Here is a 72,089-nt window from a genome sequence, read left to right as displayed (position 1 = left end):
AGGAATATACCTAAGCTCCCTCTTGGCTTAAGAATTTCCAAGTTTCTTCAAATTAAGAAACTTTCCAGGCTCCCTCTCAAAATAGGGACCTTCAGAAACTCCTCAAGTGGAGATGATGGGACTACAAGTTGCTTGAAGAAATCCTTTCTTTGATGTCATGAATTTATTCTTTATTGTGGAGTCTTGATATTTTGGGACTTCTTCATAGGGAACAGACCATCCATCACTTTCATCCATTAGTCACGTCATCATTCCTTTCATCGGAAAGTGATCCATTAGTCTTCATCTAAAATTACTTCATGTTATGCTACCTTTATCGGGCTTTCTTTTCTGTAAGGTTCTCTCATCCTACTACATGGTTCTTCATGGAAGACATTCATAGTTATTCCCTTTGGTATCCCTGCATAAATCCATCTAGATACTAGTTTATAAATAATTAATAATTAAATCATAATTACCTTTGTGGTGGTCTTTCATCATGACATCTTCCTGTAGGCATCAACATCCTGCATATATGTTGACACATCTCCTAAAGATATGTCTTGTCAAGGATCTCCATCTTTTTCCAAACTTTAATTAGAGTCTTCATATCTATCTAGGAGATATCATAGTCAAATATTCTTGTTCCTTCAGATGTTGACTTCCTTTACCATAGTTGCATAAATTCATGATCTCTTCCTTCCCTTATTCACACATTTCTTTCCTAGGAGCTTCCAATCAAAGTTCCTTGATTGTATACAACCACCTCATACTTCATATGAGGACATACCCTTCATAAGAGGAGATTCCTTTCCTTTGATCATGCTTCTCAAGATAGAGAAGTGATCCACGTTACCTGCAACCATACAACATGACTTTATAAAATCGAATATAAGCATACATACCTCATTTACCTTTAGGTCTTCTAGGCTTCTTTCAACAACTTCCTTGATTGAAAATATCTTCAACCCCATGATCTGCCTTAACTCTTATGTCATCATACCATTATCCCATGAATTCCACAAGTAGGAGTTCTTAATGAAACATTTTCTTCCTCTCTAGATTGGTGAATCCTCCGATGAGGATTCCATTAGAGAATATTGAGGATCTCACATATCCAGTAGATGTTTCCTTTTGATTGATGTATGATGAGACTTGTCTTGGATGACTTCTTTATTTGATCTTTCAATGAGGTCACCAAGAGCTATATCCTTCATAGTTGACTATCAAACATCCTTCATGTTTCTTATGGTGATGTCGTGAGCTCTTACTTATAGTGCTTTTCCTCTTCCTTCGACTTCCTTCTTTAAACTTTCTCCACTTCTTCGTTGAAATGGACTTCTTCTCTATATTTCTTATTATTTCCCCTCTTGCGTTTAGGACAATATTTCCTGTAATGCTTACAAGATTGAATCTCTGCTATTTTCTTTCTTTCCTCTCGAAAAACAGTTTGAGCCCTTTCATTTTATCCTTCAACACTTTTTCCCTCAACCTATCATCTTCTATCTTGCATAGAAACCGTAAGTTGTTGAATGGGATAAATTTATTATCCTCATAGACATTTATTACATTTTTCATCAGTTAGTGCATTTAGAACAATGAAGATTATCTCTCCCAAATCTTGTAATTGAGTTGTTATGAAGATAACCCTACCTCTCACTAAATTATATCCTTCACCAAAATATGGCCTTCACGGAAATGGTTATGCAAATCAGAGATAACCCAAACTTGTATTCCATCATAGTCATCCGAAAAACTCAGAGAAGGATGTCTAAATTTCTATTTTTATTGACTGGGTTGAGGTTTCTATTTATAGTGGGTTGTCTATCATATTAAGCCAAGCTATACTTATGAATAGTTGTGTCTCCATAATGGGAAGTTGCCCTGAGTTTTTCATCTTATCTTAAAGCCGACATGAAGAGAGAGCTTTGTACTTGTCTTTGGAGGGATGTATAGACTCATAGACACTTGTCACATGTTTAAGAAGAGCTCTTCATACATGACATTGATCCTTTGACTCAATGATAAATCCTAAGGCTCTCAATGGGAGCCACTAAAAAATAAAATCTCTTTCTCATGAAACCCATGAAGCAAGTCATTACACAAATAAATTTATTCTCTTCTTTTCATCATTAACAAAGATCATAATTACATGTCATTATGAAGACCGAACCTAGTTACGTTTTACAACATTCATTAGGTTAATGGCCATACACTAATATGTTGTTGCGGGGATTTATTTAACTATGATAATGTTGGAGTTTCCCTAATTTAAGTGATTGTACAGTAGCAAATGTACAGGAATGATTTACAATCTTGTTGGTTGTATGTCACATCGCTGAACTAGTTGGCATGGTGTTAGTGTGCTTATTCATCTTGCAGGACTGAAGTGAACAAGGCATGTTTTCGTCCCTTGTAATTGTATGCATTATGTGAATGGGCTTTATCATGAGAAATCTAGCAACAAAGTTCCCACACGGGATTTCATAACGATTTTTAGAAAATTAACTAAACAAATATTTAGGTGTTAAAAGCCAATTTGAATTTGATTGATTGCATGCATGATTAATATATGTTTACATCATGATTTCACATGCAACATAATGCTGATGATTAAGAATATTTTATTGTTGACTGATGAACAAACCAATTGTCTTGGCTGATATATAGATATTTGATAATTGTGCATACAGATGGGATAATGCTTGTAGCCTGATTTGGATTAATATTGATGTGTTAACATGGCCTATTTTATTATAGCTAGATTAATATGGTAGCTTCATGAGAAAAATTTCATGGTCGTGATTATTTTATTTGATTATGATATTATGCACCTAACAATTGTGTGTGGATGACAACAAATCACAAGTAGCAAAGAATCGTAAAGAATTAAAGGATGAGGATAAGAATGGTTCAGTATAGCTCCAATAGTTCACAATATGGATACGAAGAGGTGGGAATGGATGAGGAATAAAAATTAGTGGGAAATAGGGGAGGAGCAAACTCTCTTAAACGGTTGGATACCTTGAGAAGCTTGAAGGCTAAGATAAGAAACTTCAAAGAAAATAATGATAGGTTGGTAAAGGCTCAAGTGAGGCAAGCTAAGGTGAATGAAATCATACTGTAAATCTTCTCAGACTTACAGATACAGAAGAAACGTGAGTTGGGGGCCAGCTATAGAGAAAATTTGAACCTTTCAGAATCAGAAGAGAGAATAAATGGGGAAGATGGTAGCAGGTCCAGGAAGAGGCACATAAGGGAAAGTGAAGATAATATGAATGTAAATACACCATTAAGCACCCCAAAAGGAAGAACCAACACTTATGGGCATCATTCTGGTAGGAATTATAGTTCTTCCACTTGGGGGCATCATTATCACTATCATCATACTTATTTCCATTATTCTCATCATTATCATCAGAGAAAGAGGGGAAGATACTATATGCTTGAAGAATTCAAGAAAGCCAAACCACTTACATTTAATGGGGAGGTGAAAAAATCTGAAGATGAAAAAGCTTGGTTGCTTGGGATGAAGAAGTTCTTCAAAATTCATGACTATTTTGAGAACATGAAGGAAAAGATAGTCGCCTATAGCCTGAAAGGAAGAGAAGATATATGGTGGGAGGATTTGAAAAATGTTAAAGGAATTATAGAAGAAAGACTGAATTGGAATGAGTTTGAGAAGCTCTTCGAAGAAAAATATTTATCAGACAAATATTATGATAGCAAGGCAAAGGATTTTTATGAGCTGAAATTGGTACAACTATTAGATGAAGAGTATATTACCATACTTCTTAAGCCATTGAGATATGTTCCATATATCGAGGATGATAAGGCAAAACTTCAATTATTTATTGATGAGTTTCCTATGTCATTTAGCGACTGCATTGAGTTTTATGAACCACAATCTTTGGATTATGCTATGAAGAAATTTAAGAAATGTTATGAGCAAGCAAAATGGAGGCCTAATTTTAAAAGTTATTAGAAGTTAAAGGAAGTAGGAAAGACAAGTATAAATGGCCCAAAAAAGATCATTGATAAGAAAGAAAGTGCAGCCTTAGCTAGTGAAGGTCATGGAAATGGAACAACCCCCATCCACCTCATAGCCCACACTAAGGATAGAAGAAAGTATCAATGACATTGACCCAACCTCTAAAGTCATATCATGGAAATGGGGTCTTACAATTTCCTATTTTTTCAAACTCCTCAAAACTAAAAAAAATCACCATTGTGTTTGGCTCATCGATAACTTTCTAACGATATTTTTTTCTTTAAATTTGACATTCAAATCACAAGATATGACCATTTGAAGTTAGTCCATTAAACGCTTGCCATGCCATCATTATGCTGCCATGTGGCAGCCATCCACCCTTGTGGGGAGGTCCTCCTCATGACGTCAAGGGGGTCAAGGGTCCTCAGTTGTAGTTCCATTTTAGTTTTCATACTCTCTAATCAACAACATACCTTCCACCAAGTGAAATTGATAGTGTGAGAGGGGGGGTACCCCCATGAGGTACGAAGAGAGGTGGGATCCCCAATCAGTGTTTCACCCCTCCTGGAACCATGACACCTCTCATTTCTCTAGTGTGAGATGGAAATTTCCACATTAGTTAATGGGAGGGCTTTGTATCTTGCCTTGCATCAACCTTTCCCTCTACTCAATATGCTCTCTCCACAAATCTTCCAAGGTCCTGAGACCCGAGATGACATCATCCCAACATCAATGCATCCATGTGGCTTCCTCCAAGAGAACAGTGTGTCACTAATTTTTGGGCCCCTTGATCCTCTAATAAGTTTAATTATGCTTTCCATATTGAATACCACCATGGTGCCATGTCAACCTAGGTCCACATCATCGCACAACTTAGTGTGGGTCCCAATTGTCTCGACATTTAGTGCAAAATTAAACTTTCCCTTTGTAAATATTTTCGCCCCTTTTGGAAATTTTTGGCCTTGATGCCTCGGGCCTAAGATGGGGATTCCTTTATGTTAACTATTAAGGAATCTATCCATCTCTTGGCTTATCACACTCATGCACACCTCATGGGTTCCCCAACATTCGAGACCCCGAGGTCTCAAGATAAGGGTCTTGTAACCACCTCCTCCCACATTTACCCAATTTAATTGGTATGTTGGGGTAAACATGTGACGAGAGGCTACTATGATTTGATTCAAATCACCATGTATAGTTAAGGAAGTGGAACGGATAAAACACAACCAATATGACCTTCTACACATGTTCAGGAGCCAACCAACCCTTCTAGGTGACCAACCCTTGAGGTAACTTGAAATTTTACTGACCTAGAACCTCAATCGCTCCCATGACATGGGAATCTATGGGAACTTTTTCAGCTAATTCTGAGCATATGACCCCAGATTTTGTGCAACTTTTTCAGGGCTAGATCTCAGGCCACTGCCCAAAACTTCATTAAACTTATAGAAATGAAACATAAAATCAAAATAATGATACTAATACAAACACTTGAACAAATACTTGAATAGACCCCTACTAGCCATGACAAACATTTTGTCAAACATGTCACAAGTATGCAATCGACAGGTCATATCAACATATTTGAACATAGGGGTATCATACTTATATGAAAATTGCTAAGAAGCACTAATGCCTTATCACATTAGTTTCATTATCATCTATTAGGTTATATGCTTATTGTTCATTCATTTTCAAATCAAAACATGATGGGAGCCATACATCAAGTTTGTCATAAAACATGCTCATAACCAACATATAACCAACATAAATAGCAAGAATGTATTAGCCATAAAAACAACATATAATAAAGTATATTTACCCATCAATACAAGAACAAATAATATCTTATTAACATATTCAAAATGAAATGAGGTCTGAGACTTCCATGTACCATGTGACAATAAATTGGCTGAACCAAATATGTTATTCAACCAGCTCACAAAATAGAAGAAGAGATAGATCGACGAATTCAAAATTAGCCTCTTTGAGGGGGAAACCTAATTTACATTACACAAATGAACAATTATTCGATGATTCAAATGAAAAAACCTCCATTTTATATATAGGAGTCTACGAGGCCAGAATATAATTAGAACCGACATAACAATAATAATGTAAGCGCACAACAAAAACAATAGTGGGCTTCTATGGGGCACAATAATAACAATATGGGGACTACATCGGAACAACATTAAAAATAAGGGGGCTACACTAACAATAACAATGAGGGAATACACTAATATTATAGGGACCTAACACGCCCCTCTCCTTCAAAAAAGTGTTGTCCTTAACGCTTGAGTAGTTTTGGATGCTTTTGTATAAAATTATCATCCTCCCATGTGGAATCTTTAGCGAGCAAGTTCTTCCACTTTATGAGATATTTTGAAATTGATCAATTTCATAGTTCCAATATGAATTTTCCTTCCTCGTCAAGTTCTGGCAATATTGTTTGAAGTGGGATCTTGTCACCTATAACCTTCTTTAAGCATGAAACATGGAAAATTGGGTGCACTCGGGAAGATGCGGGAAGCTCCAATTTGTATGCCATAGTACCAATCTTTTGCAACACTTTGTAAGGACCATATTACTTGGGTGATAATTTATTATCCTTCTTAGGTTGCTTGAGGAACATTTGCTCATATAGCTGTAGTCGTAAAAATACCTAGTCACCTACATCAAAACTTCTTTCGTTGCAATGTTGATTTGTCTGTTGTTTCATTCTATTTTGTTCCAAAGTGAGGTTATCCTTTAAGAGTTGGAGAACTTGTTGTTGATGCTCGATGTGATCTTCCACTACTTGAGCCTTATCTTTTTCTCTTAAAGGTGATGTAATGGATGATGTATGATATCCATAAAGTGCCATAGATGAGGTCATTTTTGCTGTAGTATGGAAGGAAGTATTATACCACCAATCAACTAGAGGTAACCACTTCACCCATTGTGTTTGTTTATCAGATACAAAGCAATGAAGATATCCTTCCAAACATTTAATCACTACCTCAGTTTTCCCATCAGATTGAGGATGATAAGATGAGTTATGAACTAATTGAGTACCTAGACAAGAAAATAATTTCATCCAAAAATTCCATGTGAAAATGGGATCTTTGTTGCTTACAATAACCTCTGGGTTTCCAAGTAGCTTTTGAATTTTTTTCATAAATGCAATAACAACTGTATTAGATTTAAATGGATGAGATAATGCACAAAAGTGTGCATACTTGGTAATTCTATCAACTACCACCATGATGACACTCTTTCCTTTGGGCTTGGGTAAACCTGTGATAAAATCCATTAAAAACTCCTCCCAACGTTGACTTGGAATGGATAAATGTTGTAACAGACTCGGGGTGTTAATTGTATCAACTTTATTTTGTTGGAAAACCAAATGTTCCGCCACAAACTTTTGAATATCATAGTTAAGGCCATCCCAAAAAAAATCCTTCTTAACCCCACAGTGAGTTTTTAAAAATCCTAAGTACCCTCCTAAGGTAGAGGTGTGTAATTCCAGAAGAATCTTTCATTTAGGTTGGGAATTCTTACAAAGGTATAAGAGATCTTTGTACCATAATGAATCATGTTTCTAGCTAAATTTATCAAATGTACAGGGATCTTGCTACAACTTTTGAATGAGTGCCAACAATTCTTCATCATTCTTGCATTTATATAGTGTAGGTATCCTTTATCCTTAGCAAAGGGTGCATATTCTACCTTAACAAGTATAAAAATCATTACATGCATTTTCACTTGAGGGTATACATTTTTCCCTAATAGGGCATGCATTTTCTACAATGCCTTGATTTCATGTAATTTCATAAGGATAAAGTGCATAATGTTCATAATTAATCTAAAGATATGAACTTTAACTAACATTATGATTTTTAGAAGGTATCATGACCTATTTTAATGTAATTTCATAAGATTAGTATCAAATTATCAACACGATGAATGAATTTTTCTTCACAGGAAAAACATTTTTCAATATCACCTATTTTCATACATTTTATGTATGCATTTTTATGCATTCTTTTTCATTTACAAGACAATTCATTATAAGGCATGCCATACTGTTAAAATTGCCAACTAGGGACAAACTCCATGTGGGTCACCTCATTTATGGCAACTGATATTTTTCCTAGATTTCTCTTGTCAAGAGGTGTGGGATTGATCTAAATATCATCCAATTCTGACAAGTATTTATGGAGATATGAATTTATTTGTAATTACTTGAAAAATCGTCAAGGTCGGCTAGCAACTAAATGTGTGGCACAAATAATATAAATACAAGTGAGATTCATTCATTTCAAATCATCTCATTATCTCTCATTCTTCTCTCTCTCCTTGTATGATTGAGTATACACAAGGAAGAGGATCTCTCACACGTGGGAAGCACGAAGATGCACGCTGAAAGAGGACACAGGAAAGAGGACGCAAAAATTGTTGACTGCGTTGACCGAGTTTGACTGAGGTAGCAGAAGGCATCTTTGACCTGCGTTGACTCATCAAGGGTGCAGTTTTGGTGTGGCTGCCTCTCCTAGGAAGGCCACAGATTTTGGCATAAAAACCAAGGCAATCTGACCTCTGGTTTGACCAACATTGACTGCCCGAGTTTTAGGCAGTAGTTTGACTGTGTTTCTGGGGCTGTTCAAGGGTTGTTTCTTCACGCTGTTCGAGGGCTAGTTGACCAAAAATTGACCATGCATATTGGAGGTCAATTTCAACTTGTTTGGCAAAGTTTGACTTTGCTAATCTAGGGTTTGTTGCTGCTGATATAAATTTCCAGAATTTTGATTTTGTACTATTTCTCTTTGCTGAATTATTGAAGATAAAAGAAGATTTGATCAAAGGGTTTCCCCACATTGGGTTTTGTCCCTGGCTTGCCGCCACATCTTGTGTTTCTTTTCTTGGCTTGTTTTCTTTTGATCGTTTAATGTTGTATCTGCACTTTACTTAATGTATATGTGATTGCTAATCTATGGCTAATAAGAAGAAAAGAAGTAAACTGCTCTAACTCTAAGCATAGAACATACCATAATTTAACATGGTATCAGAGCTAAGGTGAGGAAAAAGCCCAAGCAAGAGCAAGAGTAAGAGCAATCACTGAAGAGAAGGTTGGCAAGGCTATCCTAAAAACTTCATGGGGCCCTCAACACTCTTCCCCGCCGAAGACGAGCTCCCTGAGAATTCTAACTATCACGGATGGAAGATGTCTCTCGATCTGACTTTAGAAGATCAGGAAGTGTTGGACCATGTGAGAGGAAATATTTTTGTGCCTCCATCAAATGCATCCGCTGCTGCCAAAAGCAAGTGGTCCAAGGGAGAAGTCAAAGGAAGGAATATCATCCGAGACTCTCTCGACAAGCGCTTGGTGGCCTATGTTTCCGAGCTAACAACCTCCAAGGAAATCTACGATAGATTGGTGAGTTTATTTAAAGTTAAAGATGCAAATCAAGTTCTGTTCCTTAGAAATAAGTTGAAGGAAATTAAGAAGGGCAAAGATGAGAGTATGCAAGCATATTTCTTAAGGATCACCAAGATCAAGAATGATCTCCTATCTATTGGGGAAGTAGTTCCTGACAAGGAAATGACTATCATAACCCTTGGATGACTTCCACCTAAATGATATATATTCAAGACTACTCTTCTCAACAATAATGTCATCCCAGGATTTGAGGAATTGATGGCTAGATGTTTTCAAGAAGAGAAAAGGATGGAAGAGCAAGAAATTCCCATACTTAAAGGTCATCCCTCTTCCTTTTCTTCTCATGCTAAAAGAAGAAACAATTTTGGGGCTAAATCCAAAGGAAAGGCTGGACCAAAGGGTGGAAGAAAAGGTCGATATTACAATTGCAACAAGGTGAGGAAAAAGCCCAAGCAAGAGCAAGAGTAAGAGCAATCACTGAAGAGAAGGTTGGCAAGGCTATCCTAAAAACTTCATGGGGCCCTCAACACTCTTCCCCGCCGAAGACGAGCTCCATGAGAATTCTAACTATCACGGATGGAAGATGTCTCTCGATCTGACTTTAGAAGATCAGGAAGTGTTGGACCATGTGAGAGGAAATATTGTTGTGCCTCCATCAAATGCATTCGCTGCTGCCAAAAGCAAGTGGTCCAAGGGAGAAGTCAAAGGAAGGAATATCATCCGAGACTCTCTCGACAAGCGCTTGGTGGCCTATGTTTCCGAGCTGACAACCTCCAAGGAAATCTACGATAGATTGGTGAGTTTATTTAAAGTTAAAGATGCAAATCAAGTTCTGTTCCTTAGAAATAAGTTGAAGGAAATTAAGAAGGGCAAAGATGAGAGTATGCAAGCATATTTCTTAAGGATCACCAAGATCAAGAATGATCTCCTATCTATTGGGGAAGTAGTTCCTGACAAGGAAATGACTATCATAACCCTTGGATGACTTCCACCTAAATGATATATATTCAAGACTACTCTTCTCAACAATAATGTCATCCCAGGATTTGAGGAATTGATGGCTAGATGTTTTCAAGAAGAGAAAAGGATGGAAGAGCAAGAAATGCCCATACTTAAAGGTCATCCCTCTTCCTTTTCTTCTCATGCTAAAAGAAGAAACAATTTTGGGGCTAAATCCAAAGGAAAGGCTGGACCAAAGGGTGGAAGAAAAGGTCGATATTACAATTGCAACAAAATGGGCCACTATGCGAGGGAGTGCCCTGATAAAAGGGACCCACACCATGATTTTGACTCTCAAGGAAATCAAAGGAATGGCACGTCCAATGGCAGAGGTAAAAGAAATGTCAGAAATCAAGGAAGAGGACAACCCTTCAAGAAGGCAAGAAACTCCAGGTATGAATCTAATGTTGTTAACAATAAGCAAGATGAATATTGTCTACTAGCAGCCCTCTCTACTACTGCTCCCACGGACTCGCTGGGAAATTGGCTTATTGATAGTGGTGCCTCAAGGCACTTCACTGGTTACAAAGAAGCTCTCTCCAATATGATTGAAAAGGAGACCAACCTAGAAATTTTCTTGGGGACAACACAAAATATCCCATGAAAGGCGTAGGGAATGTCACTCTTCAATTGAATTAGGGTAATACAATTCATTTGCAAGAAGTCCTATATGTACCTTATCTCAAAAAGACCCTGGTGTCTGTTTCGGCAATGGAGTATAAAGGCTACAAGGTAACCTTCATTGATGGAAAGGTACATGTATGGAAAAAGAATTTTAAGGAAGCTTTCACTCTTGGGTTTCGAGTCGATTCATTATATCATGTCGGAGGAAGTCCGCTGGGTGTCATGTCTTGTGATACATCACTTCATTCCGAACTATGGCATCAAAGGTTTGCTCACCTTCATTATAAAGCTCTACCCAATGAAAAACAAATGATGACAGGGATGCTTGAGTTCCGAGTAGAGCAAGAAGGTGTATGCTTGGATGTGCCGAAGGAAAACTCAAAAGAGGACCATTCGCCTCAATCCAAAGCAAGATCTTTGATATATTGCAGTTGGTTCACTCAGACATATCTGGTATGATGCCTATGAACTCTTTGGGAGGATATTTATATTACCTCACTTTTATAGATGATTATTCTCACAAGACTTGGATATACTTCTTAAAAAAGAAGGATGAAGTGTTCACTTGGTTTCGTCACTTCAAAGCCTTGATCGAGAATCAAACTATAAAGAAGATCAAGATCTTAAGGACTGACAATGGGACTGAGTATGAATCCAATGAGTTCCATGACTTTTACAATGAGGTTGGCATTAAGAGGGAGACTAAAACATCATATACTCCTAAGCAGAATGGTTTGGTGGAAAGGAATAATCGTACGATTATGGAAGTTGTCTGTGCTATGCTTCACGATCAAAGACTTCTGAAGTTTCTATGGGCTGAAGATGCGAATATCTTCGTATATGTGCAAAACCGATGCCCTCATCAAGCATTGGGTTCCAAGAATCCCGAAGAGATGTTCACTGGTAAGAAACCTGACGTATCTCATTTTAGAATTTTTGGAAGTCCGATATATTTCCATGTGCCAAAGGAGAAGAGGAATAAATTGGGTGCATCTAGAAAGAAAGGAATCTTCGCGAGCTATAGCGAAAACACTAAGGGCTATATAATTTATGTGGCTGGTCAAAGGGAAATCGAGATTAGCCATGATGTCACCTTTGACGAAGATATGGCTCTTAGCAAAGTTGACAATATTCCTACTCAAAGGGGATCTAAAGAAGCTGACACCAGGGAACCAAAGGAAAAGGAGGATGAGACGATGCCCGATGTGGAAGAACCTATGGATCCTATCAATCCCCCTTCGTAATAACCTTCCTCTTCTAGGAAGAGGCCTTCATGGCTTAGGGGGACACTTGATGATGCTGAAGGGCACGTTGCACCCAGGAGAACCTTCCGGGAAAGTAAGAAATCGACTAGGTATCAGGAATACTTAACCATCATGAGCATGATCATCCAAAATGAACCTTCGTCATTCGCAAAAGTTGTCAAGCATCAAGCATGGAAGGATGTTATGATTGAGGAATATGAGTCCATCATGAAAAATGATGTCTGGGATGTGGTCCCCAAACCCCAGGACAAAGTAGTTGTCACTTCAAAATGGCTTTACAAGATAAAGCAGGCAGTTGATGGAAGTGTGGAAATGTATAAGGCTCGTTTTGTCACTCGTGGCTTCTCTTAGAAGGAAGATATAGACTATGACGAGATATTTCCACTTGTTTCCAGATATACCACCATCCCCTCGATCATAGCCCTTGCTGCTTCGCAAGGATGGAAGCTACATCAGATGGATGTCAAGACCGCGTTCTTGCATGGTTCGATCAAAGAGGAGGTCTATGTGGAGCAACCCGAAGGATTTGAGATTCATGATCAAGAATCTCATGTGTGTAGGTTGAAGAAGGTTGTCTATGGGCTGTAGCAAGAACCCTGAGCGTGGTATGAGGATCGATAGCTACTTGATGAAGTTGGGATTCACTAGGAGTGAAGCTGACTCGACCCTTTACTTTATTGTTGAAGATGACAATCCTCTCATACTGGTGTTGTATGTTGACGACCTCTTTCTAACAAGTGCAGACCTGCTCATTCACAAATGTAAGAGGGAGTTGGCTTTTGAATTTGAGAGGAAGGACCTAGGACTGATGCACTGTTTCCTAGGACTAGAAGTCTGGCAGAAGCCAGGGGAGATTTTCCTATCTCAAGGAAAATATGTGGTGAAGATATTGGAGAGATTCGATATGGTGGACTACAAGCTCATGACTACCCTGATGGAGCTTGACTTCAAGAAGTTAAGCAGTAGTGCTGCCAGACCCGTTTTAGGAAATGCAATTGAGTATCGTCAACTCATTGGAGCATTGATGTTCTTGGTGAACTCTTGTCCGGATATATGTTTTGTAGTCAACACGTTGAGTCAACATATGGTTGAGCCTCACCACTCATATTGGATTGGTGCCAAGAATCTGTTGAGATATCTTCGTGGCACAATCACTCCACATAAGCATAAGCAGCATTATTTGGTTGTGTGGAATAACTATAATCAGCATTGGATCCTTGGATACCACCAAAATAAATCCCACTCCATGGATTTGGACCTGTTTGTTGAGGCTGTGTGACATAACCATAACCACCATTGTATCCTTGTCCACCACCATAATATGCCCCGTTCCATTGATTTGGATCTGGTTGCTGTGTTTGAAAAGACCCTGCACGCTGCACTTGTTTATTTCTTTTCCAAGAAAGCCGAATTGGTCTCTGACCAAGAACTGTACCATGTAACATTTGCAATGCTAATTGTGCAGATGCCCTGTTGCTGCTTTAACTGAAACTAATTTACTGTGGATGCTGCTGATAGTTTGCATTTGGAGCGATATTAATGAACATATTTGCGTCTTGAGGTTGCGTTGCATAAGCATAACCAGCATTATATGGTTGTGTGGCATAACTATAATCAACATTGGATCCTTGGATACCACCATAATAAATCCCACTCCATGGATTTGGATTTGTTTGTTGAGGCTGTGTGACATAACCATAACCAACATTGTATCCTTGTCCATCACCATAATATGCCCCATTCCAATGACTTGGATTTGGTTGCTGTGTTTGAAAAGGCCCTGCATGCTGCACTTGTTTGTTTCTTCCCCAAGAAAGCCTAATTGGTCTCTGACCAAGAACTGTACCATGTAACATTTGCAATGCTAACTCTGCAGATTCCCTGTTGCTAAACTGGACAAATCCACACCGCTTGCCGAAAGGTATATTTGCATGCACAAGCTCACCACACTGGCCAAATGTCTCCATCAGCATTTCCACTGTCACATTGGGATCTAAGCCACCAACAAACAGAGTAGTATTGTTTGGATCATTCTCTGGGTCCAACTCGACCACTTGAGGAGGATAGGGTTGCTGCACTTGTTTGTTTCTTCCCCAAGAAATCCTAATTGGTCTCTGACCAAGAACTGTACCATGTAACATTTGCAATGCTAACTCTGCAGATGCCCTGTTGCTAAACTGGACAAATCCACACCGCTTGACGAAAGGTTTCTTTGCATGCACAAGCTCACCATACTGGCCAAATGTCTCCATCAGCATTTCCACTGTCACATTGGGATCTAAGCCACCAACAAACAGACTAGTATTGTTTGGATCATTCTCCGGGTCCAACTCGACCACTTGAGGAGGATAGGGTTGCTGATAAACAATAGTTTGCTTTGTTATGGCAGGAGCTATTCGCATAGGTCTGGAGGAAAAACATATTCCATTCATTTCTGTTATAGCCCTAGCCTGCTCATTCCCATCCCCAAATGTTACAAACCCATATCCTTTTGAACGGCCTGTAACCCTATCAGTAATGACCTTTGCTTCTTTTATAGATGGGTATCTGGCTCTGAAGGTCTCTCGCAGCAGCTCATTTGTGTCATCGGATGCCAAATCTCCCACTAATATAGTAAAATATTCAGAACGATTTTCTCCACCGGTATTCGTTGCCCAATTTAGCCTGTAAAATTGTTCAGCCCTGGGCATCTCTACACCATTGTAATTTTGGAGAACCATCTGGGCTGTTGCATTGGTTGCAAAATCCAAGAAGCCATAACCCTCTGAATTTCCAGTCTGCTTATTGCGTATGATCTCAAGGAAAGAAGGTCTTGGGTAGAAGCAAAACATTCGTGCAGATAATTCTCATCCATCCAATGCTGCAAACCTCCGATCCAGAGGGTACTAATATCGTCGGCCGAGTTCACTACTTGCCGGGATTGCTGCACCATAACCTGAGGTTGAGGTTGGGGTTGTTGAGGCATCATCAATTGTTCTTGATATTTTTGCTGATGGGAATCGATCGTGGGCTCTGCAGTGGGATCTGGCTGCATCATTCTGAAATATTTAAAAGAATGCCAGAAAAATCTCCCGGACACAGCGCACTGCAGGAAATCTATGGCAACTCGAAAGGTACGCAAAAATTCTATGAAGGCTGGGCAGGTTTTAATCCAGACTTTAGAGAGCTACAGCTTCTGTCCACTTATTTTTTTCAGAGAGCAGCTTCTGTCCACTTATATGCTCGAAAGGAATACAAGAAAGTAAGACTGTATGTTGGTAATAGAAGATGTGTAGGTTCTATATATATTCGCCTTTACCAGTCCGGGCCTGGCTTGTACTATCAAAATGTGGATGCTTCCTTTTGTTTGGGTTTGTTGAAGTTAAATGTATTAATTTAAAGAAAACGTTAAACAATGGAAATGAGATTCTTATTTATGATCGTGCCTTTACAAGAATTTGATATTTTTGTAGTAAGCAATCTCTATGGCTCAATATTTCTCAATTAGGTTTATAATAAGCATGTCACTTATTTCGAATAATGTTAGAAATTATTGAGCTTTTTTTTTTTAAGGGTGGTGAATATTATAATTAATATAATCTTCTTAAAATATATATGATTTTTGAGAGAATAGATAATATTATTGTGTATAATTTTATATAAGACTAGATCCTTAATAATGATAAACATAGTATAATATGCAGTATCTTGTTACAATAAGATTGTCATTTTTAATATTGAATTTCATTAATGTTGATGTTATGATACATGACACTTGTGGGGTGTTCTCACCTATCAACATATAGCATACCATTTACACTACTAGATTTTTACATTTTCGGAGTCACTTTGATCACGACAATACTTGACAATATACTCCTATTAAAATTATTACATTACAATATACTCCTATTAAAATTATTACATTACATATTATAATAAAATTCAGTGTCTAGAATAAACTTGATTAATATTTTCTTATTAAAGTTATCAAAAAGAGTCTTAATATCCACACTCCAAGGTACCAAACCAAAGCCTATGATTCTAGAAATAAATTTCTATACTCCAAAAATTGAAAAATTCACATCAATATAATTATTAGTAAATATATAATCACCTACATATAGGGTGGTTAGTATGTCAGGAAATCTTGTCCTTTAATATTGTATTTAGAAATAATAAAATATTATTTCCATTAAAAAAATATAAAAAATAAATAATAGAAATAAAATAAAATAAAAAATCTTTCAACTTGAAGCATACATAAAACATTTCAATTTGTATCTTAATTTTACATCAACTTTATATAGAGAAAGTAATTGAAAATAAAAAATTTCTAAGCCAATAGACATGTCTATTTCTAGATAGACCTTCCAAAATTGTAATATAATTATTAGTAAATATTAGGTGGATGATAGAGAATTAAGCTCCATGGAATATGTTGGAATATTCATATTTAGTTATGCTCTTTTAATTAATTTATCTAAAATTAATTAATTAAAAAATATGTCATATCAACAATTACTATGTTGGGTATATGGTGTTGATAAGTCATGGTATTGGCCCATGGCATTGTAACAAAATATATTTACAAGTTAAAGATTTCCATGGTAAGATGGAGGTGAATCTCCATGATTAAGAATATTGCTTAACTCACACATTAATTATGTTTATAATAATTATAATTTAAAATTTAGTTAAAATTTACTATTATTTTTTAATCATGTATCATAGGATAAGTGTTTTGATGCTTATCATGGATTGATGTCTATTGACATTTACCAACCGTTTAATTTATATGGTTGCACTAATTTAGTTTATAAGTTCTTTCCTTCACTACTCAAAATCAAATTAACACATTGCATCTAAAAATAATATTGTATTATGCTCCAAATCAAGAAATGTGTAAGTGACTTAAAAAAACAACAGAAGCAAAAGACTAAATTTTGGTTTAAATGAAATAATATATATGTTGAGTAACATCTCATATATACATAAAAAGAAAGAAAAATACTTGTTACCTTTCAATATGAGGAAAATATATATTTAAAAATATATGAATAAAAAAAATAATATTTTGTCTGCAAAGGGTAGCTCAAGTGGCAATGGCCGTGGAAATAAAGTCTCACAAAGTCTCACAAAACCAGAGATATACATGTAAAAATTCGAAAATGAAAGGGTCCTACCAAACTTACAAAAAAAATATTAATATAAACAATATATTACGTAAATAAAATATTTTAATATATATATATATATATATATATAAACCCAAATATCAAGCTTTACATGCAAATGAACTCAAATAAATCTACGCTAATTACACTGGCAAATTATGCCACTTTCCCATTCATTAAATTTTCTTCTGGTGGTAAGGAAACATCTTAAATTCCTCTTGGGTCGTGTAGCCTCCCTATCTTACTTTTTCCTAAAATGCAAACCCCACTACATAATATGCCATTTTTGGCTTAGGCTGGGAGTACGAGGTTTCCACTCTTGTAACAGTGTACCCACTCAATAATATTCCCTCTTTTCTCGTAATCACCTTCCAATCTCTGTGCTACCAACTTGAGTGATGTCGACATATCCATGTTGTAAGTGTGGATTGAGTGAGGCCAGAAGTTTAAGCACCGTTTTAAAGTGTTAAATAATGAGAGTGAGACAAGAAGTTTAATTATGGTTTTAAAGTGTTAAATAATAAAATTATATATATACTAGCAATTGCCCCAAAAGGTGTAAGGAGAGGTCGATAGAATTGTTAAATTGAAAAAGTTGACTTTGTTTTGAAATAATAATTATTGTATTAGATTTAGGTTGTTTAGTGTGTTTGTGTTAAGTTGGTAATATACAATCAAAATAATAATTGAAATATTGAGATGATGAAAGTCCCATAGTTTGTCTATACATATCAAACAAGCCCCTCAGTTCTCTAGCCCCTTAGGTTCTCTACATTTTACATATCCTTTCATACATCACAAAAAATAAATAAATAAATTTTATGGGGATTTGAATTTGATATCTAATTTTAACATGCTATTGTTGCATTTTCATTAAAGTAGAATTTCTCTCATTTATATATATGTTTACTATATGTAGTAATTCAAAAAAAATTATTATTAATATGTTCATTGATTTTTTATATATATTATTATTTTTAATATATATTTTTAATCTAGTATATAAAATTCTGATATGATAAAATGAATTATAAACTTACATACTTAGAGATTGTTAATATGAGACCATTGAAAAATGCTTATAAATTTTCTCAATTTACTAAAACATGTTTTAGGTTTTCCCAATTTACTAAAACCATACACAAGTGCACAATTTGGTAGGACTCACCTCTTCTTCAAAGAACCTATTAGTTCTTTTCCCTTCCAGGGTCTACCATAAGTGTTTACATCTTTTCCTTAAGGTAACAAAGTCTAGCTTGTTGTCTCTGTCTCTCTTGAATATATACCAATAATTATTCATGAGGAATATATGTTGACAAAAGAAACATGCATTAATAATCAAACTTAAGAATAATATTGTTAATAACAATATTTTAATGTATATATAAAATAAAATAAAGTAATTTAAATTTAAAAATTTCTTATATTTTCTTTAAATGTGTCATTTATTTCATTTTTAAGATGGAATTGATATATAAGATATAAAAATAATAATAATAATAATAAAGAAAAGTTTAATATAGGTTATACATCAAATATTTGAAGATGCATGTTGAGTAAAAGATTTTAACATCAAATATATAGAGAGAGAAAAAGTGAGAGAATTCTTATTCCATTAATAAATTCTTTCTAATTCAAGGTATAAGGGAACTCATGATTAATTTGAATTTGGTATATAAAAGAATATTAATAATAAAAATAATTAAATATATGCAAGGAAGAAAAAATATTAATACCAAAAATATTTAATATGTGTGTAAAAAGAATGTGTGTTGCTCAAAACCAACATAGATCCGTCTAACCTCAGATCTACCAAACATAGATCCATCTAACTTCAGACCTATCAAGAGTTGAGAGGAATAAATCTATTAAGGTGCAAACCTTTATTCCTCTGCTTGGTAAATTAAATCCCTTAGAAATTATTTTTAAACACATAAAAAAAAAATCCCCATTATTATTATTATTAAATATATAAATTGTTATGTCTACTACATTCTAATTATAAATAGTGATTAAGTCCACATTCTAATTATAAATTTTTATTAAATCCACATTCTAGTTATTAAGTCCGCATTTTATTGAGTTGAAGATTAAGAAAATAAAAACAATACAAATTATTAAAACATATTTAGAAAGAAAAATACATTTAACACCTTCTAAATGTTACCTAATTATTCCACTTTTTATTTTTTTCAAATTTAGTGATTTTTTTTTAACTTATATTTTTTTTATAATATTTAAAATATGTTTTTAAATATATAAATACATTCAATGTGAAAAAAAACTTGTAAAATTGTATAAATTCCATAAAAAGTTCATCCAAAACTCATAACAATTAGACTACCATTATGCAAAAACCACTTTTATTTTTTTTCGGAAATTTTATAGAATTATTTTTTTAAAAACTTTATAAAACATAACTTGACCATGGAAGAAGAAAAAAGAAAGATATTGTATATAGATTGGGAGCCCCATAATTTCCCACAATCCACACTGCCAACTTCTGCACCTGTATTGTGTTGCTGTTGCAGCATATAAAATCCTGCAAATGTATCATTGGTCGGTAAACCCAAATTTCCTAAGGAAGGAATATGTTGTTGTGGGTGGCAAAATTGCTTCAGCTCTATGCTTGTCGGGAGTCCCTGAAGTAAATTTCCCTGACTGTTCATCAATGGTTGCCCAAATTTGCCTCTATTTAAAGGATTAGAGTTTACACCATGAAATGCTGCTTGTAAAAGCAATGTCCGATCAACGTTTGGCAGGCCCAACCCATTGTTTGGATTCACTTGTCCAAGAAGTTCAGCGGGTAATGTCACCAGTGCTTGACGTGATTTTTGACCTGATGCCGCAAGCCTTTGAAGATCCAGCCTTCCAAGTAAACCCATAGGTCCAACACCTGCTTCTGTAGTTCCCCCAAAAGAAGAGTTCATTCCACTTGGCTGTTGTGCCACTCCACTTAACCTTTTCAGATATAGCCTATATTTCTGAGCAGTGAAATAATAAGACCAATTAAAAAGTTACATTGTTCTCAGTTGTAAATTCTAATAATATGACAACAATACTGACAAAAGAAAATATATTAAATATAGAGTAAAGTCAATTGAATGATGAATCCTTTCCCCTATCTCCTCTCTTAATTTTAACTCTCCAATAAATACATACAACTCAATTATGAACAAGAACCCAATAATAGGCACAACGTAATTGTGATGAAATAGAAAGGATCTAGCATAAACTCTAATAGCAGAGTTTGTGGAAGCTATAGTTCCGCACAATGTGACAACCCCATAAAAAAAGAAAGGATTGCTGAAAGGTTCGGCATCAGGTCAAATGAGTTCAATGAAGCCAATTACATCTAAAAAATACATGCCCACTTCCATATGAAACAGAGAGCAATAGGCATATAAGACATCCACAAAATATTTCAATCACGTTAATGTAAGATGAATTAGATAGGGAAACAAGGAGTTAAGGCATGAAGGTAGGTCATATAAGAAATATTGAAGACTACAGAAATTTTATACGAAGCCATAATCAGGAGCAACATGACAGGAAAATATTTAAATGAAAAAAATGAAGCTGCAATTACTAGTAACATAATCAAGGAAAACTGCCCACGAGGCATAGAAAAGTCATCAATAAGTTGCACTGTTAAGAAACTCCTTGTGTGAAGGTCACCACTACAAAACCCCGTGGTTTTGCTAACATATACAATTAAATTAAAAAAAAAAAAAAAAAACAATTAAAAAAGAAAAGGAAAACTATAGCTAATAGCATCAGCATAATATCAAAACAATTGCAAGAAGAAATCCCACAATTTCACAAAAGCATGAAACCAAGATGAAAGATCACTATCAAACACTAGTGACTACAAACCTTAAATTCTTCTTCTGCTATAGTCTTTTGAAATTATTTTTCTTTCTTTTAAATAAATCTATGGAAACATAGGTTGCTTAAATTTTTACTAGCGTTGGATGTCTCTGCGTCTAAAGATTAACCTATCTTCTAAATTTGAGTTAAATGCCCTCTTCCTTTTGCTTAGTTTTTTAAGCATGCCAGATATCTCTGTGTCTCAGAGTGTTAACTTGTTTCTTCTAAATTTAAACCTCTCATTCAATCAAGATAGCTTTAAGTTTTCTTTAAAATAAAAAATGATTTTAACCTAAATTTACAAAAATCACCATGTCCAGTTTACATATAAGTTCATACTAACTCCAATGGCTATTATAGCCGGTAATTAAGCTACACGAATTAAGCGGTTCAATACAAATGTTGTTATGGGAATTGAGGTTGATCTGAAACTGCTAGAATCTTTTGCAGATACTCAATTTCATGACAGTGGCTTGGATGAGCTTGAAGGTGCAACAAATCCAAAAAAGTCTTTGTTAGAGGCAAGGCAGTGGGTTAGTCTTTTATTAAACAACCATCCAGAGAATTTCATGAATCCTGTTATAAGGGAGAAGCATTATAGTTCTTTGGATTACAGAAAGGTGGTCATGATTTCTGAGAAATACAGAGATTCGTTTGATAGACTCTTTGGAACCTTTGGTACATGAAATTGAAGCAAAATGCAAAGAAAAAATCACTTGAGACATTGATAAAGAGACTGAGAGAGTTGAGTTGATGTAATGATGAAAATGCTTTATTTATGGAGTTGGAAAATCGTCATTTTGTAGGGTTAATAACCTTGTCTAATAATCATTACTGGAAAAGAGGCCATTGCCTCAATTCTTCTTCTTTCTAAGTTCCTCATCCTATTGTTTTGTAGTCACCATCAATAGTCACAGTTAATGTTCTGGTAAAATATTCCTCCTCGAGAGCAATGGAATCTTAGTTAATGGACATTTATAACAAATTCTTGTGAATTGTGGAGGATGGAGAACATTGTACATCAAGATGGGGCTCCATTCATGTATTATCACACTTACAATGTAAGCCTTCCAGGCCCATGTATTCATGATTTTTCCTTTTTATTGTAGAAAATATATCTAAAACAGCTAGGACAACATTTGAAATTCTCAAATTCTCTTCCTTTTTTGGTTGAAGCATGTCAGCATTTTTAAATACCTGTGAATGAATCTGGACCCCAAGAAATACATGTTGAGTCAGAAAGTCTTGTGGTTTTCTTTATGTTCTTATGCGTTTACATGCTGCTCTGTTCTCTTTTTCTCTTCCAATATAAAGGACTTACATTCCCAGTCTGTTTTGTCTCCTATATCTTTTACTCTATTTCAGATTTAATAAGTTGTACAATATCAATAGTAGCTCAGAAGGTGGGCCGGCAGGCAGTGTAGACTCCAAATATCACAGAGGTTCTATCAACCTATATTGTGAGCTATCCGATGCATTATACTTGTCTACTATCAAAAAACAGTGGCTGGATTCCTATTATGTAACATGGAGCTGGCATTTTGTTCCTTTTGATTCAAAAGTTTCAAATTCAACTTGCCATTAGATCTTATCTAATTATTTATTAACCTACATGTTTGAAACCACCATACCCACTATTAAATCCCCTAATGTTGAATGCAGTTTCTGTCGTTTCTTTGTTGATTTTGCTAGGTGTTTGATTCAAGAGCACATATTTTGAACCTGAGAATTAATTATGAATGAAATAAAAAAATAAAATAAAAAATTGAAATTCAATATCCATATAAAAGTACAAAAATTCGAACCATGAACAAATATTTTGTTAATAATTTAAAATATTAAATTCGAACCATATACCATGAACAAATATTTTGTCAATAATTTAAAATATTAAATTTATTATTTAGAAATAGCAGATTGAAAAATTAAAACAGTAACCAAAAAATCTATGACTAATTTACTGTGGCTGCTGTAACTGAAACTAATTTATCTATAACTAATTTACTATGGCTGCTGTAACTGAAACTAATTTACTGTCGATGCTGCTGATAGTTTGCATTTGGCGCGATATTAATGAACATATCTGGGTCTTGAGGTTGCCTGGCATAAGCATAACCAGCATTATTTGGTTGTGTGGAATAACTATAATCAGCATTGGATCCTTGGATACCACCATAATAAATCCCACTCCATGGATTTGGATCTGTTTGTTGAGGCTGTGTGACATAACCATAACCACCATTGTATCCTTGTCCACCACCATAATATGCCCCGTTCCATTGATTTGGATCTGGTTGCTGTGTTTGAAAAGACCCTGCACGCTGCACTTGTTTATTTCTTCTCCAAGAAAGCCGAATTGGTCTCTGACCAAGAACTGTACCATGTAACATTTGCAATGCTAACTCTGCAGATGCCCTGTTGCTGCTTTAACTGAAACTAATTTACTGCAACATATTTGCGTCTTGAGGTTGCGTTGCATAAGCATAACCAGCATTATATGGTTGTGTGGCATAACTATAATCAGCATTGGATCCTTGGATACCACCATAATAAATCCCACTCCATGGATTTGGATTTGTTTGTTGAGGCTGTGTGACATTACCATAACCAACATTGTATCCTTGTCCATCACCATAATATGCCCCATTCCATTGATTTGGATTTGGTTGCTGTGTTTGAAAAGGCCCTGCACGCTGCACTTGTTTGTTTCTTCCCCAAGAAAGCCTAATTGGTCTCTGACCAAGAACTGTACCATGTAACATTTGCAATGCTAACTCTGCAGATGCCCTGTTGCTAAACTCCACAAATCCACACCGCTTGCCGAAAGGTATTTTTGCATGCACAAGCTCACCATACTGGCCAAATGTCTCCATCAACATTTCCACTGTCACATTGGGATCTAAGCCACCAACAAACAGGGTAGTATTGTTTGGATCATTCTCTGAGTCCAACTCGACCACTTGAGGAGGATAGGGTTGTTGATAAACAGTAGTCTGCTTTGTTATGGCAGGAGCTATTCGCATAGGTCTGGAGGAACAAAATATTCCATTCATTTCTGTTATAGCCCTAGCCTGCTCATTCCCATCACCAAATGTTACAAACCCATATCCTTTTGAACGGCCTGTAACCTTATCAGTAATAACTTTTGCTCCTTTTACAGATGGGTATATGGTTCTGAAGGTCTCTCGCAGCAGCTCATCCGTGGCATCAGATGCCAAATCTCCCACGAATATAGTAAAATCTTCAGAACGATTTTCTCTACCCGTTTTTGTTGCCCAATTTAGCTTGTAAAATTGTTCAGCCCTGGGCATCTGTACACCATTGTAATTTTGGAGAACCATATGGGCTGCTGCATTGCTTACAAAATCCAAGAAGCCATAACCCTCTGAAAGTCCAGTCTGCTTATTGCGAATGATCTTAAGAGAGAGAAGGTCCTGGGTAGAAGCAAAACATTCCTGCAGATAATTCTCATCCATCCAATGCTGCAAACCCCCGATCCAGAGGGTCCTAATCTCGTCTGTGGAGTTCACTTGTTGCGAGGATTGCTGCACCATAACCTGAGGTTGGTGTTGCCGTTGCTGGGGCCAAAACCTAGCTTCGGGAGGCAGGGGCATCATCAATTGTTCTTGATGTTGTTGCTGCTGGGAATCAATCGCCGGTTCTGCCATGGGATCTGTCTGCATCATTCTGAAATATTTAAAAGAATGCGAGAAAAAACTCCGCGACACAGCGCAGTGCAGGAAATCTACGTCAGCTCGAAGGGTACTAAAAAATTCTATGAAAGCTGAGCAGGTTTTGATCCAGACTTTAGAGAGCTATAGATTCTGTCCACTTATATGCACTCGAAAGAAATGATAGAAAGTAAAACTTTATGTTGGTAATCGAAGACGTGTAGGTTCTATATATATTCGCTTTACTGGTCCGAGCCGACTTTTATTGGTTGGTAGCCAATCGGTGTTCTAAGCTTCATTTTGTTGGGGTTGGTTGAATTTAAATGTATTAATTTAAAGAAAATGTTAAACCATACCAATGAGATTCTTATAGTTTTAGGTTACGTCTCATATATTTCGAGGTTTTATATAAATTTAAGAATTATTAAATTTTGGGTATTAAACTTGTGCAACTTTGCCACGTGGAAGGATTAGACATTTTATCAACTTTGTTGGGCAAAAACTTGGTTGGAAAAAGTTTTTTTTTTAAATAATCTTTATTCCTCACCTTATGTGTTATCTTATTTTTTGAGGACAGTTGAATTGGTTTTCTCATGAGATGAGTGAGAATTAAGCCAGATTAAATATATGACTTGATATTTGTTATGTTTTAGGTTTGATTTAAAGAATTTTAATATTTGGGGATTACTATTATGTTTTTAAAATTTTGTTATAAAAATTATATATATCTATATATATATTCAAATTTGTTATATAAAATTTTATAAGTATTTTGGATAATTTTTATTTTATGTTATGTATGATCATGTTTTTCTTAGAAAAGTCTAATTGATTTTTCTTTTGCAAAAAAGGTTTAAGCAATTTTTATGACTCAATATTTCTCAATTAGATTTATAATTAGCATGTTACTTATTTTGAGGAATGTTAGAAATTATAGAGTCATCCCTTAAGGGTGGTGAATATCACATTCAATGTAGTCTTTTTAAAATATATATGATTCTTGAGAGAATATATAATGTTATTGTGTATAATTTTATATAAGACTATATGAATAACAATGATAAACATGGTTTAGTATGTGGCACCTTATTACAATAATATTGTCATTTTTTAAAATTGAATTTCATTAATATTGATGTTATGAGACATGACACTTGCAGGGTGTTCTCACCTTTCAACATATAGCATACCATCTACACTACTAGATGTATACATGTTTGGAGTCACTTTTGATCACGCAATACTTAGCAATATACTCCTCTTAAGATTATTACATACATTACATATTGTAATAAAGTTGATTTTGTATTGTAATAAAAGTCATTTCGTAGAATAGTTAACTAGACGGCGAGGAGAGCAACTGAGGGTAGCATGCAGCCCTAGCTGTTGCAGCAGCTCCCAGCGCGAAGCAACATTCTTTGCGCCTCAGTGGCCCTTGCTGTTGAGGTCAGAACGGCGGAAAGAGGAAGGCGAGATCACGACTGTAGTTTTCGGGAGGCAGATACTGTCCCAAATCATATTGGCCCTCAACGGCCTCCTGCTGCTAGGGTTTGAGCAATATGGATCCACCGGAAGAGGAAGATCATCATCACACAAATCACCAACAAGAATCAGAAGTAACAGAAAAAACTTTTGTTTCCCTCATCTCTACAACGAGTCTAGCGAAGAACAGACCGTAAGTTTCAAATTTTGTTAAAAAATGGAAGAAATACCAAAAATATCTCTCCCTTCAGCACTCCCAAGAAAAGCAGTACTCTCCCTGGCAGAACGAGGGTTAGTAGGGCAGTTTACTGGGTTGTGGCCATCACCCAAGACTGTGCAAAATTGGGTAGAAAGAAACTGGGCTGTAGCAATATCTGGGAATGGTCCATATTATATGGATACAAGAGGACTGCATTTGAACATATGGACACCAGAATTTGACCCAGAAATGGACGTCCCAAATGATGTTTCAGTATGGGTAAGATTGCCGCATCTGCCTCTCCACTGCTGGGGAGATGATTGAGTCAAAGCAATAGGAAACGTAGTTGGGAAATACATAGACAGATGTGAATCTAAAGAAAACATGCATGCATGCGCCTGAATCTGCATGGAAGTGGATCTAGGAAAAGGTCTCCTTGAAGCTATCAAAATAAAAGTGGATTAGTGGACGCACATACAATAGCTGGACTATGAGCAAATCCCCTTCAAATGTAAGGTATGTCATGAATACGGTCATTTTGCAAATAGATGTACAAAAAATAGAGAAAATGAAAATGAAAAGATTGAGGATCCAGAAAATAAATGGGGACAGGTCAAATGAAAGAAGATCGCCAACAAACAACCAGTCTAGCTCTCCTCTCAACCCTCACAATTTGCTGAAGCCCTCTCCCTCTCGCCAAAAGCAAACTTAGCTAGCCAAAACCCCTTTGATCCTCTGCTCACATCAGGCCCCCATCCCTGGAGCCAAAGCTAGATATAGATCTAGATCTAGAACCCCACGCTCTCCAATCACCCAGCAGTCCCCCCTCTCCCCCAGAGACTCAATTCGCCTCTCTCCCCCTCCCTCAGTAAACAGGATATTAACCAGAAAACAAGCTAAAGAAGCATTCCCAAATGCAAAAAACCAAAAAAAAGTTGGAAGAAATATAAATAAAGAAATAAGGGATGAAGCAGTAGCAAAAGAAATGGCCCTAGGAACACAACAGCCCATGGACACTTATCTAGGGAAAAGTACAGGAAATATGGAGAAAAACCAGCATAAGGGGAAAGGAGCCATGCACCACCCAACAAGTAAATAATGATAATAGTCTCTTGGAACTGCAGAGGAATGGGCTCACCTGTTAAGGAAAATGCAACAAGAGATATTTTGACAAAAGAGAACCCAGATATCCTTATGATCCAGAAGTAAACAACCAAGAATCGGAAAATCTTAAAAAAAAAAGTTTAGGCAATATGAAGGGGAAGCAATCCAGGCAACTGGAGCATCAGAAGGCATATGCACAATCTGGAAAAAAGGACGGTGGGAATTAATAGGGAAAAAAACAGGGCAACATTGGATTTTAATGGGTCTTAGGAGGACCAACACAGAAGAGAAATACAGGGTGATAAATATATATGCCCCCAACCACTATAAGGATAAAGAACAATGTTGGGCAACAATAAAGGAAGTATTACAAGAAACACAAGCTGGTAAAATAATTTTAGGAGGAGATTTAAATCTAGTTAGAAGTATAGAGGAAAAGTTTGGAGGAAACTTTCAAGTGGATCCATTTAGGAACTCTTTAGAAGAAATAATGGAACAATATAGCCTTCTGGACATACCTCCAAACAATGGAAAATATACCTGGAATAACAAGAGAGTGGGTAAAAGTAACATAAAAGAAATACTGGACAGAATCCTGATTCAAGACAACATAGCAGCACTGTACAGCTCCATCAAATTCAAAATCATTCACACCACAGATTCTGATCATAAGCCGGTTGTAATAGCAATGGGAAAAATGGAAAACCAAGGCCCACTCCCGTTCAGGTACAACTCAATCTGGGACAGCAGCATAGAAATCAGCGAATTAGTTAAAGTAGCATGGGCACCAAGAACATCAGGCTCACCACAGTACATATGGGAGACAAAATTAAAAAAGTGTAAGAACCAAGCTAAAGGAATGGGCAAGGTTAAATGAAATAAAAAAAGGAAAAGAAAAAAGATCTACAACAGAAAATGGACAACATGCAGACTGAAAAAGAATGTAAAGAAGAAAGCAAGCAAGATTACCTTAAAGAGAAAGAAATTTTCTGGGAGATATATAAGGAAAACATGAAAGAGGAGGAAGAGGCAAGAATGGAATCTAAAATCCTCTCGCTCAAGGCAGGGGATAAGAATACACCCTTTTTTCATAACAGTATGAAAATCAGAAGAGCTAGAAACCAGATAGAAAAAATACAAGTGGAAAATCAAGGAATCAAAGGAGCGGAAGAAATAAAAAAAAGCAGCCCACAAGCACTTCAAAAACTCACTGTCAGCAATGGAGGAAACGGCTGAATATGAAGAAATTTTGCAGCACACAAAGAAGAAAATAAAAAAAGAACAAAACAAAGACATGTGTAAGGACCTCATACAAGAAGAAATTGTGGAGGCCATTTGGAGCTTGCATACGGACAAAGCGCTCGGGCCAGACAGATTCACAATAGCCTTCTATGGAAATTATTGGTATACAATCAAAAAGGATTTCTTAAGAATGACAAAGAATGTTAAAAAGAAAAAATGGGAGGCCACACAAGGTCTTCCTATCTTGCTCTGGTTCCAAAGGAAGCAAATACATCCACCTTCAATAGGTTCCGACCCATTTCTCTGTGCAATTCCTCCTACAAGATAATAACAAAAATTGTGGCAAATAGAATGATAAAGAATGTGCTACACTTAATCATCTTAGAAAACCAAGGAAGGTTTGTCCTAAATAGACAAATCATTGACAATGTCATCATAGTTCAGGAAGTTGTCCACTCCAGTATCTTAAAGCAAGAAAAAGGTATGATAATCAAACTAGATATGGAAAACGCTTTCGATAGAGTCAACCACTCATATCTACTGGTTGTACTTCAAAAACTGGACTTCTCAAAAGAAATAATAGAATTGATACAAGAATGCATATCCACTCACTGGATAGCCCCCCTCATCAATGGAAGACCCAGTGAATTTTTTCAAAGCACAAGAGGCCTCAGGCAAGGCTGCACTCTATCACCATTTCTATATATAATAATGGCAGAAACTCTTAGTAGAGCATTGGAAACACAGAGGAAAGAAAGAACTATAACAGGATTGAGAATAGCAAAAGGAATAAAGACCATAAATCACTCCTTGTTTGCAGATGATACATTGTTGATGGGAGGAGCATCAACAATAATAGCGAGAAGATTCAAAAAAATAATGGATGCATTTATGCAGCTGTTAGGTGGACTTTTGAACAATACAAAATGCAGGATCTGTGGGTGGAACATTCCACCATGAACTATGCAAAGAATTTCCCAAATCATGGAAATCCCAGCACAGGAAAATTGGAATCACTTTCTCTATCTGAGATTACCAATATCAAAAGAGATCATGAAGGCAGAAATATGGAAAAAACAAATTGGGAAAATGCAAGACAGGATAAAGAACTGGGGAATGGTGTGGTTAAATATGGTTGGAAGGGTGATATTAATTAAAGCTCTCCTTGCTGCATTACCAATATACCAATATGCACTAATCATGGCACCAGCAAGTGCCCACAAGCAGATGGAATTAATTTTAAGAAGTTTTCTCTGGCAGGGTGGGAAGTAGGAAAACAAAAAGTTTAGTTTGGTAATGTGGGAACAAGTAGTGCTACCATATGAACAAGGAGGCTTGTCCATTCGGCTGCCTAGGCTCATGAATGCAGCCCTGGAATGAAAATTGTCTGGAGACTCATAACAGGTAACGTGAGCTGGTGGAAAAAAGCCCTCATAAACAAATATCTAAATGGCTCCAAGGAGAATCTGCTGAATGGGAACATCCCAATAAAACAAAGCACCCAAGTATGGAAGCTAGTTAAAAGAGTCACTCCAATAACGGGCAGCCACATCTCCAAAAACTCCTGGGAATGGAAAAAAAATATCGATATGGGAAGACAGAATCATGGGAAAAGAACCATAACAAGATCACCTAGAAATGGATGGAATTCAATAATGGATGAGAGGGAAAGGCTTTAATACCTTACATTCAATCTCCCTATGGAATCGGAAGGAATGAAAGGAATGGAAAAGGCCAGCAATCCTAGCAAACATGGAAGGACAATGGAATAAACTCAAGCAGCATCTAAAGGGGGCAACACCAATTCATCGTACGAGGAAGACAATTACCTTTGGGACCCAAGTAATGGGCAATATATAGTCAAAACTGGAGATAAAATTTTTCAAGATCAAACCAATCAGCAAGAATGGGAACCATGGAAAATAACATGGAAATCGGAAAGTTTCCTTAAAATAAAAAAATTCATTTGGACCCTATTAAAAGGAAAGATCCTGACTGGTGAAAACCTTAAAAAAAGAGGATTCCATGGGCCATCAAGATGCCCGTTATGCCAGCAGGCAGAAGAAACCATTCAACATTTATTTCAGGACTCTAAATTCTCAATAGAATGTTGGGATCATCTCTTGAGCCCGCTGGAAGTAAACATAGACTATGGTAAGCCATTGCCGGAATTCCTCAAAATTCTAGAGAAAGCCTACCCATATGCAACAAAGAAGAAAGTCACAATTATAAGAATCTGGAAATGCATTCCAACAGTCCTATGCTGGCAAATTTGGTTGACTCGGAACAGGTGTATCTTTAAAAACCACAATCCTAGAATTGGAAAAACAATATCAAAAGTATGGGGATTAACTTCAGAAATATTCAATGAAAAAGGAACTTCCCCACCGGATTATAGTATTCTTCAACAAGAAGAAAGAGAATGGCTTACCAAAGCCATAATAGACAACAATGGTAAAAAGGGACAGAGAAAAGAAAGCTTAGGGAAAAACTGGAAATTGAGAATGACTGAAGAATAAAATTGAAAGTTGGAAAAGATAGTAAAATAGATATTGTTTGCAATTTGATGGAGCCTCCAAGAATAATCCTGGAAAGGTAGGAGCAGGCAAGATAATTTTCTATCCAAGTGGGAAAAAAATTGTCACATATGAATGGGGATTGGGACAAATTTCAAATAATAAGGCCGAAGTGTATAGCTTGTTCATGGGGACAAAAATAATTAAAAAAGAGGAATCCAAAATCCAATAATTTTGGGAGATTCAGCTATGATAATTGAGGCAAAGAACCGAACCAAAATTCCAAGCAATGAGTATATGAGTAGAATTATCAAAAGAATAAGAAGGAATCTAGAAGACTCTGGTAGTATAACTTTCAAACATATACTGAGACTTCACAATCAGTAGGTGGATTTTCACGCAAATCAAGCAGTGGAGATGAATGAAGGAAGAGTACGGGAGAATCATGAGGAATACCAATACTCTGTGCCATAAGATCAAAATGAATTTGAAAAGATTAATGTACTGGGGAAAAAGGGACAAAGCAACACAAATTATGGAAAAAATAAAAAAACAAAAAACAAAGAAAATAAAAAAAGTGACAACCCAAAAAGATCCCAGAAAATCATGGAAAGACAGAGGAAAAAGCAAGGAAAAATGGAAATAAAAAGGATCATCTTCAGAAACTTCAATCAAATTCAAAATGATCATGAGCAAGCAAAGCTCAACTCAAAAGGAAACTGAGCCAGAAAAGGAAAAAGTGTGCAAGAGACAACACTCGTCTCCAACGCATGGGAGACCGCTACAACCACATGCTTGGAGGCAAGCATGCAATGCAGAAGCTTTAAAAAAAGAGTGCACAGTGCAAATTATCATTTGCTTGAGGATTCATCTCCCGTCAACGCTTCCAGGTCTGCTTCAAAGCACCACTCCCTCACTCACCCATGCAGTCCCCTCCCTCTCAGTTCCACGTTGTCCCCTGCTCTCTGCGCAATCCCCTCCCCAGCTCCCATTCCTTGCTATCTTGCTTAGTTGCCTCCCTCCACGCAACCCCTGCCCAGCTTCCCTCCTTCACACAATTTTTTGTAGCATCTACGCACTCCCCTCCCTCCCTCACGTAGTTTGTTGTGCTCCCTCACACACCCACGCAATCCCGTCCCTCTCACTTCCACATGGTCCCCTGCTCTCTATGCAGTCCTCTTTGCGCAATCCCCTCCCCAACTCCCATTCCTCGCTATCTTGCTCAGCTGCCTCCCTCCACGCAGCCCCTTCCCAGCTTCCCTCCCTCACGTAGTTTGTTGTGCGATCTTCTCTACGCATCCCCCTCCCCAACTCCCATTCCTCCATGTTGTCTTGCTCAGCTGCCTTCTCCATGCAACCCCTTCTCATCCTCCCTCCCTCACGTAATTCCCTTGCTCACCAGCTTTTCTACTCAACTACGTCGCTGCTCCTTGTCCCCTTGCAAACACTATTCAGCAGGTGGCCTTTGTATTTAATCAAGCTATTACCTACCCTAATCTAGCTCTTATTGCAGAGTTATAATTTTCGCTGCAATTTTCTTCCCCCTCTTCATAAATACAGGCCCTCTCTCATATTATCTAGCTCAGCGGCAATATCCACAGCTACTCAAGAATTTCAGAGCAGAGGCCATAAAATTAGAACAATGATGGATCAAGGGAGCATAGGAAGCTACAACAAAGCAAGGGGAAACAACAGTCAGATGGAGTTTAACCCCACTGAGAAGGCAACCAGGAACGACTCATGCCCAACATGCAAAAGAAACAAGGTCATGATACATTGGCTGCAGCAGTCTCTCAAATATCTAAGCAGTGAAATGAGAATGGAGTACAACTTTTAGAAGCAAAATATGGCAGCGCAATAGAATGAGATAAAGGATCTGAAAACCAAGTGCAAACATCTGCAGGAAGCAGTAGAATACTACAAGAGCAACAATATGAGCAGTGAAGGAAAAAACTCAGCCAATAACAACAACAACATGAATGAAGCAGCCCAAGAATACTCAGTCAACAAGCCATAAACCCAATGAGAAATTATGTTATGTAAACTTGTTTTCTTAGTAGGTCAATACGTCCGGCAGTATCCTAGAATAGTTAAAAAAATCTATGAAGTTTGGAAATTAAGCACAGGAGAAGGGACTGTGATCTCGTCTCGCTGCTTAGTCTACTATCACAATATAGCTCAATGTAATTGGAGCTTGCTCGACACCCTTTTTTGGTAATATATCATCTAACCGATCTTGTTAAAAAAAAAGTCATTTTGTAGAATAAACTTGATTAATATATTTTCTTATTAAGGTTATCAAAGAGAGTCTTAATATCCACATTCCAAGGTACCAAATCAAAGCATAGCACGTGAGTAATAAATTTCTATACTCCATAAATTGATATTCCAAATTATTAATACTGCAAAAATTGAAAAATTTACATTAATATAATTATTAGTAAATATATAATCACCCACATGTAGGGTGGTTAATATGTGCCACATTGAATGCATATTTATGTAGGAAATCTTGTCCCTTAACATTGTATTTAAAAATATTTACATTAAAAAAAAACAAAACAAAAAACAAAAAACAAAAACTTTCAATGAGAATCATACTTAAAATATTTCAATTTCTATCTTAATTTTACATCAACTTTCTATAGAGAGAAAGTAATTCAAAGTACAAATTTTCTAATTATACCAAAAGACATGTCTATTTCAGAATAGGTCTTCCAAAATTGTAATATAATTGTTAGTAAATATTAGGTGGATGGTAGAGAATTAAGCTTCATGGAATATGCTGGAATACTCATAGTAATATTTGTAGATCAAGGGTTAAGATTTATTTCCATTATTTCCATGTTAGTTATGTTATTTTAATTAATTTATCTCGAATTAATTAATTAAAGAAAATTCCATATCAACAATTGTTATATTGGGTATTAGTGTTGATAAGTCATGGTATTGGCCCATGACATTGTAAGAAAAACTATTTACAAGTTAAGAATTTCCATGGTAAGATGGGGTGAATCTCCATGGTTAAGAATATTGCTCAACTCACGCATTAATTATGTTTATAATAATAATAATAATTTACAATTTAATTAAATTTAATTATTTTTTTAATCTAGGAAATGTGAGATGTGTCATGGGATAAGTGTTTTGATGTTTATCATGGATTGATGTCTATTGGAATTTACCAACCATTTAATTTATATGGTTGCGCTACTTTATTTTGTAATTGCTTTGGTTCACTACTCAATATCCAATTAACACATTGAACCTAAAAATAATATTGATATTATACTCCATTATGAAGGAATGTGATTGACATAAAAAAACAACAAAAACAAAAAAAACTCAATTTGGATTTAAATGAAATAATATGTATGTTGAGTGATATATATATATATATATATATAGAGAGAGAGAGAGAGAGAGAGAGAGAGAGAGAGAGAGAGAGAGAGAGAGAGAGATGCTTTCTCCTTTCCAATATGAGGAAAATGTATATTTAAAGATATATGAATAAAGATTCAACTCCCCCTTACATCATCAACATCATTCATCAACCTAGATTTTCTGAATGACTCGTAATCTTACGTTAGGTTTTCTTGGATTACTTGCAACCAAACAAACTTAATGTGGCTTTTTATTGCAACATCACATTCTTCTCACAAACACACACCATCCTCTCTGACAAAAATCACAAGTGGTTATTCAACACCACTTATTCCTTCATGACAAATGGTTATTCAACACCACTTCTTCCTTCATGGGGAATGGTTATTCAACACCACTACCTCATCAATGCGGGTTATACATGCCTCATCAGGCATTACACTGAGTTAGGTACATTCAATTTCTATTTAGACCTATCTTGCCCTTTCCTTTTCAAATAAAATACAGGCATTTCCTTATCAAATAAATTTAAGTACCTTTAAAATTTTCGGGGTGTTTTTATCATGGATTAACTTCATCTATATTTTAGTTCTGAACACATGGTAATTTATTTACGTCGTTTCATGTCCTTTCTTGTATCTTCATCTTTCTTCCTCTTCTTATGCTTCTCTTGACTTCTTTTCTAGTTACTTCTCTCCTGCTGCTTCATTCTACTACACCAATTTTATTCATTTATGTAACATCCCCATCCACCTCATAGCCCATATTAAGAGTAGAAGAAGGTATCATTAACATGGACTTGACCTCCAATGTCTTGTGATGAAAATGGAGTCTTACGATTTTGGCATTTTTCAAACTCCTAAAAAATTAAAATAAATATTATCATTTCATCTAGCTCGTTGAGAGATTTCCAACGATATTTTTTTTTTTCAAAAATTGACATCCAAATCGCGAGATATGGTTGTTTGAAGTTGGAACATTAAACTCTTGCGATGTCAACATTGTGTTGCCACGTGGCATCCACGTAAACCCCATGTGGCAGCCCTCCACTCTTCCAGGGAGGTCGACATCACTAGGTTGGCCCATGTGGCATTGCCACATCATCATCATGTGATCCCTACTAGTCCACTCCCTTAGCCTTGCAATTTAATACTTTACATTATAACTTAGCCCATTATCTGTATGTATTTATGTATGTATGTGTATGTTAATTTTTAGGGCTAGATTGTTCTCTATCATAGATAATTGCAATTTTAAACTTTTTTTAACATTTTTACATTACATTCACCCCATAACATCATATCATTAGTAGAAATTATGTAGAGAGAACAATAACATCAACAATGCAGTGGAACAGTAATGAACAACAAAAGAAAAGCATACATAATAGAGACACTAGGATCTAGGTCATAGACTAGGAAAAAAACCTACAAGGGGGTAAACCCAACCAAATTCTTCTTCTTATATATTCATCAAATGTTAACCTGAGATAAAATGTACAAATATCATGAGACAAGCGACTATCATTATTAATCACATCAATAGACATGTATATTAGGGAGGTGAGCACATGCCCCCATATCACACTGTCATAAGATCATAATGTACATAATTGTCACTATAATATAGGATCTGTCATCACAGTAATATCATCATTAATGAGACAATCAATGGATAAGAGACATACATATCAAGGTCACTGCCATATACATATAGATCATGGTCATGCATCAAGGTCATCGTCATATACATTGAGTTTACTGTCATATCAAGGTGTTTCCTAATGTGATTAATGATGATGGGGGGGTACCCACATGAGGTACAGAGAGCGGTGGGGCATCCTCAATCGGTGTTCCACCCCTCTTGAAACCATGCCACCTCCCGTTTCAAAGCAATAGGAAACGTAGTTGGGAAATGATGATTGAGTCAAAGCAATAGGAAACATAGTTGGGAAATACATAGACAGATGTGAATCTAAAGAAAACATGCATGCATGCCCCTGAATCTGCATGGAAGTGGATCTAGGAAAAGGTTCCTTGAAGCTATCAAAATAAAAGTGGATCAGTGGACGCACATACAATAGCTGGACTATGAGCAAATCCCCTTCAAATGTAAGGTATGTCATGAATACGGTCATTTTGCAAATAGATGTACAAAAAATAGAGAAAATGAAAATGAAAAGATTGAGGATCCAGAAAATAAATGGGGACAGGTCAAATGAAAGAAGATCGCCAACAAACAACCAGTCTAGCTCTCCTCTCAACCCTCACAATTTGCTGAAGCCGTCTCCCTCTCGCCAAAAGCAAACTTAGCTAGCCAAAACCCCTTTGATCCTCTGCTCACATCAGACCCCCTCCCTGGAGCCAAAGCTAGATATAGATCTAGATCTAGAACCCCACGCTCTCCAATCACCCAGCGGTCCCCCCTCTCCCCCAGAGACTCAATTCACCTCTCTCCCCCTCCCTTAGTAGATAGGATATTAACCAGAAAACAAGCTAAAGAAGCATTCCCAAATGCAGAAAACCAAAAAAAAGTTGGAAGACATATAAATAAAGAAATAAGGGATGAAGCAATAGCAAAAGAAATGGCCCTAGGAACACGACAGCCCATGGACACTTATCTAGGGAAAAGTACAGGAAATATGGAGAAAAACCAGCATAAGGGGAAAGGAGCCATGCACCACCCAACAAGTAAATAATGATAATAGTCTCTTGGAACTGCAGAGGGATGGGCTCACCTGTTAAGGAAAATGCAACAAGAGATATTTTGGCAAAAGAGAACACAGATATCCTTATGATCCAGGAGACAAAAGTAAACAATCAAGAATCGGAAAATCTTAAAAAAAATGTTTAGGCAATATGAAGGGGAAGCAATCGAGGCAACTGGAGCATCAGGAGGCATATGTACAATCTGGAAAAAAGGATGGTGGGAATTAATGGGGAAAAAAACAGGGCAGCACTGGATTTTAATAGGTCTTAGGAGGACCAACACAGAAGAGAAATACAAGGTGATAAATATATATGCCCCCAACCACTATAAGGAGAAAGAACGGTGTTGGGAAACAATAAAGGAAGTATTACAAGAAACACAAGCTGGAAAAATAATTTTAGGAGGAGATTTAAATCTAGTTAGAAGTATAGAGGAAAAGTTTGGAGGAAACTTTCAAGTGGATCCATTTAGGAACTCTTTAGAAGAAATAATGGAACAATATAGCCTTCTGGACATACCTCCAAACAATGGAAAATATACCTGGAATAACAAGAGAGTGGGTAAAAGTAACATAAAAGAAATACTGGACAGAATCCTGATTCAAGACAACATAGCAGCACTGTACAGCTCCATCAAATTCAAAATCATTCACACCACAGATTCTGATCATAAGCCGGTTGTAATAACAATGGGAAAAATGGAAAACCAAGGCCCACTCCCGTTCAGGTACAACTCAATCTGGGACAACAGCACAGAAATCAGCGAATTAGTTAAAGTAGCATGGGCACCAAGAATATCAGGCTCACCACAGTACATATGGGAGACAAAATTAAAAAGTGTAAGAACCAAGCTAAAGGAATGGGCAAGGTTAAATGAAATAAAAAAAGGAAAAGAAAAAAGAGCTACAACAGAAAATGGACAGCATGCAGGCTGAAAAAGAATGTAAAGAAGAAAGCAAGCAAGACTACCTTAAAGAGAAAGAAATTTTCTGGGAGATATATAGGGAAAACAGGAAAGAGGAGGAAGAGGCAAGAATGAAATCTAAAATCCTCTGGCTCAAGGCAGGGGATAAGAATACATCCTTTTTTCATAACAGTATGAAAATTAGAAGAGCTAGAAACCAGATAGAAAAAATACAAGTGGAAAATCAAGAAATCAAAGGAGCGGAAGAAATAAAAAAAGCAGCCCACAAGCACTTCAAAAACTTACTGTCAGCAATGGAGGAAACGGCTGAATATGAAGAAATTTTGCAGCACACAAAGAAGAAAATAAAAAAAGAACAAAACAAAGACATGTGTAAGGACCTCATAGAAGAAGAAATTGTGGAGGCCATTTGGAGCCTGCATCCGGACAAAGCGCCCGGGCCAGACAGATTCACAATAGCCTTCTATAGAAATCATTGGTATACAATCATAAAGGATTTCTTAAGAATGACAAAGAATGTTAAAAAAAATGGGAGGCCACAAAAGATCTTCCTATCTTGCTCTGGTTCCAAAGGAAGAAAATCCATCCACCTTCAATAGGTTCCGACCCATTTCTCTGTGCAATTCCTCCTACAAGATAATAACAAAAATTGTGGCAAATAGAATTATAAAGAAATTGCTACACTTAATCATCTTAGAAAACCAAGGAAGGTTTGTCCTAAATATACAAATCATTGACAATGTCATCATAGTTCAGGAAGTTGTCCACTCCAGTATCTTAAAGCAAGAAAAAGGTATGATAATCAAACTAGATATGGAAAACGCTTTCGATAGAGTCAGCCACTCATATCTACTGGTTGTACTTCAAAAACTAGACTTCTCAAAAGAAATAATAGAAGTGATACAAGAATGCATATCCACTCACTGGATAGCCCCCCTCATCAATGGAAGACCCAGTGAATTTTTTCAAAGCACAAGAGGCCTCAGGCAAGGCTGCCCTCTATCACCATTTCTATATATAATAATGGCAGAAACTCTTAGTAGAGCATTGGAAACACAGAGGAAAGAAAGAACTATAATAGGACTGAGAATAGCAAAAAGAATAAAGACCATAAATCACTCCTTGTTTGTAGATGATACATTGTTGATGGGAGGAGCATCAACAATAATAGCGAGAAGATTCAAAAAAATAATGCATGCATTTATGCAGTTGTTAGGTGGACTTTTGAACAATACAAAATGCAGGATCTGTGGGTGGAACATTCCACCACGAACTATGCAAAGAATTTCCCAAATCATGGAAAACCCAATACAGGAAAATTGGAATTACTTTCTCTATCTGAGATTACCAATATCAAAAGAGATCATGAAGGCAGAAATATGGACAAAACAAATTTGGAAAATGCAAGACAGGGTAAAGAACTGGGGAATGATTTGGTTAAATATGGTTGGAAGGGTGATATTAATTAAAGCTCTCCTTGATGCATTACCAATATACCAATATGCACTAATCATGGCACCAGCAAGTGCCCACAAGCAGATGGAATTAATTTTAAGAAGTTTTCTCTGGCAGGGTGGGAAGTAGGAAAACAAAAAGTTTAGTTTGGTAAGGTGGGAACAAGTAGTGCTACCATATGAACAAGGAGGCTTGTCCATTCGGCTGCCTAGGCTCATGAATGCAGCCCTGGAATGAAAATTGTCTGGAGACTCATAACAGGTAACGTGAGCTGGTGGAAAAAAGCCCTCATAAACAAATATCTAAATGGCTCCAAGGAGAATCTGTTGAATGCGAACATCCCAATAAAACAAAGCACCCAAGTATGGAAGCTAGTTAAAAGAGTCACTCCAATAATGGGCAGCCACATCTCCAAAACTCCTGGGAATGGACAAAAAATATTGATATGGGAAGACAGAATCATGGGAAAAGACCCATTACAGGATCAACTAGAAATGGATGGCATTCAAGAGTGGATGAGAGGGAAAGGTTTTAATACCTTACATTCAATCTCCCTATGGAATCAGAAGGAATGGAAAAGGCCAGCAATCCCAACAAACATGGAAGGACAATGGAATAAACTCAAGCAACATCTAAAGGGGGCAACACCAATTCATCGTGACGAGGAAGACAATTACCTATGGGACCCAAGTAATGGGCAATATACAGTCAAAACTGGAGATAAAATTCTTCAAGATCAAAGCAATCAGCAAGAATGGGAACCATGGAAAATAACATGGAAATCGGAAAGTTTGCCTAAAATAAAAAAATTCATTTGGACCCTATTAAAAGGAAAGATCTTGACTGGCGAAAAGCTTAAAAAAAGAGGATTCCATGGGCCATCAAGATGCCCGTTATGCCAGCAGGCAGAAGAAACCATTCAACACTTATTTCAGGACTGTAAATTCTCAAGAGAATGCTGGGAGCATCTCTTGAGCCCGCTGGAAGTAAACATAGAATATGGTAAGCCATTGCCGAAATTCCTCAAAATTCTGGAGAAAGCCTACCCATATGCAACAAAGAACAAAGTCACAATTATAAGTATCTGGAAATGCATTCCAACAGTCCTATGCTAGCAAATTTGGTTGACTCGAAACAGGTGTATCTTTAAAAACCACAATCCTAGAATTGGAAAAACAATATCAAAAGTATGGGGATTAACTTCAAAAATATTCAATGAAAAAGGAACTGCCCCATCGGATTATAGTATTCTTCAACAAGAAGAAAGGGAATGGCTTACCAAAGCCATAATAGACAACAATGGTAAAAAGGGACAGAGAAAAGAAAGCTCAGGGAAAAACTGGAAATTGAGAATGACTGAAGAATAAAATTGAATGTTGGAAAAGACAGTAAAATAGATATTGTTTGCAATTTGATGGAGCCTCCAAGAATAATCCTGGAAAGGTAGGAGCAGGTGAGATAATTTTTTATCCAAGTGGGAAAAAAATTGTCACATATGAATGGGGATTGGGACAAATTTCAAATAATAAGGCCGAAGTGTATAGCTTGTTCATGGGTACAAAAATAATTAAAAAAATAGGAATCCAAAATCCAATAATTTTGGGAGATTTAGCTATCATAATTGAGGTAATGAACCGAACCAAAATTCCAAGCAATGAGTTATAAGTAGAATTATCAAAAGAATAAGAAGGAATCTAGAAGACTTTGGTAGTGTAACTTTCAAACATATACTGAGACTTCACAATCAGTAGGTGGATTTTCACGCAAATCAAGCAGTGGAGATGAATGAAGGAAGAGTACGGGAGAATCATGAGGAATACCAATACTCTGTGCCATAAGGTCAAAATGAATTTGAAAAGATTAATGTACCGGGAAAAAAAGGGACAAAGCAACACAAATTATGGAAAAAATAAAAAAACAAAGAAAATAAAAAAAGTGACAACCCAAAAAGATCCCAGAAAATCATGGAAAGACAGAGGAAAAAGCAAGGAAAAATGGAAATAAAAGGATCATCTTCAAAAACTTCAATCAAAGTCAAAATGATCATGAGAAGGCAAAGCTCAACTCAGAAGGAAACTGAGCCAGAAAAGGAAAAAGTGTGCAAGAGACAATTCTCATCTCCAACGCATGGGGGACCGCTACAACCACGTGCTTGGAGGCAAGCATGCAATGCAGAAGCTTTAAAAAAATAGTGCATAGTGCAAATTATCATTAGCCTGAGGATTCATCTCCCGTCAACGCTTCCAGGTCTGCTTCAAAGCACCACTCCCTCACTCACCCACACAGTCCCCTCCCTCTCACTTCCACGTGGTCCCCTGCTCTCTACGCAATCCCCTCTCCAGCTCCCATTCCTTGCTATCTTGCTCAGCTGCCTCCCTCCACGCAACCCCTGCCCAGCTTCCCTTCCTCACATAGTTTGTTGTGGCATCCACGCAATCCCCTCCCTCCCTCACGTAGTTTGTTGTGCTCCCTCACACACCCACGCAGTCTCGTCCCTCTCACTTCCACATGGTCCCCTGCTCTCTATGCAGTCTTCTTTGCGCAATCCCCTCCCCAACTCCCATTCCTCGCTATCTTGCTCAGCTGCCTCCCTCCACACAGCCCCTGCCCAGCTTCCCTCCCTCACGCAGTTTGTTGTGCGGTCTTCTCTGCGCATCCCCCTCCCCATCTCCCATTCCTCCATGTTGTCTTGCTCAGCTGCCTTCTCCACGCAACCCCTTCTCAGCCTCCCTCCTCCCTTGCTCACCAGCTTTTCTACTCAACTACGTCGCTGCTCGTCCCCTTGCAAACACTATTCAGCAGGCGGCCTTTGTATTTAATCAAGCTATTACCTACCCTCATCCAACTCTTATTGCAGAGTTATAATTTTCGGTGCAATTTTCATCCCCCTCTTGATAAATATGGGCCCTCTCTCATATTATCTAGCTCAGTGGAATATCCACAACTACTCAAGAATTTCAGAGCAGAGGCCATCAAATTAGAACAATGATGGATCAAGGGAGCATAGGAAACTACAACAAAGCAAGGGGAAACAACAGTCAGATGGAGTTTAACCCCACTGAGAAGGCAACTAGGAACGAATCATGCCCAACATGCAAAAGAAACAAGGTCATGACACATTGGCTGCAACAGTCTCTCAAATATCTAAGAAGTGAAATGAGAATGGAGTACAACTTTTAGAAGCAAAATATGGCAGCACAACAGAATGAGATAAAGGATCTGAAAACCAAGTGAAAACATCTGCAAGAAGCAGTAGAATACTACAAGAGCAACAATATGAGCAGTGAAGGAAAAAACTCAGCCAACAACAACAACAACATGGATGAAGCAGCCCAAGAATACTCAGTCAACAAGCCATAAACCCAATGAGAAATTATGTTATGTAAATTTGTTTTCTTAGTAGGTCAATATGTCCGACGGTATCCTAGAATAGTTAAAAAAATCTATGAAGTTTGGAAATTAAGCAGAGGAGAAGGGGCTGTGATCTCGTCTCACTGCTTAGTCTACTATCACAATATAGCTGAATGTAATTGGAGCTTGCTCTACACCCTTTTTTGGTAATATATCATCTAACCGATCTTGTTAAAAAAAAAGTCATTTTGTAGAATAAACTTGATTAATATATTTTCTTATTAAGGTTATCAAAGAGAGTCTTAATATCCACATTCCAAGGTACCAAATCAAAGCATAGCACATGAGTAATAAATTTCTATACTCCATAAATTGATATTCCAAATTATTAATACTGCAAAAATTGAAAAATTTATATTAATATAATTATTAGTAAATATATAATCACCCACATGTAGGGCGGTTAATATGTGCCACATTGAATGCATATTTATGTAGGAAATCTTGTCCCTTAACACTGTATTTAAAAATATTTACATTAAAAAAAACAAAACAAAAAACAAAAACTTTCAATGAGAATCATACTTAAAATATTTCAATTTCTATCTTAATTTTACATCAACTTTATATAGAGAGAAAGTAATTCAAAGTACAAATTTTCTAATTATACCAAAAGACATGTCTATTTCAGAATAGGTCTTCCAAAATTGTAATATAATTGTTAGTAAATATTAGGTGAATGGTAGAGAATTAAGCTTCATGGAATATGCTGGAATACTCATAGTAATATTTGTAGATCAAGGGTTAAGATTTATTTCCATTATTTCCATGTTAGTTATGTTATTTTAATTAATTTATCTTGAATTAATTAATTAAAGAAAATTCCATATCAACAATTGTTATATTGGGTATTAGTGTTGATAAGTCATGGTATTGGCCCATGACATTGTAAGAAAAACTATTTACAAGTTAAGAATTTCCATGGTAAGATGGGGTGAATCTCCATGGTTAATAATATTGCTTAACTCACGCATTATTTATGTTTATAATAATAATAATTTACAATTTAATTATTTTTTTAATCTAGGAAATGTGAGATGTGTCATGGGAAAAGTGTTTTGATGCTTATCATGGATTGATGTCTATTGGAATTTACCAACCATTTAATTTATATGGTTGCGCTACTTTAGTTTGTAATTGCTTTGGTTCACTACTCAATATCCAATTAACACATTGAACCTAAAAATAATATTGATATTATACTCCAGTATGAAGGAATGTGATTGACATAAAAAACAACAAAAACAAAAAAACTCAATTTGGATTTAAATGAAATAATATGTATGTTGAGTGACATATATATATATATATATATATATATATATAGAGAGAGAGAGAGAGAGAGAGAGAGAGAGAGATGCTTGCTCCTTTCCAATATGAGGAAAATGTATATTTAAAGATATATGAATAAAGATTCAACTCCCCCTACATCATCAACATCATTCATCAACCTAGTGAGTTCTTGATTCCCTTCACTTGGTAGAACCATTGTGTTGCATGATTCCAGGGTGGAGCTGAAGCCTTTCGACTCCCTGGAGTGTGGGGGGTATTTGATAATTTGATGGTAGAGGAAACATGCCTCTAGATTCCATATGCATTAATTCACTGTCGAGATGTTTCTGGGTGGAGGTGGGAGGACCTATAGAGATCCTTTGTTCAGCTAGAAGTTGGTGTTTATTCCCTTGAGAAAGACCATCTTAATCTACGGAATATGGCTCGGGGGTGACAACTACATGTAGCTTGGCTGAAACTTGTCTATGTTTGGGTGGAGAGTTGTTTTACCAAACTCAATTGATCGTCTTCAATACAAATCCAAGATAAGTTCTTCTTATGCACAATCATGTATGGAATTCATGTTAAAGTGTGAATTAATGATATGTTGAATGGTTGCTTAACAAGTCTTGGTTTATGTGTGTACATATGCTAAATTATTGGCTATAAATCATATGAGGATGTATTTGATATGAATGAATATCTTCATTGTTGAGAAATCTAGGGCATCAACATTGTCTAATTTCTCTTCTATTAGTGACTGCTTGTGAATGCATTTTACTTCTTTAAATTAAGATCTTCTTCTTGTTATATCATTAGTGTTCTTCTTCATCAAACATTAACCAATGCATGAACATAAATAGACAAGAGACATATCATGTAGGCTGTCATCCAGGGCCAAAACCTCTCACTCTTTGAGAGGAAAACCCACACAAATTATTCTTATAAAGATTCCAATTGACGAATACCAAGACCAATACCATTGACCTAGTATCCTCTCCAAGACCAAGACATAAGTCCTCTTCCATATTCTCATTTACACTTTCTCGGTTCCTTCTACTTCAAATATCACACCATATGTGATGACACTCGACTGTGATCATTGTGTTTGTCAAGGAAACCAAATTTTCTCCTTCAGCAGTAACACCAAATCCTGAACCAAATTCATTGCCCCTTTTTGGTGCCATTAAGACCTTATTTCTTGTCATAGTAATGAGCCCTTGAAACTATGATTCAAACTTGATTCTCTTCTTACTGTAATGTATCCATCTGAAGCTGAGAAAGATATCTAAACTTCTGTTGACTGAGATAAGCCCTTACAATCCCTTCCTTTCCTTTCTCACTCTCCCTTCCCTTTCTATCTGAACTTGATATCCTAACTCGACACTTCTTCATTGTCACTATGACCCGAATCTTAGAAGGATCTGAATTCCCTTACCTCTCACTAAACTGTAGCATTCAATGAAATCTGGCTTTACTGAAATGGTTATGCGAATAAGAGATAACCTGAACTTGTCTTCCATTAGAGTCATTCGAAAAACTCAAAGAAGGATGTCTGAATTTCTATTTTTGTAGACTAGGCCAAGGTTGCTATTCATAGTGGTTTGTTCATCATATTAAGCTCACCTATACTTATGAATAGGCGTGTCTCCATAATGGGAAGTCAATCTAAGTTTTTATCTTATCTTGAAGCTGACCTGAAGAGAGAGCTTTGTGCTTGTTGTTGGAGGCATATATAGACTCATATACAATTGACACATGCTCAAGAAGAGCTCTTCATACATGACATTGACCCTTTGACTCAATGATAAATCATAAGGCTCTCAATGGGAGCCACTAACAAATAAAATTTCTTGCTCATGAAACCCATGAAGCAAGGCATTACAAAAATTATTTTATTCTCTTCTTTTCATCATTTATAAAGATCATAATTACATTTCATTATGAAGACCGAACCTAGTTACATTTTACAACACTCCCTCTTAACTAGGGAGGTATTCATAATGGTACTTTGTCATACTCAATCTGAAGAATTTCTCATAAGAAGAATCAGATTGGTAACCCATTTGTTTAACATCATATCAACCAGCATTGTTACATAGCAAGGCCATGATTAACAAATCTATCTTTCCATAATATCTGAGCTCAATGTTGGCAAGACCAATGATTTATAGACACTCTCATCATTGTACCTCTCGGAACATACCCTACCCGGGTAATCAGGGTGTGTTCCATGAGGAATATTCTTATCTTGGACTCCCTAGCGCTCAAAGAATATCGGTCCTCCATGACTACTCTTCTCTCAGATGCCCTATATCATCCTCAAAGAGTATCAGATGCCAAATGATTACCCAATCCTCTCATTTTGTCTTCCCAGGTGAAGACTAGAATGATGTGTTTATCTCTCCCTCTCAATTAGGGAGGAGATATCAATTTCATTAAAGGAATTTTCTCATTCATACACAAGGAATATACCTAAGCTCCCTCTTGGCTTAAGAATTTCCAAGTTTCTTCAAATTAAGAAACTTTCCAGGCTCCCTCTCAAAATAGGGACCTTCAGAAACTCCTCAAGTGGAGATGATGGGACTACAAGTTGCTTGAAGAAATCCTTTCTTTGATGTCATGAATTTATTCTTTATTGTGGAGTCTTGATATTTTGGGACTTCTTCATAGGGAACAGACCATCCATCACTTTCATCCATTAGTCACGTCATCATTCCTTTCATCGGAAAGTGATCCATTAGTCTTCATCTAAAATTACTTCATGTTATGCTACCTTTATCAGGCTTTCTTTTCTGTAAGGTTCTCTCATCCTACTACATGGTTCTTCATGGAAGACATTCATAGTTATTCCCTTTGGTATCCCTGCATAAATCCATCTAGATACTAGTTTATAAATAATTAATAATTAAATCATAATTACCTTTGTGGTGGTCTTTCATCATGACATCTTCCTGTAGGCATCAACATCCTGCATATATGTTGACACATCTCCTAAAGATATGTCTTGTCAAGGATCTCCATCTTTTTCCAAACTTTAATTAGAGTCTTCATATCTATCTAGGAGATATCATAGTCAAATATTCTTGTTCCTTCAGATGTTGACTTCCTTTACCATAGTTGCATAAATTCATGATCTCTTCCTTCCCTTATTCACACATTTCTTTCCTAGGAGCTTCCAATCAAAGTTCCTTGATTGTATACAACCACCTCATACTTCATATGAGGACATACCCTTCATAAGAGGAGATTCCTTTCCTTTGATCATGCTTCTCAAGATAGAGAAGTGATCCACGTTACCTGCAACCATACAACATGACTTTATAAAATCGAATATAAGCATACATACCTCATTTACCTTTAGGTCTTCTAGGCTTCTTTCAACAACTTCCTTGATTGAAAATATCTTCAACCCCATGATCTGCCTTAACTCTTATGTCATCATACCATTATCCCATGAATTCCACAAGTAGGAGTTCTTAATGAAACATTTTCTTCCTCTCTAGATTGGTGAATCCTCCGATGAGGATTCCATTAGAGAATATTGAGGATCTCACATATCCAGTAGATGTTTCCTTTTGATTGATGTATGATGAGACTTGTCTTGGATGACTTCTTTATTTGATCTTTCAATGAGGTCACCAAGATCTATATCCTTCATAGTTGACTATCAAACATCCTTCATGTTTCTTATGGTGATGTCGTGAGCTCTTACTTATAGTGCTTTTCCTCTTCCTTCGACTTCCTTCTTTAAACTTTCTCCACTTCTTCGTTGAAATGGACTTCTTCTCTATATTTCTTATTATTTCCCTTCTTGCGTTTAGGACAATATTTCCTGTAATGCTTACAAGATTGAATCTTGCTATTTTCTTTCTTTCCTCTCGAAAAACAGTTTGAGCCCTTTCATTTTATCCTTCAACACTTTTTCCCTCAACCTATCATCTTCTATCTTGCATAGAAACCGTAAGTTGTTGAATGGGATAAATTTATTATCCTCATAGACATTTATTACATTTTTCATCAGTTAGTGCATTTAGAACAATGAAGATTATCTCTCCCAAATCTTGTAATTGAGTTGTTATGAAGATAACCCTGAATCCTTTGATACCTTCAATTTTGTGTAGATAAGATCCAAGTGATATGACCTTTCTTTATCGCATCTTCAAAGAATCATTCTACCAGTTTATCATATATCTCTTAGATGTCTCCAATCCTTCTATATAGGGATGAGGGATCTTTGACTGATTTTATAAGAATCCCTTGAGCCTTTTGATCCCTTTCCATGTATTCAAAGGAGACATTTTCATTGATATGTTCAATGACTTCACTTTCGTTGAGGACTATGTCTCTCCTTTTGTTTCCATGCAAGGAATTTTAATGACCCAACAAACTTATAGATCTCCTTGCAAAATGAAGTCATTTTACCAAATTTGATTATAGAATTAAATTACTTACTTTAAAAGTGAATATGAAATCTTCAACTTGATCACGTTGATGGTGAATGAAGAAGATGTATTAGTGATCCTTTTGGATGATATTCTTCCAAATGAAAACATTCTTCAATATAGGAGATTGATCCTTTTATGACGTCAACGTCTATAGATCTAGCTTCCTTTATTGATGGTGATTGATGAGGATTTTTTGATGCCTCCTTGGATGATCTTCTTCAAGGATAAGGAGGGGATCCTTGCTGCAATGATAGGGAGCTTAGCTTATAGTTTTAAAGATGATGATAATGCCTTATTGTCTTCAAGATATTTTGACTTATTTGGCAGTGTAGATCATAAATGATTATAGGATTTCAAATTTCTCCAAGATGATGTGATCTTCATCTTTAAAGTACTTCAAGCTACCTTGCTTTGAAGATAACTTGATGAGGATCTTTGTGGTATTTTGATGAAAACAATAGGATCCAACACTTTTGCTGATGTAGAATTCTAGCTGCTTTGATGAGTAGATCTATTTTCCTTGAGTAGGAATAAGGTTTTGACCTTGATTGATAATCCTAAGACTTCTTCTGAAGTATACCTTATTCTTTGATCTATGGTTTGATTATTCAATATAGATCTTTGAACTTTCACTTTGATATTCGTCGACTTGATTTGATGCCATTCTTCTGATTCGATCCTTGAGTGTCCCTTGATGAGATGCCCTTCCTTGAATTTGACACCTTAGCTTTAATACCTTGTTGAGAAATCTAGGGCATTAGCATTAGGTGATTTCTTTTCTATTAGTGACTTCTTGTGATTTATTTTACTTCTTTAGATTAAGATCTTCTTCTTGTTATATTATTAATGTTCTTCTTCATCCAACAGTAACTGGTTCATGAACATAAATACACAAGAGACACATCATGTAGGCTATCATCCACGGCCAAAATGTCTCACTCTTTAAGAGGAAAACCCACACAAATTCTTCTTATGGATATTCCAATTGACGAATACCAAGACCAAGGCCCTTGACCTAGTAGCCTCTCCAAGACCAAGACACAAGTCCTCTTCCATCTTCTTGTTTACTGTTTCTCAGTTCCTTCTACTTCAGATTTCACACCATATGTGATGATACCCAACTGTGATCACTATGTTTGTCAAGGAAACCAAACTATCTCCTGTAGCAGTAACACCAAATACTGAACCAAAGTCATTGCCTCTTTTTGGTGCCATCAAGATCTTATTCCTTGTCACAGTAATGAGCCCTTGCATTGTGTTTTGAAATTTCTTCTCTTCTTATTGTAATGTATCCATCTAAAACTCAGAAAGATATCTGAACTTTTGTTGACTGAAATCAACCCTTAATGTCCCTTCCTTTCCTTTCTCGTTGTCCCTTCCCTTTCTATTTGAACTTGAAATCCTAACTTGACACTTCTTTACTGTCACTGTGACCTAAATGTTAGAGGGATCTAAATTCCCCTACCTCTCACTAAATTATATCCTTCACCGAAATATGGCCTTCACGGAAATGGTTATGCAAATCAGAGATAACCCAAACTTGTATTCCATCATAGTCATCCGAAAAACTCAGAGAAGGATGTCTAAATTTCTATTTTTATTGACTGGGTTGAGGTTTCTATTTATAGTGGGTTGTCTATCATATTAAGCCAAGCTATACTTATGAATAGTTGTGTCTCCATAATGGGAAGTTGCCCTGAGTTTTTCATCTTATCTTAAAGCCGACATGAAGAGAGAGCTTTGTACTTGTCTTTGGAGGGATATATAGACTCATAGACACTTGTCACATGTTTAAGAAGAGCTCTTCATACATGAAATTGATCCTTTGACTCAATGATAAATCCTAAGGCTCTCAATGGGAGCCACTAAAAAATAAAATCTCTTTCTCATGAAACCCATGAAGCAAGTAATTACACAAATAAATTTATTCTCTTCTTTTCATCATTAACAAAGATCATAATTACATGTCATTATGAAGACCGAACCTAGTTACGTTTTACAACATTCATTAGGTTAATGGCCATACACTAATATGTTGTTGCGGGGATTTATTTAACTATGATAATGTTGGAGTTTCCCTAATTGAAGTGATTGTACAGTAGCAAATGTACAGGAATGATTTACAATCTTGTTGGTTGTATGTCACATCGCTGAACTAGTTGGCATGGTGTTAGTGTGCTTATTCATCTTGCAGGACTGAAGTGAACAAGGCATGTTTTCGTCCCTTGTAATTGTATGCATTATGTGAATGGGCTTTATCATGAGAAATCTAGCAACAAAGTTCCCACACGGGATTTCATAACGATTTTTAGAAAATTAACTAAACAAATATTTAGGTGTTAAAAGCCAATTTGAATTTGATTGATTGCATGCATGATTAATATATGTTTACATCATGATTTCACATGCAACATAATGCTGATGATTAAGAATATTTTATTGTTGACTGATGAACAAACCAATTGTCTTGGCTGATATATAGATATTTGATAATTGTGCATACAGATGGGATAATGCTTGTAGCCTGATTTGGATTAATATTGATGTGTTAACATGGCCTATTTTATTATAGCTAGATTAATATGGTAGCTTCATGAGAAAAATTTCATGGTCGTGATTATTTTATTTGATTATGATATTATGCACCTAACAATTGTGTGTGGATGACAACAAATCACAAGTAGCAAAGAATCGTAAAGAATTAAAGGATGAGGATAAGACTGGTTCAGTATAGCTCCAATAGTTCACAATATGGATACGAAGAGGTGGGAATGGATGAGGAATAAAAATTAGTGGGAAATAGGGGAGGAGCAAACTCTCTTAAACGGTTGGATACCTTGAGAAGCTTGAAGGCTAAGATAAGAAACTTCAAAGAAAATAATGATAGGTTGGTAAAGGCTCAAGTGAGGCAAGCTAAGGTGAATGAAATCATACTGTAAATCTTCTCAGACTTACAGATACAGAAGAAACGTGAGTTGGGGGCCAGCTATAGAGAAAATTTGAACCTTTCAGAATCAGAAGAGAGAATAAATGGGGAAGATGGTAGCAGGTCCAGGAAGAGGCACATAAGGGAAAGTGAAGATAATATGAATGTAAATACACCATTAAGCACCCCAAAAGGAAGAACCAACACTTATGGGCATCATTCTGGTAGGAATTATAGTTCTTCCACTTGGGGGCATCATTATCACTATCATCATACTTATTTCCATTATTCTCATCATTATCATCAGAGAAAGAGGGGAAGATACTATATGCTTGAAGAATTCAAGAAAGCCAAACCACTTACATTTAATGGGGAGGTGAAAAAATCTGAAGATGAAAAAGCTCGGTTGCTTGGGATGAAGAAGTTCTTCAAAATTCATGACTATTTTGAGAACATGAAGGAAAAGATAGTCGCCTATAGCCTGAAAGGAAGAGAAGATATATGGTGGGAGGATTTGAAAAATGTTAAAGGAATTATAGAAGAAAGACTGAATTGGAATGAGTTTGAGAAGCTCTTCGAAGAAAAATATTTATCAGACAAATATTATGATAGCAAGGCAAAGGATTTTTATGAGCTGAAATTGGTACAACTATTAGATGAAGAGTATATTACCATACTTCTTAAGCCATTGAGATATGTTCCATATATCGAGGATGATAAGGCAAAACTTCAATTATTTATTGATGAGTTTCATATGTCATTTAGCGACTGCATTGAGTTTTATGAACCACAATCTTTGGATTATGCTATGAAGAAATTTAAGAAATGTTATGAGCAAGCAAAATGGAGGCCTAATTTTAAAAGTTATTAGAAGTTAAAGGAAGTAGGAAAGACAAGTATAAATGGCCCAAAAAAGATCATTGATAAGAAAGAAAGTGCAGCCTTAGCTAGTGAAGGTCATGGAAATGGAACAACCCCCATCCATCTCATAGCCCACACTAAGGATAGAATAAAGTATCAATGACATTGACCCAACCTCTAAAGTCATATCATGGAAATGGGGTCTTACAATTTCCTATTTTTTCAAACTCCTCAAAACTAAAAAAAATCACCATTGTGTTTGGCTCATCGATAACTTTCTAACGATATTTTTTTCTTTAAATTTGACATTCAAATCACAAGATATGACCATTTGAAGTTAGTCCATTAAACGCTTGCCATGCCATCATTATGCTGCCATGTGGCAGCCATCCACCCTTGTGGGGAGGTCCTCCTCATGACGTCAAGGGGGTCAAGGGTCCTCAGTTGTAGTTCCATTTTAGTTTTCATACTCTCTAATCAACAACATACCTTCCACCAAGTGAAATTGATAGTGTGAGAGGGGGGGTACCCCCATGAGGTACGAAGAGAGGTGGGATCCCCAATCAGTGTTTCACCCCTCCTGGAACCATGACACCTCTCATTTCTCTAGTGTGAGATGGAAATTTCCACATTAGTTAATGGGAGGGCTTTGTATCTTGCCTTGCATCAACCTTTCCCTCTACTCAATATGCTCTCTCCACAAATCTTCCAAGGTCCTGAGACCCGAGATGACATCATCCCAACATCAATGCATCCATGTGGCTTCCTCCAAGAGAACAGTGTGTCACTAATTTTTGGGCCCCTTGATCCTCTAATAAGTTTAATTATGCTTTCCATATTGAATACCACCATGGTGCCATGTCAACCTAGGTCCACATCATCGCACAACTTAGTGTGGGTCCCAATTGTCTCGACATTTAGTGCAAAATTAAACTTTCCCTTTGTAAATATTTTCGCCCCTTTTGGAAATTTTTGGCCTTGATGCCTCGGGCCTAAGATGGGGATTCCTTTATGTTAACTATTAAGGAATCTATCCATCTCTTGGCTTATCACACTCATGCACACCTCATGGGCTCCCCAACATTCGAGACCCCGAGGTCTCAAGATAAGGGTCTTGTAACCACCTCCTCCCACATTTACCCAATTTAATTGGTATGTTGGGGTAAACATGTGACGAGAGGCTACTATGATTTGATTCAAATCACCATGTATAGTTAAGGAAGTGGAACGGATAAAACACAACCAATATGACCTTCTACACATGTTCAGGAGCCAACCAACCCTTCTAGGTGACCAACCCTTGAGGTAACTTGAAATTTTACTGACCTAGAACCTCAATCGCTCCCATGACATGGGAATCTATGGGAACTTTTTCAGCTAATTCTGAGCATATGACCCCAGATTTTGTGCAACTTTTTCAGGGCTAGATCTCAGGCCACTGCCCAAAACTTCATTAAACTTATAGAAATGAAACATAAAATCAAAATAATGATACTAATACAAACACTTGAACAAATACTTGAATAGACCCCTACTAGCCATGACAAACATTTTGTCAAACATGTCACAAGTATGCAATCTACAGGTCATATCAACATATTTGAACATAGGGGTATCATACTTATATGAAAATTGCTAAGAAGCACTAATGCCTTATCACATTAGTTTCATTATCATCTATTAGGTTATATGCTTATTGTTCATTCATTTTCAAATCAAAACATGATGGGTGCCATACATCATGTTTGTCATAAAACATGCTCATAACCAACATATAACCAACATAAATAGCAAGAATGTATTAGCCATAAAAACAACATATAGTAAAGTATATTTACCCATCAGAAGAAAGCCTAATTGGTCTCTGACCAAGAACTGTACCATGTAACATTTGCAATGCTAACTCTGAAGATTCCCTGTTGCTAAACTGGACAAATCCACACCGCTTGCCGAAAGGTATATTTGCATGCACAAGCTCACCACACTGGCCAAATGTCTCCATCAGCATTTCCACTGTCACATTGGGATCTAAGCCACCAACAAATAGAGTAGTATTGTTTGGATCATTCTCTGGGTCCAACTCGACCACTTGAGGAGGATAGGGTTGCTGCACTTGTTTGTTTCTTCCCCAAGAAATCCTAATTGGTCTCTGACCAAGAACTGTACCATGTAACATTTTCAATGCTAACTCTGCAGATGCCCTGTTGCTAAACTGGACAAATCCACACCGCTTGCCGAAAGGTTTCTTTGCATGCACAAGCTCACCATACTGGCCAAATGTCTCCATCAGCATTTCCACTGTCACATTGGGATCTAAGCCACCAACAAACAGACTAGTATTGTTTGGATCATTCTCCGGGTCCAACTCGACCACTTGAGGAGGATAGGGTTGCTGATAAACAATAGTTTGCTTTGTTATGGCAGGAGCTATTCGCATAGGTCTGGAGGAAAAACATATTCCATTCGTTTCTGTTATAGCCCTAGCCTGCTCATTCCCATCCCCAAATGTTACAAACCCATATCCTTTTGAACGGCCTGTAACCCTATCAGTAATGACCTTTGCTTCTTTTATAGATGGGTATCTGGCTCTGAAGGTCTCTCGCAGCAGCTCATTTGTGTCATCGGATGCCAAATCTCCCACTAATATAGTAAAATATTCAGAACGATTTTCTCCACCGGTATTCGTTGCCCAATTTAGCCTGTAAAATTGTTCAGCCCTGGGCATCTCTACACCATTGTAATTTTGGAGAACCATCTGGGCTGTTGCATTGGTTGCAAAATCCAAGAAGCCATAACCCTCTGAATTTCCAGTCTGCTTATTGCGTATGATCTCAAGGAAAGAAGGTCTTGGGTAGAAGCAAAACATTCGTGCAGATAATTCTCATCCATCCAATGCTGCAAACCTCCGATCCAGAGGGTACTAATATCGTCGGCCGAGTTCACTACTTGCCGGGATTGCTGCACCATAACCTGAGGTTGAGGTTGGGGTTGTTGAGGCATCATCAATTGTTCTTGATATTTTTGCTGATGGGAATCGATCGTGGGCTCTGCAGTGGGATCTGGCTGCATCATTCTGAAATATTTAAAAGAATGCCAGAAAAATCTCCCGGACACAGCGCACTGCAGGAAATCTATGGCAACTCGAAAGGTACGCAAAAATTCTATGAAGGCTGGGTAGGTTTTAATCCAGAATTTAGAGAGCTGCAGCTTCTGTCCACTTATTTTTTTCAGAGAGCAGCTTCTGTCCACTTATATGCTCGAAAGGAATACAAGAAAGTAAGACTGTATGTTGGTAATAGAAGATGTGTAGGTTCTATATATATTCGCCTTTACCAGTCCGGGCCTGGCTTGTACTATCAAAATGTGGATGCTTCCTTTTGTTTGGGTTTGTTGAAGTTAAATGTATTAATTTAAAGAAAACGTTAAACAATGGAAATGAGATTCTTATTTATGATCGTGCCTTTACAAGAATTTGATATTTTTGTAGTAAGCAATCTCTATGGTTCAATATTTCTCAATTAGGTTTATAATAAGCATGCCACTTATTTCGAATAATGTTAGAAATTATTGAGCTTTTTTTTTTTTAAGGGTGGTGAATATTATAATTAATATAATCTTCTTAAAATATATATGATTTTTGAGAGAATAGATAATATTATTGTGTATAATTTTATATAAGACTAGATCCTTAATAATGATAAACATAGTATAATATGCAGTATCTTGTTACAATAAGATTGTCATTTTTAATATTGAATTTCATTAATGTTGATGTTATGATACATGACACTTGTGGGGTGTTCTCACCTATCAACATATAGCATACCATTTACACTACTAGATTTTTACATTTTCGGAGTCACTTTGATCACGACAATACTTGACAATATACTCCTATTAAAATTATTACATTACAACATACTCCTATTAAAATTATTACATTACATATTATAATAAAATTCAGTGTCTAGAATAAACTTGATTAATATTTTCTTATTAAAGTTATCAAAAAGAGTCTTAATATCCACACTCCAAGGTACCAAACCAAAGCCTATGATTCTAGAAATAAATTTCTATACTCCAAAAATTGAAAAATTCACATCAATATAATTATTAGTAAATATATAATCACCTACATATAGGGTGGTTAGTATGTCAGGAAATCTTGTCCTTTAATATTGTATTTAGAAATAATAAAATATTATTTCCATTAAAAAAATATAAAAAATAAATAATAGAAATAAAATAAAATAAAAAATCTTTCAACTTGAAGCATACATAAAACATTTCAATTTGTATCTTAATTTTACATCAACTTTATATAGAGAAAGTAATTGAAAATAAAAAATTTCTAAGCCAATAGACATGTCTATTTCTAGATAGACCTTCCAAAATTGTAATATAATTATTAGTAAATATTAGGTGGATGATAGAGAATTAAGCTCCATGGAATATGTTGGAATATTCATATTTAGTTATGCTCTTTTAATTAATTTATCTAAAATTAATTAATTAAAAAATATGTCATATCAACAATTACTATGTTGGGTATATGGTGTTGATAAGTCATGGTATTGGCCCATGGCATTGTAACAAAATATATTTACAAGTTAAAGATTTCCATGGTAAGATGGAGGTGAATCTCCATGATTAAGAATATTGCTTAACTCACACATTAATTATGTTTATAATAATTATAATTTAAAATTTAGTTAAAATTTACTATTATTTTTTAATCATGTATCATAGGATAAGTGTTTTGATGCTTATCATGGATTGATGTCTATTGACATTTACCAACCGTTTAATTTATATGGTTGCACTAATTTAGTTTATAAGTTCTTTCCTTCACTACTCAAAATCAAATTAACACATTGCATCTAAAAATAATATTGTATTATGCTCCAAATCAAGAAATGTGTAAGTGACTTAAAAAAACAACAGAAGCAAAAGACTAAATTTTGGTTTAAATGAAATAATATATATGTTGAGTAACATCTCATATATACATAAAAAGAAAGAAAAATACTTGTTACCTTTCAATATGAGGAAAATATATATTTAAAAATATATGAATAAAAAAAATAATATTTTGTCTGCAAAGGGTAGCTCAAGTGGCAATGGCCGTGGAAATAAAGTCTCACAAAGTCTCACAAAACCAGAGATATACATGTAAAAATTCGAAAATGAAAGGGTCCTACCAAACTTACAAAAAAAATATTAATATAAACAATATATTACGTAAATAAAATATTTTAATATATATATATATATAGATAAACCCAAATATCAAGCTTTACATGCAAATGAACTCAAATAAATCTACGCTAATTACACTGGAAAATTATGCCACTTTCCCATTCATTAAATTTTCTTTTGGTGGTAAAGAAACATCTTAAATTCCTCTTGGGTCGTGTAGCCTCCCTATCTTACTTTTTCCTAAAATGCAAACCCCACTACATAATATGCCATTTTTGGCTTAGGCTGGGAGTACGAGGTTTCCACTCTTGTAACAGTGTACCCACTCAATAATATTCCCTCTTTTCTCGTAATCACCTTCCAATCTCTGTGCTACCAACTTGAGTGATGTCGACATATCCATGTTGTAAGTGTGGATTGAGTGAGCCCAGAAGTTTAAGCACCGTTTTAAAGTGTTAAATAATGAGAGTGAGACAAGAAGTTTAATTATGGTTTTAAAGTGTTAAATAATAAAATTATATATATACTAGCAATTGCCCCAAAAGGTGTAAGGAGAGGCCGATAGAATTGTTAAATTGAAAAAGTTGACTTTGTTTTGAAATAATAATTATTGTATTAGATTTAGGTTGTTTAGTGTGTTTGTGTTAAGTTGGTAATATACAATCAAAATAATAATTGAAATATTGAGATGATGAAAGTCCCATAGTTTGTCTATACATATCAAACAAGCCCCTCAGTTCTCTAGCCCCTTAGGTTCTCTACATTTTACATATCCTTTCATACATCACAAAAAATAAATAAACAAATTTTATGGGGATTTGAATTTGATATCTAATTTTAACATGCTATTGTTGCATTTTCATTAAAGTAGAATTTCTCTCATTTATATATATGTTTACTATATGTAGTAATTCAAAAAAATTTATTATTAATATGTTCATTGATTTTTTATATATATTATTATTTTTAATATATATTTTTAATCTAGTATATAAAATTCTGATATGATAAAATGAATTATAAACTTACATACTTAGAGATTGTTAATATGAGACCATTGAAAAATGCTTATAAATTTTCTCAATTTACTAAAACATGTTTTAGGTTTTCCCAATTTACTAAAACCATACACAAGTGCACAATTTGGTAGGACTCACCTCTTCTTCAAAGAACTTGGTAGGACTCACCTCTTTTTCAAAGAACCTATTAGTTCTTTTCCCTTCCAGGGTCTACCATGAGTGTTTACATCTTTTCCATAAGGTAACAAAGTCTAGCTTGTTGTCTCTGTCTCTCTTGAATATATACCAATAATTATTCATGAGGAATATATGTTGACAAAAGAAACATGCATTAATAATCAAACTTAAGAATAATATTGTTAATAACAATATTTTAATGTATATATAAAATAAAATAAAGTAATTTAAATTTAAAAATTTCTTATATTTTCTTTAAATGTGTCATTTATTTCATTTTTAAGATGGAATTGATATATAAGATATAAAAATAATAATAATAATAATAAAGAAAAGTTTAATATAGGTTATACATCAAATATTTGAAGATGCATGTTGAGTAAAAGATTTTAACATCAAATATATAGAGAGAGAAAAAGTGAGAGAATTCTTATTCCATTAATAAATTCTTTCTAATTCAAGGTATAAGGGAACTCATGATTAATTTGAATTTGGTATATAAAAGAATATTAATAATAAAAATAATTAAATATATGCAAGGAAGAAAAAATATTAATACCAAAAATATTTAATATGTGTGTAAAAAGAATGTGTGTTGCTCAAAACCAACATAGATCCGTCTAACCTCAGATCTACCAAACATAGATCCATCTAACTTCAGACCTATCAAGAGTTGAGAGGAATAAATCTATTAAGGTGCAAACCTTTATTCCTCTGCTTGGTAAATTAAATCCCTTAGAAATTATTTTTAAACACATAAAAAAAAAAATCCCCATTATTATTATTATTAAATATATAAATTGTTATGTCTACTACATTCTAATTATAAATAGTGATTAAGTCCACATTCTAATTATAAATTTTTATTAAATCCACATTCTAGTTATTAAGTCCGCATTTTATTGAGTTGAAGATTAAGAAAATAAAAACAATACAAATTATTAAAACATATTTAGAAAGAAAAATACATTTAACACCTTCTAAATGTTACCTAATTATTCCACTTTTTATTTTTTTCAAATTTAGTGATTTTTTTTTAACTTATATTTTTTTTATAATATTTAAAATATGTTTTTAAATATATAAATACATTCAATGTGAAAAAAAACTTGTAAAATTGTATAAATTCCATAAAAAGTTCATCCAAAACTCATAACAATTAGACTACCATTATGCAAAAACCACTTTTATTTTTTTTCGGAAATTTTATAGAATTATTTTTTTAAAAACTTTATAAAACATAACCTGACCATGGAAGAAGAAAAAAGAAAGATATTGTATATAGATTGGGAGCCCCATAATTTCCCACAATCCACACTGCCAACTTCTGCACCTGTATTGTGTTGCTGTTGCAGCATATAAAATCCTGCAAATGTATCATTGGTCGGTAAACCCAAATTTCCTAAGGAAGGAATATGTTGTTGTGGGTGGCAAAATTGCTTCAGCTCTATGCTTGTCGGGAATCCCTGAAGTAAATTTCCCTGACTGTTCATCAATGGTTGCCCAAATTTGCCTCTATTTAAAGGATTAGAGTTTACACCTGAAATGTTGCTTGTAAAAGCAGTGTCCGATCAACGTTTGGCAGGCCCAACCCATTGTTTGGATTCACTTGTCCAAGAAGTTCAGCTGGTAATGTCACCAGTGCTTGAAGTGATTTTTGACCTGATGCCGCAAGCCTTTGAAGATCCAGCCTTCCAAGTAAACCCATAGGTCCAACACCTGCTTCTGTAGTTCCCCCAAAAGAAGAGTTCATTCCACTTGGCTGTTGTGCCACTCCACTTAACCTTTTCAGATATAGCCTATATTTCTGAGCAGTGAAATAATAAGACCAATTAAAAAGTTACATTGTTCTCAGTTGTAAATTCTAATAATATGACAACAATACTGACAAAAGAAAATATATTAAATATAGAGTAAAGTCAATTGAATGATGAATCCTTTCCCCTATCTCCTCTCTTAATTTTAACTCTCCAATAAATACATACAACTCAATTATGAACAAGAACCCAATAATAGGCACAACGTAATTGTGATGAAATAGAAAGGATCTAGCATAAACTCTAATAGCAGAGTTTGTGGAAGCTATAGTTCCGCACAATGTGACAACCCCATAAAAAAAGAAAGGATTGCTGAAAGGTTCGGCATCAGGTCAAATGCGTTCAATGAAGCCAATTACATCTAAAAAATACATGCCCACTTCCATATGAAACAGAGAGCAATAGGCATATAAGACATCCACAAAATATTTCAATCACGTTAATGTAAGATGAATTAGATAGGGAAACAAGGAGTTAAGGCATGAAGGTAGGTCATATAAGAAATATTGAAGACTACAGAAATTTTATACGAAGCCATAATCAGGAGCAACATGACAGGAAAATATTTAAATGAAAAAAATGAAGCTGCAATTACTAGTAACATAATCAAGGAAAACTGCCCACGAGGCATAGAACAGTCATCAATAAGTTGCACTGTTAAGAAACTCCTTGTGTGAAGGTCACCACTACAAAACCCCGTGGTTTTGCTAACATATACAATTAAATTAAAAAAAAAAAAAAAACAATTAAAAAAGAAAAGGAAAACTATAGCTAATAGCATCAGCATAATATCAAAACAATTGCAAGAAGAAATCCCACAATTTCACAAAAGCATGAAACCAAGATGAAAGATCACTATCAAACACTAGTGACTACAAACCTTAAATTCTTCTTCTGCTATAGTCTTTTGAAATTATTTTTCTTTCTTACTAAAACATGTTTTAGGTTTTCCCAATTTACTAAAACCATACACAAGTCTCTGCACAATTTGGTAGGACTCACCTCTTCTTCAAAGAACTTGGTAGGACTCACCTCTTCTTCAAAGAACCTATTAGTTCTTTTCCCTTCCAGGGTCTACCATGAGTGTTTACATCTTTTCCATAAGGTAACAAAGTCTAGCTTGTTGTCTCTGTCTCTCTTGAATATATACCAATAATTATTCATGAGGAATATATGTTGACAAAAGAAACATGCATTAATAATCAAACTTAAGAATAATATTGTTAATAACAATATTTTAATGTATATATAAAATAAAATAAAGTAATTTAAATTTAAAAATTTCTTATATTTTCTTTAAATGTGTCATTTATTTCATTTTTAAGATGGAATTGATATATAAGATATAAAAATAATAATAATAATAATAAAGAAAAGTTTAATATAGGTTATACATCAAATATTTGAAGATGCATGTTGAGTAAAAGATTTTAACATCAAATATATAGAGAGAGAAAAAGTGAGAGAATTCTTATTCCATTAATAAATTCTTTCTAATTCAAGGTATAAGGGAACTCATGATTAATTTGAATTTGGTATATAAAAGAATATTAATAATAAAAATAATTAAATATATGCAAGGAAGAAAAAATATTAATACCAAAAATATTTAATATGTGTGTAAAAAGAATGTGTGTTGCTCAAAACCAACATAGATCCGTCTAACCTCAGATCTACCAAACATAGACCCATCTAACTTCAGACCTATCAAGAGTTGAGAGGAATAAATCTATTAAGGTGCAAACCTTTATTCCTCTGCTTGGTAAATTAAATCCCTTAGAAATTATTTTTAAACACATAAAAAAAAAAATCCCCATTATTATTATTATTAAATATATAAATTGTTATGTCTACTACATTCTAATTATAAATAGTGATTAAGTCCACATTCTAATTATAAATTTTTATTAAATCCACATTCTAGTTATTAAGTCCGCATTTTATTGAGTTGAAGATTAAGAAAATAAAAACAATACAAATTATTAAAACATATTTAGAAAGAAAAATACATTTAACACCTTCTAAATGTTACCTAATTATTCCACTTTTTATTTTTTTCAAATTTAGTGATTTTTTTTTAACTTATATTTTTTTTATATTATTTAAAATATGTTTTTAAATATATAAATACATTCAATGTGAAAAAAAACTTGTAAAATTGTATAAATTCCATAAAAAGTTCATCCAAAACTCATAACAATTAGACTACCATTATGCAAAAACCACTTTTATTTTTTTTCGGAAATTTTATAGAATTATTTTTTTTAAAACTTTATAAAACATAACTTGACCATGGAAGAAGAAAAAATAAAGATATTGTATATAGATTGGGAGCCCCATAATTTCCCATAATTTCCCACAATCCACACTGCCAACTTCTGCACCTGTATTGTGTTGCTGTTGCAGCATATAAAATCCTGCAAATGTATCATTGGTCGGTAAACCCAAATTTCCTAAGGAAGGAATATGTTGTTGTGGGTGGCAAAATTGCTTCAGCTCTATGCTTGTCGGGAGTCCCTGAAGTAAATTTCCCTGACTGTTCATCAATGGTTGCCCAAATTTGCCTCTATTTAAAGGATTAGAGTTTACACCATGAAATGCTGCTTGTAAAAGCAGTGTCCGATCAATGTTTGGCAAGCCCAACCCATTGTTTGGATTCACTTGTCCAAGAAGTTCAGCGGGTAATGTCACCAGTGCTTGACGTGATTTTTGACCTGATGCCGCAAGCCTTTGAAGATCCAGCCTTCCAAGTAAACCCATAGGTCCAACACCTGCTTCTGTAGTTCCCCCAAAAGAAGAGTTCATTCCACTTGGCTGTTGTGCCACTCCACTTAACCTTTTCAGATATAGCCTATATTTCTGAGCAGTGAAATAATAAGACCAATTAAAAAGTTACATTGTTCTCAGTTGTAAATTCTAATAATATGACAACAATACTGACAAAAGCAAATATATTAAATATAGAGTAAAGTCAATTGAATGATGAATCCTTTCCCCTATCTCCTCTCTTAATTTAACTCTCCAATAAATACATACAACTCAGTTATGAACAAGAACCCAATAATAGGCACAACGTAATTGTGATGAAATAGAAAGGATCTAGCATAAACTCTAATAGCAGAGTTTGTGGAAGCTATAGTTCCGCACAATGTGACAACCCCATAAAAAAAGAAAGGATTGCTGAAAGGTTCAGCATCAGGTCAAATGAGTTCAATGAAGCCAATTACATCTAAAAAATACATGCCCACTTCCATATGAAACAGAGAGCAATAGGCATATAAGACATCCACAAAATATTTCAATCTCGTTAATGTAAGATGAATTAGATAGGGAAACAAGGAGTTAAGGCATGAAGGTAGGTCATATAAGAAATATTGAAGACTACAGAAATTTTATACGAAGCCATAATCAGGAGCAACATGACAGGAAAATATTTAAATGAAAAAAATGAAGCTGCAATTACTAGTAACATAATCAAGGAAAACTGCCCACGAGGCATAGAACAGTCATCAATAGGTTGCACTGTTAAGAAACTCCTTGTGTGAAGGTCACCACTACAAAACCCCGTGGTTCTGCTAACAGATACAATTAAATTAAAAAAGAAAAGGAAAACTATAGCTAATAGCATCAGCATAATATCAAAACAATTGCAAGAAGAAATCCCACAATTTCACAAAAACATGAAACCAAGATGAAAGATCACTATCAAACACTAGTGACTACAAACCTTAAATTCTTCTTCTGCTATAGTCTTTTGAAATTATTTTTCTTTCTTTAAATAAATCTATGGAAACATAGGTTGCTTAAATTTTTACTCGCGTTGGATGTCTCTGCGTCTAAAGATTAACCTATCTTCTAAATTTGAGTTAAATGCCCTCTTCCTTTTGCTTAGTTTTTTAAGCATGCCAGATATCTCTGTGTCTCAGAGTGTTAACTTGTTTCTTCTAAATTTAAATTTGAAAACCTCTCATTCAATCAAGATAGCTTTAAGTTTTCTTTAAAATAAAAAATGATTTTAACCTAAATTTACAAAAATCACCATGTCGAGTTTACATATAAGTTCATACTAACTCCAATGGCTATTATAGCCGGTAATTAAGCTACATGAATTAAGCGGTTCAATACAAATGTTGTTATGGGAATTGAGGTTGATCTGAAACTGCTAGAATCTTTTGCAGATACTCAATTTCATGACAGTGGCTTGGATGAGCTTGAAGGTGCAACAAATCCAAAAAAGTCTTTGTTAGAGGCAAGGCAGTGGGTTAGTCTTTTATTAAACAACCATCCAGAGAATTTCATGAATCCTGTTATAAGGGAGAAGCATTATAGTTCTTTGGATTACAGAAAGGTGGTCATGATTTCTGAGAAATACAGAGATTCATTTGATAGACTCTTTGGAACCTTTGGTATGTGAACTTTGAAGCAAAATGCAAAGAAAAAATCACTTGAGACATTGATAAAGAGACTGAGAGAGTTGAGTTGATGTAATGATGAAAATGCTTTATTTATGGAGTTGGAAAATCGTCATTTTGTAGGGTTAATAACCTTGTCTAATAATCATTACTGGAAAAGAGGCCATTGCCTCAATTCTTCTTCTTTCTAAGTTCCTCATCCTATTGTTTTGTAGTCACCATCAATATTCACAGCTGATGTTCTGGTAAAATATTCCTCCTCGAGAGCAATGGAATCTTAGTTAATGGACATTTATAACAAATTCTTGTGAATTGTGGAGGATGGAGAACATTGTACATCAAGATGGGGCTCCATTCATGTATTATCACACTTACAATGTAAGCCTTCCAGGCCCATGTATTCATGATTTTTCCTTTTTATTGTAGAAAATATATCTAAAACAGCTAGGACAACATTTGAAATTCTCAAATTCTCTTCCTTTTTTGGTTGAAGCATGTCAGCATTTTTAAATACCTGTGAATGAATCTGGACCCCAAGAAATACATGTTGAGTCAGAAAGTCTTGTGGTTTTCTTTATGTTCTTCTGCATTTACATGCTGCTCTGTTCTCTTTTTCTCTTCCAATATAAAGGACTTACATTCCCAGTCTGTTTTGTCTCCTATATCTTTTACTCTATTTCAGATTTAATAAGTTGTACAATATCAATAGCAGCTCAGAAGGTGGGCCGGCAGGCAGTGTAGACTCCAAATATCACACAGCTTCTATCAACCTATATTGTGAGCTATCCGATGCATTATACTTGTCTACTATCAAAAAACAGTGGCTGGATTCCTATTATGTAACATGGAGCTGGCATTTTGTTCCTTTTGATTCAAAAGTTTCAAATTCAACTTGCCATTAGATCTTATCTAATTATTTATTAACCTACATGTTTGAAACCACCATACCCACTATTAAATCCCCTAATGTTGAATGCAGTTTCTGTCGTTTCTTTGTTGATTTTGCTAGGTGTTTGATTCAAGAGCACATATTTTGAACCTGAGAATTAATTATGAATGAATGAAACGTCTCTACATTGATAAGGATGATTGAATGCCAATGCAAATATATATTACCTTTCTTTGGGATATCAAGTCTTGCTTTAGCACTATTGGGAATAGATGGCAGAGTGCAAGGAAACCATCTGATGCTTCCCAAAGTTGGACTTTTGCACCAACATTTGTGTATGCATTTCAACTTCCACGGCTATTGTCCCTCGCTCTCTTGATTTAAGATTGGCCAATAAAAAGAGGCTCTGGAAGAGATGCAGCACTCAACCAGACAAGAATATATTGCGTGTCTCAGGAAGTACATGGTTTTCTTAATGTAATTTATTTATTTAAAACATGTGTATATATTGTCCCATATATTTTGGATATTTTCAATGAGAAAATTTTCATTAATCCACTGAGTTTCACATTTTTTTTAAAAAGTAATAGGCCGTTGCTTTGATTAATTTTGCAGAAATAGTAGTGGCTTTTCAAGGGGTGCATCAAAATTTCCATTGAGTTTCACATTTTTTTAAGAAGTAATAAGCAGTTGCTTTGATTAATTTTGAAGAAATAGTAGTTGCTTAAGGGGTACTACACCAATGATGGTAAAGGTAGTGAGTTGCAACTACACCAACCTCCTTTCCAACAACACGAACGGTTTAGGTGTTTCAATATAATAATCCCCACGCGAACGGACAATCGCACCATTTGTCATAGAAATTTCCAGAATTTGCCAAGCGAACGGACAATGGCACCACTTGCCATAGAAATTTCCAGAATTTGCCACTCGAACAAATAATGACCACTCGCCATTGAAATTACCGTTGGCACGACTAAATTAATTGGAAATTGCACGACACAGTGCACTGCACCCTTATTCGTAAAAAGAATAAGGGTGATATGAAGTTTTATAAAATTTTATTTTATAAGAGTTAATATCAATTTTTATCAAGTTACTGTTGTTTTTAGTCGATTTATTTTAATTCAAAACTTGCAAAAATAATAAAATTGTTTAATCTTAATCAATTGAACCTATTGCACAGAACTTCCAATTTTACCTATTTAAAATATAAATACCAAAACTTCCAATTTACCATTTAAAGTACAAATACCTTCCAACTTTATCCATTTAAAATACAAATATCCTTTATTAAATATTTTTCTCCTTAACAAGAATATATATCCAAAATAAAAAATAAAAATAAAAAATTGAAATTCAATATCCATATAAAAGTACAAAAATTCGAACGATATACCATGAACAAATATTTTGTTAATAATTTAAAATATTAAATTCGAACCATATACCATGAACAAATATTTTGTCAATAATTTAAAATATTAAATTTATTATTTAGAAATAGCAGATTGAAAAATTAAAACAGTAACCAAAAAATCTATGACTAATTTACTGTGGCTGCTGTAACTGAAACTAATTTATCTATAACTAATTTACTATGGCTGCTGTAACTGAAACTAATTTACTGTCGATGCTGCTGATAGTTTGCATTTGGCGCGATATTAATGAACATATCCGGGTCTTGAGGTTGCCTGGCATAAGCATAACCAGCATTATTTGGTTGTGTGGAATAACTATAATCAGCATTGGATCCTTGGATACCACCATAATAAATCCCACTCCATGGATTTGGATCTGTTTGTTGAGGCTGTGTGACAGAACCATAACCACCATTGTATCCTTGTCCACCACCATAATATGCCCCGTTCCATTGATTTGGATCCGGTTGCTGTGTTTGAAAAGACCCTGCACGCTGCACTTGTTTATTTCTTCTCCAAGAAAGCCGAATTGGTCTCTGACCAAGAACTGTACCATGTAACATTTGCAATGCTAACTCTGCAGATGCCCTGTTGCTGCTTTAACTGAAACTAATTTACTGCAACATATTTGCGTCTTGAGGTTGCGTTGCATAAGCATAACCAGCATTATATGGTTGTGTGGCATAACTATAATCAGCATTGGATCCTTGGATACCACCATAATAAATCCCACTCCATGGATTTGGATTTGTTTGTTGAGGCTGTGTGACATTACCATAACCAACATTGTATCCTTGTCCATCACCATAATATGCCCCATTCCATTGATTTGGATTTGGTTGCTGTGTTTGAAAAGGCCCTGCACGCTGCACTTGTTTGTTTCTTCCCCAAGAAAGCCTAATTGGTCTCTGACCAAGAAATGTACCATGTAACATTTGCAATGCTAACTCTGCAGATGCCCTGTTGCTAAACTCCACAAATCCACATCGCTTGCCGAAAGGTATTTTTGCATGCACAAGCTCACCATACTGGCCAAATGTCTCCATCAACATTTCCACTGTCACATTGGGATCTAAGCCACCAACAAACAGGGTAGTATTGTTTGGATCATTCTCTGAGTCCAACTCGACCACTTGAGGAGGATAGGGTTGTTGATAAACAGTAGTCTGCTTTGTTATGGCAGGAGCTATTCGCATAGGTCTGGAGGAACAAAATATTCCATTCATTTCTGTTATAGCCCTAGCCTGCTCATTCCCATCACCAAATGTTACAAACCCATATCCTTTTGAACGGCCTGTAACCTTATCAGTAATAACTTTTGCTCCTTTTACAGATGGGTATATGGTTCTGAAGGTCTCTCGCAGCAGCTCATCCGTGGCATCAGATGCCAAATCTCCCACGAATATAGTAAAATCTTCAGAACGATTTTCTCTACCCGTTTTTGTTGCCCAATTTAGCTTGTAAAATTGTTCAGCCCTGGGCATCTGTACACCATTGTAATTTTGGAGAACCATATGGGCTGCTGCATTGCTTACAAAATCCAAGAAGCCATAACCCTCTGAAAGTCCAGTCTGCTTATTGCGAATGATCTTAAGAGAGAGAAGGTCCTGGGTAGAAGCAAAACATTCCTGCAGATAATTCTCATCCATCCAATGCTGCAAACCCCCGATCCAGAGGGTCCTAATCTCGTCTGTGGAGTTCACTTGTTGCGAGGATTGCTGCACCATAACCTGAGGTTGGTGTTGCCGTTGCTGGGGCCAAAACCTAGCTTCGGGAGGCAGGGGCATCATCAATTGTTCTTGATGTTGTTGCTGCTGGGAATCAATCGCCGGTTCTGCCATGGGATCTGTCTGCATCATTCTGAAATATTTAAAAGAATGCGAGAAAAAACTCCGCGACACAGCGCAGTGCAGGAAATCTACGTCAGCTCGAAGGGTACTAAAAAATTCTATGAAAGCTGAGCAGGTTTTGATCCAGACTTTAGAGAGCTATAGATTCTGTCCACTTATATGCACTCGAAAGAAATGATAGAAAGTAAAACTTTATGTTGGTAATCGAAGACGTGTAGGTTCTATATATATTCGCTTTACTGGTCCGAGCCGACTTTTATTGGTTGGTAGCCAATCGGTGTTCTAAGCTTCATTTTGTTGGGGTTGGTTGAATTTAAATGTATTAATTTAAAGAAAATGTTAAACCATACCAATGAGATTCTTATAGTTTTAGGTTACGTCTCATATATTTCGAGGTTTTATATAAATTTAAGAATTATTAAATTTTGGGTATTAAACTTGTGCAACTTTGCCACGTGGAAGGATTAGACATTTTATCAACTTTGTTGGGCAAAAACTTGGTTGGAAAAAGTTTTTTTTTTAAATAATCTTTATTCCTCACCCTATGTGTTATCTTATTTTTTGAGGACAGTTGAATTGGTTTTCTCATGAGATGAGTGAGAATTAAGCCAGATTAAATATATGACTTGATATTTGTTATGTTTTAGGTTTGATTTAAAGAATTTTAATATTTGGGGATTACTATTATGTTTTTAAAATTTTGTTATAAAAATTATATATATCTATATATATATTCAAATTTGTTATATAAAATTTTATAAGTATTTTGGATAATTTTTATTTTATGTTATGTATGATCATGTTTTTCTTAGAAAAGTCTAATTGATTTTTCTTTTGCAAAAAAGGTTTAAGCAATTTTTATAACTCAATATTTCTCAATTAGATTTATAATTAGCATGTTACTTATTTTGAGGAATGTTAGAAATTATAGAGTCATCCCTTAAGGGTGGTGAATATCACATTCAATGTAGTCTTTTTAAAATATATATGATTCTTGAGAGAATATATAATGTTATTGTGTATAATTTTATATAAGACTATATGAATAACAATGATAAACATGGTTTAGAATGTGGCACCTTATTACAATAATATTGTCATTTCTTAAAATTGAATTTCATTAATATTGATGTTATGAGACATGACACTTGCAGGGTGTTCTCACTTTTCAACATATAGCATACCATCTACACTACTAGATGTATACATGTTTGGAGTCACTTTTGATCACGCAATACTTAGCAATATACTCCTCTTAAGATTATTACATACATTACATATTGTAATAAAGTTGATTTTGTATTGTAATAAAAGTCATTTCGTAGAATAGTTAACTAGACGGCGAGGAGAGCAACTGAGGGTAGCATGCAGCCCTAGCTGTTGCAGCAGCTCCCAGCGCGAAGCAACATTCTTTGCGCCTCAGTGGCCCTTGCTGTTGAGGTCAGAACGGCGGAAAGAGGAAGGCGAGATCACGACTGTAGTTTTCGGGAGGCAGATACTGTCCCAAATCATATTGGCCCTCAACGGCCTCCTGCTGCTAGGGTTTGAGCAATATGGATCCACCGGAAGAGGAAGATCATCATCACACAAATCACCAACAAGAATCAGAAGTAACAGAAAAAACTTTTGTTTCCCTCATCTCTACAACGAGTCTAGCGAAGAACAGACCGTAAGTTTCAAATTTTGTTAAAAAATGGAAGAAATACCAAAAATATCTCTCCCTTCAGCACTCCCAAGAAAAGCAGTACTCTCCCTGGCAGAACGAGGGTTAGTAGGGCAGTTTACTGGGTTGTGGCCATCACCCAAGACTGTGCAAAATTGGGTAGAAAGAAACTGGGCTGTAGCAATATCTGGGAATGGTCCATATTATATGGATACAAGAGGACTGCATTTGAACATATGGACACCAGAATTTGACCCAGAAATGGACGTCCCAAATGATGTTTCAGTATGGGTAAGATTGCCGCATCTGCCTCTCCACTGTTGGGGAGATGATTGAGTCAAAGCAATAGGAAACGTAGTTGGGAAATACATAGACAGATGTGAATCTAAAGAAAACATGCATGCATGCGCCTGAATCTGCATGGAAGTGGATCTAGGAAAAGGTCTCCTTGAAGCTATCAAAATAAAAGTGGATTAGTGGACACACATACAATAGCTGGACTATGAGCAAATCCCCTTCAAATGTAAGGTATGTCATGAATACGGTCATTTTGCAAATAGATGTACAAAAAATAGAGAAAATGAAAATGAAAAGATTGAGGATCCAGAAAATAAATGGGGACAGGTCAAATGAAAGAAGATCGCCAACAAACAACCAGTCTAGCTCTCCTCTCAACCCTCACAATTTGCTGAAGCCCTCTCCCTCTCGCCAAAAGCAAACTTAGCTAGCCAA

General features: G+C 35.5%; 1 protein-coding gene and 3 pseudogenes across 1 annotated transcript; all 4 read right to left on the bottom strand.

Annotated features, from left to right (window-relative positions):
- Nucleotides 1–13,776: 13,776 nt before the first annotated feature.
- On the bottom strand, nt 13,777–15,134 carry LOC149196257 (polyadenylate-binding protein RBP45A pseudogene; annotated as a pseudogene).
- Nucleotides 15,135–23,747: 8,613 nt separating this feature from the next.
- LOC149196256 (RNA-binding protein L pseudogene) lies at nt 23,748–24,866 on the bottom strand (annotated as a pseudogene).
- A 29,878-nt stretch (nt 24,867–54,744) lies between these two features.
- On the bottom strand, nt 54,745–55,979 carry LOC149196255 (RNA-binding protein L pseudogene; annotated as a pseudogene).
- A 4,860-nt stretch (nt 55,980–60,839) lies between these two features.
- Nucleotides 60,840–69,577, bottom strand: LOC149196254 (polyadenylate-binding protein RBP45-like). Its single transcript, XM_089408241.1, has 4 exons — nt 68,619–69,577; nt 68,052–68,126; nt 63,712–63,958; nt 60,840–61,112 (listed from the first exon to the last, which is right to left on the bottom strand). Exons 1-4 carry the CDS (start codon nt 69,569–69,571, stop codon nt 60,840–60,842), a joined length of 1,548 nt encoding a protein of 515 aa, XP_089264367.1. The 5' UTR covers nt 69,572–69,577.
- Nucleotides 69,578–72,089: the final 2,512 nt, after the last annotated feature.

This window comes from Pinus tabuliformis, chromosome 2_2 (genome assembly GCF_031772625.1).
Source record: "Pinus tabuliformis cultivar Carrire ecotype Pingquan chromosome 2_2, CPIR1, whole genome shotgun sequence".
Taxonomy (NCBI): domain Eukaryota; kingdom Viridiplantae; phylum Streptophyta; class Pinopsida; order Pinales; family Pinaceae; genus Pinus; species Pinus tabuliformis.
This window is presented reverse-complemented; position numbering and strand designations above follow the sequence as displayed.

Coding starts and splice junctions, on each gene's coding strand:
- LOC149196254 (XM_089408241.1), bottom strand. CDS start 69,571: ATGGTGCAGCAATCCTCGCAACAAGTGAACTCCACAGACGAGATTAGG. Junction 68,127..68,618: donor GGATACAATGTTGGTTATGG/TAATGTCACACA, acceptor TGCTGGTTATGC/TTATGCCAGGCAACCTCAAG. Junction 61,113..63,711: donor TACAAGCAGCATTTCATGGT/GTAAACTCTAAT, acceptor TTCACTGCTCAG/AAATATAGGCTATATCTGAA.